Consider the following 72,089-nt stretch of genomic DNA (forward strand, 5'->3'; position numbering starts at 1 on the left):
CGTGGGTGTCGACATACAGCCGCCAGTGACTGGCCCTTCGCCCGTTCTTAAATAACGTATCTTACAGACTGCGTGCGTGTGTACGAGTTTTCCCAGTGCTGTCAGGGTTCACATTACTGGGATCCTGACAAGGTGAACGGCCTCATTAAGATTTCGTCAGATGTGTTAAACTGACGAGATACAGATACAGCCTCTTCTAATCACCAAGGTCAAGTACACTGCTCAGACTGTGTAATGTCTGCTGATGATTGACAGCTCTGGAGTGATGAGCACTCTGAAACGCACAAGCTCCTGCCCACCGGGCCAATCTGTGAGTGTGACTGACTGCTCCAGCGGTATACGCTGTAATATTGATCATCCGATAAATCATAAATACAACTGGATTCTGGTGAAAATGAGCAAAACTTAGTAAAAGGAGTAAAAGGAAGTGTTGTGGATGATTTTTGCGGCATTTCTGTTGTTAGGTAGTTGGATTTACAAAAATCTTCTTAAGAAAAACATTAAGAAAGTTCTTAATGTCATCATGAAATCAAAATTGACAATTATTATTTTTAAGGAATATTGTTTATCATTAATTATTAGGGATGGGCAACGATTAATCGCATCCAAAATAAAAGTTTGTGTTTACATAATATATGTTTGTGTAGTGTGTATAATTAATTTGTATATATAAATACCCACACATGCATGTATATAGTTAAGAAATATGTGCATTTATATGTTTTATATATATATTTATTCACAATTAATATTATCTATAAATATAAAAACACATTTTTCTTAAATATATACATGCACTGTAAAAATGAATATGCTTTATCTAATCAATAAAATTGTGGCAACAGATTACAAGCAATATTATTTATTAAATTGAACAAATTAGAATTGAGTAATAGTTAATCAAATTAATATTCTAATTAATTCTAATTTGTACAATTTAATTAATAATATTGCTTGTAATATGTTGCCACAATTTTATTGATTAGATAAAGCATATTATTTTTTTCAGTGTGCATGTGTGGGTATTTATATATACAAATTAATTATACACACTACACACACATATATTATGTAAACACAAACTTTTATTTTGGATGCGATTAATCGCGATTAATCGTTGCCCATCCCTACTAATAAATGTGCCTTGTAATCTTTAATCAAAAGCTTTACATCCCTCTTGCAGCTCATCTCTTCATAAATGAGGGCGGAGCAACCTGTCAATCACATGCGATCCACCAATAGCAAACCACAACCATTCAATCAATTCCCCATGGACAAAATCAAGTCCCGCCCTACATTTATTCTTGTTTGAGAAGGCGTTTCACTCACATATACATCACTATACCGAAGAAAGATTTTTGCAACTTCCATTTCAATCCGACTTTAGGGTAAATATTAGTAGCTTGTAATATATATATATATATATATATATATATATAAAATACAGTAAAATGACAGGCGTTTACACAGGGGATGTAAGACAAGCATTAAGGCTCACTAAAGATCACCTAAAAGCATCCAAATTTATCACCATTTTGCCAAAACATAAAATAGTCACAAATTGACATGAATCTGACCCTGATTCTTCTCTTCAACAGCGATGCCATAGAAAAATACAGAGCTATCTCAAAAACTGAAGTTCACACAAAAAATTCCCTATAGGTTATGCTACTCTAAGCAATTTCTGAAACGTTGAGCACTTCTTGTGCTTGTTTGCCGCTCCCCGATGAATCACTTGCTGCATTCCTCATTTGCAAGTCACTTTGTATAAAAGCGCCTGCTAAAGGAATACATGTAAATGTAACATTTCTAAAGATGGCTGACCGCTTGTTTCTCTGGCACAGAAGGTCTATATGTGAAGAGTCTTCTAAGAGTGATAGAAAGTAATATAAAAAACACTCTCCTCGAGGAATAATTCATATCTATGGTGCACCTAAGTTTAGAGTTAGGGGTTTGTCCAAATATGAGCAATAGAAAGCGTGATTCTTGCCTAGGAAGCCGAGAGGAGCCTGTATGAAACGATTAAAATGATCAACGCTCCCTGACAGGCTGTGAATCAGTAAAGCTCAGCACAAATCTTTTCTAAGTTCAAAGCAAACCAACTTTTAGTTGAATTATTATCTACACCTCCGTGTTTCACTGGTTTTGACAAGAATTTCAGGACTCGTAAAGGTAATGTAAATGTCAGAGCGCTGCCTGTCTGAGGGCTCTTAATCAGGCTGTAAGGCGGAGAATTACACAATAATGGATTGAACAACTAAATCACAGACCATCTCCACTTCTGTCTATCCTGTTGCATGATGGGTATTGCAAGGTACTGCTCATTATTTAAAGGGATAGTTCACCCAAAAATGAAAATTCTGTCTGTAATTATTCACCCTCACGTTGTTCCAACCCCGTAAGACTTACGTTAATCTTAGGCTCACTATACGTAGGCTCACCATTGGCCGCGCTGGTCATGCGTGTGATGTGTTTGATGCGTGTGATGCTGTCCAATGAGCCTACGTTCTAACATACAGTTACACTACGTGAACTCACTCAGAAGCTCCCAGAAGATGAATAGTTGAATAAAGTCATTTTTTTGTTTGTTTTTTTTGCACACAAAAAGTATTCTCGTCGCTTGATAAACTTATTATTGAACCACTGTAGTCACTCTGATCAATTTTAAACATTGTCTTTACAAACTTTCTGGGCCGGCAAGTTTCAATTACATAGAAGCCTATTGAGGAGTGAGACAGCTCTCAGATTGAATCAAAAATATTTTAATTTGTGCTCCCAGAATGAACGAAACTGAGGCGGGGCTGAGGTATTTTTCCAATATTTTTTTTCTCTCCAAAAGCAGCGCTAATCACTGTCACTTTTTACCCAGCCGTCCAATTACAGTGGAGGAGGGGCGGGACTACCACACCAAACAACCGCCACAAGCTGCATGTACAACGTCAATAGATGACAACAACAAGCATAATAACGGACCAAAATAATTTAAAAAAAGAGAAAATACGTTACATTGTATCGACATTTTAACATAGAATCAACAAAGAAACAAAATAAGTGTGAAATGAGATACTAGCAACACTTTCGTGAATATTTCATATTATAACAAGCAAAGCGTCTCAACTGAAAAAGCTGTCTAAAAATGCTTTAGCGGATACACGGCCTTATCAGCACTATACTGCAATGCTAACTCAGTACAGTACAATTTGAATAAAAAAAGCTACAATAGAAGCAACTAACAAAAAATTATGATCTTTTGATGATATAACTTTTTTAATCAGAGCAGTAACTAAAACAATGAGGCTTGATTAAGCATTAAACTTGACAGACAAATTTACACTAAAGAGAAAAAAGTAGTATATAATTGGATTGAGAATCAGTGATTCATTTCTTTTTTAACTGGTTCGTTTAAATATCGTCTACACAATCTGATTCATTAAAACAAATCTAAACATCAGCGATTTCAACCCTTGTTTTTTGTTTCACTCCAGTTTTAAGGGAGAAAATGCTCTGCGATGGCCCTGACTTATAAATTTGCACATGGTTGGTCTTAAAGCATATTAAAAACACCCACATAGACATAAACAACATTAAAAGCTTGATTTTCACCACAGGAGGACTTTAATAAATATTATTGATCAATAATTGGTAATAATTATTAAAGCTGTGTTCTACAAATGACAGATGACCTTTAAGGAGACATTTTATTATTTAAGAAATATTATATTAATAATGAATAATAGCCAACAATTACAATTGATTAATAATTAATAATAACTATTTAAGCTGTGCTTCAAATGCTACAGAGTTGACATTTTGGGAGGCATTTAATTGTTCTAGAAAACACTAATAATTAGATTACATAATCAGTATAATAATAATAATTATTAAATGATCTGCAATATTAAAAGCAGTGTTTGTCACACGCATATAGCTGTTACTAAGAGCTATACTGAAAACAGCTGCATCTGCAGTCTTGCTGAAAAATGTAAAGTTAGTAGCACTGCTAGTTTCAGTTACAACCAGCCAGTCTGGCCTGAGCTCTCATGCTAGTATCTGAGCAGACTTCTGGATGTCATCAGGCCTGTGTTTTATTTGTCATACAGACTCTGCCCTGTGTGTGGGAGTGTTTGTTCACTCGTGTGTGAACGTTTTTATATTGATCTCTGTATTGATCTGCTTATTGTGAGTGATAAGCTCTGGTTTGTGTGTGTGTGTGTGTGTGTGTGTGTGTGTGTGTGTGTGTGTGTGTGTGTGTGTGTGTGTGTGTGTGTGTGTGTGTGTGTGTGTGTGTGTGTGTGTGTGTGTGTGTGTGTGTGCACAGGCATGTGTGTGAGATTAGTTTTAATAGGCAGGACTGATCCTCTCGAAAAGGTCAGGACTCAAAGCCCAGTGCACACTTGATGCAATTATTCACTTTTTTTCCCCCATTCTCTTCCACGAGTGAGAAAACATTTTTCCTCTTACACTTCTCTTTCTTGTTCGGTCCAGTTTGTTCTTCCGAAACAGATTTTTTCCCCCCGTTGCTGCTCGTTTAACATGCAGATGGTAACACTAACTAGGTCACCACATCTCATGATGTCTGTCAAACCATAATTAGAGATATTTTTAAAACCTAGGAAGCAAATTAAGCCCCTGAACGACACCACTGAATCCGTAATGGATGTCTACGGGGAAAATGCTTCCCACTTGCACAAAAAAACATTTGATCTCTAGCACTGATGTAACCAGATATTTAGGATTGAGGGACCAATTGTAATCATTTAAAGTGATAGTTCACCCAAAAAATTAACAGTCGGTCATCATCATTGACTCACCCTCGTGACATGTCAATCCATTCTTTAGAAGCAAAACAATAAAAGAAAGAAAAAAATAATAGTTGTCCATAAAAGTCAATGGGATGGGTTTGAGCCACATTGGTATTCACTTAAAACAAAAGACAAATCTTTCAGACACCCAAATCGTAATGTAATGTAAACATTTAATAAAAATAAACACGTAAATTATAGACTGGGCAATCAGATTATATTTCGGGTATGTTACCCACACAATAGCATGAGTGGAGATTTGACTGTGGCCTCACATTTCTGCATAGAAGCTCATAATAAACTAGATGCACACTGACTGCCATGACAACAGTTAATGGAGGCTGAACTACGAAGCAGAGAAATCCTATAAAAATCCTGACAAATTAGCCAAGCCTGAGAAAGCCTGCCTATGCAAACGGCAAACATCACATAAGCTCACTAGTTTTTGGAGCAGATTTTCCCTCTATTTCTCTCTTTTCGCCTCAGGCTGCAGTGAATGACTCTTCAGACCTCTTTGAGAAGAAGTGGAGTGACACACTTTGTGGGTGGATGTCTGTCTTTCTTTGTGACCGATTCAGGATGGCATCAATACACCCAAGTTACATAATGCCTGGCAGTTACAGTCCAAGCAAATCACAGTGAGGCTTAATAAATATGAGAAAGAGGAGCTGAAAGTATACACCATATGTGAAATAGAGCATGCACGTAATCATGTACACACACACATTGTAATTTATAGGGGTCATGACATGGATCTTCTTTTGTATTTCAATACGTTCCCTGCGGTTCACTTGTAACGTTAATTTTTTTTTCTCTGTCTGAAACAATCTGTTTTTAAGGGGAGGCTTGTCAGTAAATGGCCACTGTTATGATTGGCTAACGTCATTGCATAGGAAACGGTATCAACGCCCACTCTTTATTACACGGGAGTTAGTGTTTTGAAAACATTATCCACATAAAACCGTAATTTACAGACAAAACATTATGAAATAAATAACTTAAAGGTTTAAGGTTTGTGAACGCAGGCAATAAACACACACCGGTGTGCGAGGCTTTAAACGTGTGAATTATGTCAAAAACTGAATGCTCTATTTTTATACAGTATCTAGTGTAGACAGCGTCAGTGATTATAATGGGCTTTATTTGCTTTTGATGCATTGCGACGCTCACATCCAGTGAAGCCAAGTGTCAGCCGTCTGAATGCCAGTGGGCGGGGCTTAAGGTGTGATGATGTATAGATTAGTTACTGTCTTTCTCTGGAGGCAGTCATATGCAAATGTATTTGCCTTTGTGACGTCACAAATCCCACAAACAAGCCATTTTTGGAGCTTAAATAAATAAATGGGTAACACTTTACAATACGGGTGCACTAATAAGCACTAATTCATGCTTAACTAATGCACAGATAATACTGAATTAATGTGTAACTAATGATTATATAAGCTATATATTAATTATGACCACATTAGGAACTAATTAAGAATCTGTAAGGTTAATGTATTAGTTCATTCATGAATTGTTATTAATTAAATATGTAATTGTGGATTAATTCCATAACTCATTTTTTAACTAATATTGTTAATTAATATGTTAATTACCAGAATGAGCCAAAGCCTCGTATTTCAATAGGTACACTAATATGCATTAATACATGATTAATTACTTCATTGTAAGTGCAAATTAGTTAACAATGATGTGCGCCAGCAAGTAAAGTCATAACATAATGATACCTTCGCAAATCATTAGCTAATGATTAATTGAAGCAGACAACTGGAAATTGAAGTGTATAGCTTTGACTAATTGTGGCAATTAACACATTAATTAACACTATTAGTTAATAAAATATGTTATTAAGGAGTTAATACACAATGACACATTGAATTAATAGCAATTCATATATTACTTAATCTATTAATCATATAGACTCTTTTTAACTGATTATATGTGCATTCGTTAAGCATGAATGAATGCATATTAGTGCACCCGTATTGTGTTACCCATAAATGCTTTGTTTATAATGAGGAAGAAGGTTTAAACTATGAAACTTGCAGGATATTTCAATGGTACAAAGACCTCTTATATGTCAAAAGATCAAGGCAAATTGGATTTCTCATGTCATGACCTATTTTAATGACAGCATTCACTAACACACATGGATGCGAGAGAAAACAGAGCACGTATTTGTGCACGGGAGAAATAAAATCCAGCCACCTTTATTTCACTCCAGTAAAGAATCCTATATGCAGTTTCTCAGCTTGATCAATGCTCCGAACACACACCGTGCAAAAACACACACGCATAAAGATATTTTACGAGCGCTAATGTTCATAAAACAGCCGGCTGAGATGAAACCAATTAGGTTGTGTTCCCCCGAGAAACATTCCCAGCGAGGAGATCGCCCCATACACGCAAAGAGCTGTATAAATATAAAAGCAGCGAGACAAGCTTTGTTCCCTGTGTCTAGTTTACTGCCAGGACAAAATAAACTGCAGAGACGCAGGATGATCTGAGATGTTCTCTACACAGTGCTTGTATTGACATTTCTACAGGGAAAAATCGGTTTTAGTACATCTTTCAAAGCCACAGAGAGAGAGATCATTACAGTTTTTCTGCACCACGGCAAGACATCGGGGGTCAGAACAGGTAAACGAATGAGAGCATCTTGGATAACACTCCAATTTAGTGGCCCGAAGTCATGCTTCCCAGCATTAGAACTGCTCTAATGTTAGATTGCATGAATAAAACAAGGTCTAACCAGACCAAACTCTTCTTTAACATGAGGTTGCATTGTAGATGAACTTCAGCTGGTCTTACAAGCAGAAATCGAATCTCTTTGCGCCTCCAAATGCGAAACTGTTTACACCTTCACACCAAATCATTGATAATTCATGTGAAAGGTCTATGAATTACTGTGGATTTGGCACCAGAGTTACTAATGCAATATAAAGACAGCCTGGAACGTCTGGAAGGTCAACGGGTTTTTAATCAGTCCACAAGGAATCTAAATCTTTTTTAAAAGACACCAGAGTGAAATTATAAAGCTTTTCTGTGGAAGAACCAATCATTGTATTGATGTTTTCAGCATAAAATCTTTAAAAGGAGCACTTTGTAGCATGCATGCAAACTAGAGCACTCGTGGTGACTAACAGACTAAGACTCTATGCGGATTGTCAGACATCGTGCTTATTTACTTTGTGTCATCATAATGAGCCATGTAAAAAAAATAATATGATTTCAATGTGCACCACAGGAGATCTAACAAGGACATCATTTTTTCAACAAGTGTACATTCATCACTGGGTATCAATGACATGTTAATTTTCTGATTGCACAACCAATATCAATAGACGATCCAGTGAGCAAGCAGGTGCTAAGCAACAGAAGCTGACATAAATGCATTAATTAAATGAATTATTTTACTGCCAAATGTCGGAATGGTGATGTCACTCAACGTTTTGGCATGAAGTCATCTGACCGGCTCAGGCTTGTCTAATTGGACACATTGTGTGAATCTGAAATCAACAGTTTTCACTGCAGTGATAATATAATATAAGTGAAGTAAAACGTCCTTTTCAATTTTACGTCAATTTTAACATTCAAAATATATACATTTGAACGAAATGTGTTTTCTCATGCCATACATAGATCAATACAGATTTTATGCTCCGCAAATCTTTTTGCTGGTCACAAAGACATGATCAGATTTAGTCAGAGCCAGATTTAGTCAGAAAAGCACCTGCTGTTATAGTAAGCAGCAACAAGCATTGAAACAACTGAATCATTAATGCATACTGAAATCATAAAACGCAGCCTTCTCATAATTATATTGAACACTGATATTAATATTTAATCATATTTTAAACACCTCAATATATTATCTACACTGTTGTTAATCTGAATGTCTTATACAGGCTGAACACATTACTTGTGGTTTCTGCCGTGGAAAAAAAGGCATATAAATTTGCTATAATGGCTTCCACACCAATCAATAATGCATAGGACTGGCTATTGATAATATAAATCTTCCAAGCTTAACTGACCACAACTTACTCCTGCATGCCTCCCCACACCTAGAGTGGCCCCCAAAATATATTGGACACTTAAAATGTCTGAATGTTATTGCAAAGATGATAAAATATCAATTCGGCATCCATGTTTCATTTTCTTCATTTTTGATCAATGACTTGTAAATTTAGTGTTTAGTGAAACATATATCTGATGTTTTATCATTGAAAAACTTTTTGGGGTTAGTACATTTTTTTTTTTTTTGCTTTTGTATATATATATATATATATATATATATATATATAAAATAGGTCTCTTCAGCTTACCAGGGGTGCATTTATTTGTTCAGTTTTTTTTATTATCAATGTTGAAAACGGCTGTGCTGCTAAATATTTTTGTAGAAAATACAAAACTTTTCCCAGGATTCTTCGCTGAATAGAAACCTAATGAATGATTGCTAAATATGAATTAAAAAAAGAAGATATTATCACCATAAACACACCAAAATCACAAATCTTACAAATCTTAGCAAACGCATAGCAATGCGACAAGTGTTTCTTCAGAAAGAAAATTTCTACACATCCAATTTCGTCTGAAATACTGTGTATCCTTCATTTTAAACACCCTTTTAGGAAAAAAAAATATTCTCAGAAGTGTAGTTAGACTGTTTTGACGCCACGCAAGGTTCTACCAATTAACTCGGTCTCGCTCTTCCTCCTCTCGCGCATCCCCGTTGAATTTCCCACGCGCGCATCATGTCACATCCGGTTTCAGCACCTCGGACAGCTCGCGCTCGCACTCCCCAATCTTTCTGCCTCACACATCGAGATACACACAAAGTTTTGAGCTAACCAGACCACCCTGCGTGACGCTAAACCTCCAGAGCCTCTAATCTAACGGGGGCAGGAGTCGACGGTCGGGGAGGCAGAAAGACACACGGGAGAAAAAGGGAGGCGTGAGACGACGCTCCGCGCGCGAGATGCCCAGAGACGGCTGCGCGAGACCGAGTTCTGTTTCTCTGTCATTCTGTTGCTGAGAAGAGAGAGAAAGAGAGAGAAGCGAGAGACCGGGGACAGAGGAGCCAGGAGAGAGCATCATCGAGCGGGTCTTAACGAGGCACCAGACCGGATCTGCATGCGAGAGCGAGTCCGTGCGAGCGGAGGCGCGAGATGCAGCGCGTGAACAAGCTCTTGAGTCTCATCGTGCTGGTGCTGATGGGTACGGAACTCACGCAAGTAGGTCTATCGCCATCTTTACCTCCCACCCCCCTCCCCCCAGACACACACACACACACACACACACACACATTCACCAAACACAGATCAGACTGCGGTGAATTAGCCAGATTACTGTAAAAAAGGAGATTAATAGATGGGATTACAAACGGAGAGATAGGAAGAGTCCACTGTAATACTTATTAGCTCACAGCAAACATGAGAAACATTCCGCACGCGAGGAAGTTGCAAGAGAAGCTCACGATTAATATATTTGTGCCTCATGAAATTCAAATTAAAGGAAACATTCATTATAACATATTAGGATTCATGCTAATGTATTTTTAATCATCATTTACTGTTGAGATTGACTTTGTATTTTTGTTTTTGTTTTGGGTCTCCACATGCAGCACTGTATGTGTAGAAATAACAATAATGGCAGCTTTTAATGTGTTCTTCTAATTGAATCAAACCCCATCCAGCAGATCTTAGCAAAAAATTGGACATGCACTTTTCAGAAATGTGACCAAAATGATATCCAATACAATCATGTTGCTTCTGTTTGGGGTCAGATGTATCATGAAATAATAGATATTGCAGAAAAACAAAAAATATACAGTATATAACAAAATGTATCTCTAGACTAGAGAGATCTTGTTGCATTTCATTGCATGTTATTTTTTTTTGTATCAACCTGATACAAGGATGTTTTGGAGCTATTAAAGGCCTTGAGAGACTAGCTAAGTAATATTAATGCAATTTGTTTTGTGGTGTTGTAATTGCACATTGCTATTGTCAGCACCACACCAATTACATGAAAAGAGTGTAGGATTTGGAAAAAAAGTCTACATAGAGCATAATTATGATTATATGATTACCAAAAAGAGGGGGGATGAATATATACATTTTTCAAATTGGGGCAAATATGTCACCACTTGTCATAATTGTTTCTATATACCTTAGGATAGATGTGATATTCAATTTTACATGAATTAAAAATGGTTTAATGGGTAAAATTGTACCTTTTCCTTGATTTTAATTGTTCAGCCAATGCAACACTGAAATAAACCATACAACATGGCATGTGAAAATTAAACGTGTCAAATCTACTGTAAGTGTCCCTCATTTTCATTTACGTCAAATAAAATATGGCATCTCCGCTCCTATTAAAAAGAACACTAATATGGCAAAGATATACAAAAAGAAACTGGAGCTTTGCACTCGAGAATTCGAGAGCATTTGGCCGCTCTTACTAACATTCCCCAGTGCGCAGTGTTCTTGGCTTCTACATATGCAAACAGTGCTCTTCACGCTTCAGTTATTACTTTAACCAGCATCTCACTGTAGCATGTATTTTCATATTGATCAGAAAGGATGAGCATGTGAACCGTACAGCCTGTGTAAATGTTGCATTAGGCTCGCAGCGGGGCAGCATGCTTACTCGGCATGTGTGCGCAAGTAAATCTCAAACTGACTCTGCCAAACCCATCAATTACTGCCGCGTGGCTCGGTCATCTTCTCATCTCAGAGATTTATGGCCCATTGAATCTGCGACAATTTGGCATTTTGCTCAGCTTTACCTGGGTTAGAGAAGAAGACTTCGCAAAAGCACATATACACATACACATGGTAGCCCATATCCAAAAATCTTTCCCATACACTCTCAGGAAAAAAAGTTCAAAAGCTATCACTGGGACTGTACCTTTTCAAAAGGTACACTTTTGTACCCAAAGGCTGCATATTGGTACCTTAGTGGTACATATTAGCACCTAAATGTACATATTACCACCTAAAATGGACACATTACCACTTAAAATGGACATATTAGCTCATGAAATGTACATATTAGCTCATGAAATGGACATATTACCACCTAAAATGTATATATTAACGCCTAAAATGTACATATTAGCACCTACAATGGACAAAAGTTTACCTTTTGAAAAGGTACAGCCCCAGTGACAGCTTTTGTACCTTTTTTCTGAGAGTGTAGCTACACATAGAAAAGTAGTGTTTCTTCACTGTTGAATGGCATTCTGTGATTCAATTTGTTGGTCAATTTGTTAAATGAAACACATGAAGTACCTTAGGAGCACAGGTTTGAGCAAATTCATCCTGGAACTTGCATAAATGTGATTAGGTTTCAAACATTCAGGAAATTGTCATAGTTTGATAATTGTGTCGTGGAATGGAAATTGAACTGGCTTTCAGAGGTCCATTTGAGTTTTTTTCTGTTCTGTTCCGGCCTCCAGGCTTGTTAATGGACATAATCCCTGCACTCCTTAAAATAAAGGTTCCAATTAGAACGAAGTATCCAATGTCAAAGGAGAATCTATGTGAGCTTTTTATCCTCTATCTCTTTAGAAAACCACATGTGTAGTGATGCTTTAATGGACCACGCATCAATGTGCTCTATAATGTGACTTCAAGATCTTTTATGTGATTTCAAGATCTTTTTAGATCTTAAGGAACTATATTAAGACCTCAAGAGGCCTATAGAAAAAAAAGTTGATGAGAAGAACAGTTGAAGAACCAGTTAAAGAACTCGAAGAACACACCTACAAACTCATGCACCATTCATAAACATAAAGGGGTGGTTTACTGCTTTTTATCTTTGCATGTTTGTGTTTATGGGGTGCAATATAAAACGTATTTGTGGTTTTTCTTTGTTTAAAAGTCTTATTTTTGATAAATTTCACCTTTATTGTCAGGCGCGCTCTCCTCTGTCCTTTGAACGACTGGTTGACTTCCTGAGTCTATGAAACCACTCCCTCAGAAACAGGCAGTGGGCTGAGATTGGTTAGTTTGGGCTGGTGTGTTGTGATTGGCTAAACTGTAGTGCACGTTGTCCGGAAGGTTCACGTCCATTACCTTTACGGGCGAAACATGCATGTGCTCCGGTCCAATGTAAATAATGGTGTCGATACTGCAGTATCAATTTGAGCCAGAATCAGACCCAGAAAGCGGCAATGAAGAGAGGCAAACAGAACCTCCCTAAAGATGGCTCTAACAAAACGTTTTTGAATGATAATTTGCCATATATATATATATTTTTTTTACTTTATACACGTTTGTTTTACACAATAGCATCGAACTGACTGGCTACTATATACACAAATAGAGTTGGCACTGGTTTACGTTCTTGATCAAATCGAAAATAACGTCAAAGTATATATACATGAAAAATACATTTACATTAGTACATATACAAAATTCAGGTCCATAATGTTTGTACACGTTTGTCGTAGACACAAAATAGCAACTAGTAGCCTAGTGGCTATAAAGCCAGCGCTGGCTTTAGATAAAAAAACACAAAAAACACAAGGGTACGTCTGAAATTATACATGCAAATACATTTAAAATGAATAAGTCTTAGCCTACTTACAGGTTGTGGTCCAACAACTGCTGCCTCTGGTTTTAAAGTTGGAACTGCTTCATGTTTTAGTAACAGTTTCTTGTTGAATACGGCATTGAACTCGTGGAGATTCTGGAAGCTCTCTTCCGTAAAATGCACAGCACAGAGAGCTAAATTACGATCGTCATTTTCAGGAACATAATCAAACACAAATTGTATCCATTGTTGACAAACTACAGCGTCCGTGGGAAGCCCGAACACAGAAGACCTGACAGCTGGGTGAACACTACACACTCGCAATCAACCTCCCCTTTAAACATAAACATAAACAACTTACTGAACACCACACGAATAACTTCTCCTTAAAGGGTTAGTTCACCCAAAAATGAAAATTATGTCATTATGACTCACACTCATGTCGTTCTAAGCCCGTAAGACCACAGTTTAAGATATTTTTTAATTTAGTCCGAGAGCTTTCTGTCCCTCTCTGAAAATGTATGTACGATATACTGTTATTGTCCAGAAAGGAAATAAAGACATCATCAAAGTAGTCCATGTGATGTCAGTGGGTTAGTTACAACATTTCTGTTGTGTTGCGTTCAGTGATGTGTATAATGTGTTATCGATGTGCCCGACCTTCGTTTACAGTCTGAGGGAGATGCACGCTGTAAACAAAACAATCTTCGCAAACAGGTCTAAGGATTGACACAGAGGCACTAGATACATCATCAGCATCACTGCGGTCTCTTGAACGCGGATCGACAATCTGTGTTATTTTTGGACCAAAATGTATTTTCGATGCTTCAAAACATTGTAACTAACCCTCTGATGTCACATGGACTACTTTGATGATGTCTTTATTTCCTTTCTGGACAAGGACAGTATATCGTACATACATTTTCAATGGAGGAACAGAAAGCTCTCGGACTAAATCTAAAATATCTTAAAACTGTGTTCCGAAGAGGTCTTACAGGCTTGGAACGACATGAGGGTGAGTCATTAATGACATAATTTTAACTTTTGGGTGAACTAACCCTTTAAATGTAAATACCCCTCAGAAAATGCTTAAACGGTTACAGCTGCTGAACCTAAACACTGCTCAACAATTCCCCCACAGTACACCTACTAAACACCACCCACCATCATGAAACACCTCCAAAAAATACCCCTTACTGCCCACAAAACATCTCCTTAATGGAAAAAAACACTCTCTAAACTGAACACCACCAATAAAAAAGCCCATAACACCACCCACAGAACAGCTTGTGAACTACAGATTTCCTAAACACCACCATCAGTTCACCCACTTCACTAGTTCTAAAACTGAAACAGTTTGGCAGAATGAGGTCTAAAGTAATCTCATTTTAAAAGACAGTAACATAATTTAGGTCAGAAAGCAAGTTGGAACGTCATATTTCCCCCTGTCAAAGTTATACGCCAAGCCAACCATCGATTAGATTCAAATTGATCCAACCAGCAGTTTTTGTAGAGGCCTTAGTATATCTAAAATATAAACGCATTGAGTAGGCAATATTACCCAAACTGACCCCTCTTCGAGTGATCATTTAAAGCAACAAGAGGACATGGAGTTTGTTTGACAGGAATTTTCAGGCAAATGCAAAAGAAGTCCTATTAGACATAAGAACAAATTTAGAAGACATTAGACTTAATTTCGAATAAACTGATAGCTCTTTTTTTTATTTGTTAGATATGTATATTATTGTCTATATGGGTTGATATGGGATTTAGAAAGTAATTAGTAATAATTTAATCATTTTTTAAAGTAAATTACCCATATATATATATATATATATATAGTATATTTGTATTAACCACTTAGCTCATTACTGTCATGGCAAGTGCTCCTTGGGTTTCAGTGGCCTGATGCTTCTGCTCCCAGTGCTGCTTATGCTATCTTTTTCAATCTGTGTTAATGTCCTAATCGTATTTCAGTATGTAGCCCAAGTCCAAATGTAGAATCCATTCAAACTTCCATTAACAAGAAGGAGATTGAGAGAGAGAGAGAGAGAGAGAGAGAGAGAGAAATAGATAATGTATCCACATTCTAAAAGCTCAGTTCCCGCAGCTGCGTATAGAATGGATGAGATTTGTTCTTGATTACCATGGTACAGATACGCGTCTTCTATGGTCTTATCACCTTCATGGAGATAAAGGTCATCACCATGGTCTCACAGAAGAGAATAATCTAGTCGGTGGATAAGAAGAATTATCATATTAGTAACGGTTCTGCCATTAATCGGTTGTGTCTGGATTTGAGTAAAGGGAGATAAAAAGAAAGTGTGTGTGTGTGCGTTTGAAAAGGAAACACAAGCTGTTGTTTATATGATGGCATTTTACCACCCCTGACACTCAGAGTTTCTCTCGAACAATCCAATCGCAGACACACACACGCACGCACACACTTTTCTTGAATTCTGCAATCGATTACTAGACAGATCTATCATCAGCATGCACTCAATCTTTACACTTGTGTTGTCCATCATATAATATGTAGCATCTGAACTGTGAAAGGGCAAGTGTGTGTGTGTGTCCATTGTTTTAGAAAAAGAGATGCATATGGGTCGATTCACACAGAACATGTTATTTCCATTCCACTGCACTACTTTTCCATTGTTTTTCTCTGTAAACATAGGGTCCAGGATATTATAGAGTCTTGTAGACATTTGGCTAGGCTGTTTTAATCTAGGCCACTTAGAAACCACCTCGCAGTAGCAACCAACTAGAATACTGTTGTGAGTCTTCAGTAACAACATAGAAATACATCAGCTGACAGCCAAAACAACCAAAAAGCAACACAATTACAACCAGAACACCCTGAAAACACACCAACAATCACCAAGTACTCTTTAGCAGTGTAGCAACAACCCTGGCAGCCACCCAAAACACCAAAGCAATCAAATACCACACCACACACTAACATCCATTGAGAATTATGGTATTTTAATATTATATATTATTTGCTGGCATCTGGAATATTGAAATCGCTTTTGAATACACACTCGCATTTTACTTTCATTTTTCGAATTCGTGATCATGCGTACTCTTTATTTCACGAGTTCACACTTACATACAATTAGAGGGAGTAAAGTTTAATGCATATTTGGCGTGCTGTCCAGGGGAAGGGCTCCGAGTTCGAGTACGTTTTACAAGATCAACTATTTGTCAATTGCGATCGGGATCTGTGGCGTATCAGGATAGAATTGTTGCATTATTCCAAATAAATAGATTGAATAAATAAATAAATAAATAAATGTAAAGAGATTCACAAAAATGTATTAAATTCACAAATAAATAGATTAAATGTGCTATGATTGGTCTTTGCAAATGGTTGTTATCTGACTGGCAGGAAACGACTCACAAATGCACAGAAAGCGATTCACAAATACACCGAAAACGATTTACAAATACAGAGAAAGCGATTCACAAATGCACAGGAAACGACTCACAAATACACAGAAAGTGATTCACAAATGCACAGGAATGATATACAAATACAGAGAAAGCGATTCACAAATGCACAGAAAACGATTTACAAATAGAGAGAAAGCGATTCACAAATACACAGAAAATGATTTACAAATGCACAGAAAGCAATTTACAAATACAAAGAAAACGATTCACAAATAGACAGAAAACGATTCACATATACACAGAAAACGATTCACAAATACACAGAAAACGATTCACAAATACACAGAAAACGACTCACAAATACACAGGAAGCGACTCACAAATGAATGCCAGGCAGAGTTGTGTTTGTGACATCAAACTGCACAAATTTTATATGTGAATCTTAAAGGGTGGTTCAGGATTTTGGACATCGGACCTTATTTCCAAGTTAGCCTGAGTGTTATTTATCGCTGGAGACAGTTTTCAAAATTTTTCGTCCAGTCGTTCCAGTTGCATAGTTCGCCGATGCTAGGCTAGCGCGAGTCCACGGTAACTGCTAGCCTGTCATTAACAGTTTTTTTCACATTACATTTACTGAGACAAGTTTCTAATTTTACTTTACTCCGGTTAAGCTGCGTCCACACTACACGCGACTTTATCGCTGCCAGTGGCTGCGCTGGAGGGCGTTCCCCACTTCTGGTTGCCTAGTGACATTTACGGAAGTTACTCTATGTTAGACAAAAAAAATACGTTTTATTGCTGCTACAAACAAATATTCTGGAAGGAAAAGTCTAAATATAAATGGAATCAGTAAATAAAATGCATAATATTAAAGATGAACGAGAAACAGTGAGCGCTCTTTGCCATCGTGGCTATTCCAAAAACCATTCAGTCACGGAGTCAGTACGGTGAACACCACTGTATGTACACGGAGATATATCATCCATTATAAGACAGTTTCTGACTGCTAAAATGAGCTTCTCGTTCAACTTGCCTCGGTCAGACCAACCCGATCTCACGGGAATTCGTACAAATTTTACGAGGTGGCTAATTCGTAACAATTCATACGACTTCACTCGTACAAATTAGTACGGTTTTGCTAAATCGTACATATTTAATCGTACGAATGACCTACCCCTGAACCCGCCCCTAAACCTAACCATCACGTGGGTTTAGACAAATCGTATGAATTAGTACGAATTTGACACTTTTTAATCACTCGTACGAATTGGTCGTGAGATAGGGTAGGTCAGACTCATCACTGAAGAGTGACGCGCTCCACTGACTTCACTCCTATTGGTTGTCGCTTGCGAAAATCGCTCTTCATTTGCATAAAGTTAAACATTTCTCAACTTTGTCGCGTCGCTGGACACGCCCCACCGGTCGCTACCGCGCGTGTCGCCGGAAGTCGCTCGCTCACCATTGAAAATAAATGGTATCGTGTCGCTTGGTCGCGTATAGTGTGAACGCAGCTTAAGTAGTACTGCGCCGAAAAGTAAACACAGAACCGAAGAGAACTACAGTCGGGACTAAATGCACTATCACTCTCTCACTACCCCTCTCAGTTGCCTAGGTAACTACATATCACTCCGCCGCTGTTGTAGACTGTGCTTATAAATACAGAGAACAAAGTATAACTATTGCAATGTAATGAAAGGGTATTTGATTTCTAACATTATTCTCTCAACAGACATTAACATCGATAGTCTGGCTTTATAATTAATTTGCTTTTGGTGTACTATGGAGAGGGTAAAACTGTTTTTAATGGCAGGCTAGCAGTTACCGTTGACTCGCCCTGGACGAAAATTTTTGAAAATTGTCTCCGCTGATAAATAACACCCAGGCTAACTTGGAAATGGGATTTTGTGAATCCCAATTTATTAATTTGGAATAATGCAACAATTCTATCCCCATAGGTGTGCACCAAATCCTGCGCCATCGTCCTGTCAGTCATCTCTCTTTACTCTTGTCATGTGATCAGTGAAATCTGACTCCTGCTGCTGTGTATTGCGATTCTGCAGCTCATGTTGTATTGAGCAGAGAAGACGCTTTCGGTTTATAATTATAGCATCCGTTGTCCAACTGAACTAAATGGTTCTTATGTGTGTAAAAAAAAAACGGCAGTGGGGGCGGCGCCACGGTGGGCAAGTAATGTAATCGGGCGGGCATTGCAACACCCAAAACACCCTTGAATCTTGCCTGTGAATTTTACACAGTCCTTTTTTTCTTCAAGAAAATATAAAAAAAAATCAACCATCTGTTCACACACACAGCACCCTCCTTCCATTTACCAAGATATCTTTTTTTTTTTCTAAATCACAAAATAAATCCCTATGTTTTAAAGCAGTTATAGACGGATATTCTGAACTAGCACTGAACACAGCAGGAAGAACAGACTGTTTGGAGAACACAGGGGAAGGGGAGAGTAAATGTTCAAACAGCAGGGCTCCGTTCCAAACACCTCTGCAGTACCACGGGCACCAGGTCCCAGAGTCAGACCGAGCATTTGAAGTTTCTGCAGATGAAAACTTCTGAAAACATGGACTTCTCCTCCTCCTCCTCTCTGTAGAACCATTCCGGAGGTCTCCAGTGCTCTCGTTCAGACCTATTGATAAATCACTTATATCATCTGGACTGTTTTTTTTACATGCAGCCTGAAGCTGAAGGCTTTACTGTAGACCATTACAGATGAGTTACTGCTGCCACACTCTCCTTCTATCCAACAGATCAGATGGTTTCTGCTGCTACACTCTGAACCAACCATCATCTAGTGCTCCTGATCTACAGGATATTATCGTTTTTGCTGGGGGCTGCAAAAATCGCACAGCCTACACATGAATTATTAAAGATCATAAAAAGAACAGTGTTAAAGCGAATCCCAATTTGAGATTACACTCTTTCTTCTAAGTCAAATTGATTGCTGTTTACCTTAGAGAACGCAGCTATAAAACATTCATATTAGATGTTCACTGCACATCTTGTTTCGGAATTAATAGCAATATGTACCTGACCCAGCAGATGAGTGCTTTTGTAAAACCAAACTGTGTGTTTTTCTAAAGAACATACAGATGAAAGAAGCTGTTCTCCAACGAATAAAACAATTAAGTACTCTACTCACTGACTTTCTTCTGTTGAACACAAAAACAGATGTTTAGCAGAATGTTCACAATGCTCATTTCCAATTAATAATGTAAACGGATGCTGTCGAGTTTCAAATATCTAAAAAAAACATGAGGGTGAGGAAATGGTGGCATCACTTTCATTTTTATCATTTTCAAGGTTTAGCTTTAACCTCTTAATGTTAAAACAGTCTTGATCAATTCGCTGCTTAAAGGGATAGTTCACTTTGAAATGAATTTTTGATATGTTTTAGCTTACCTCAAGTGCATCCAAGATGTAAGTGTCTTTGTTTCCACAGAATCTTCAATTTTGATATTTTTAGGTCAGACCGTGTCAGTCATATAATGGAGGTCTATGGGGTCCACCTCAAAGAGCATGCACAGAGAAGTCCAAATTAAACATGATTTAATGACTCATAAATGTAAGTACACATTGATGGCCTAAAACACGAAATGAGCGGTTTGTGTGAGAAAACAAACAGTATTTATATCGTTTTTACATCTTGTAACCACAGCCACAAAGCGCCCGCGTCCTCAGATCACTTGGATGTGGCTGTGGTTACAAGAGGTAAAATCAAACCGCTCGTTTCATGTCTTAGGCCACCAATGTGTACTTACATTTAGGGGTCATTAAATCATGTTTAATTTGGACTTCTCTGTGCATGCTCTTTGAGGTGGACCCCATAGACCTCCATTATATGACTGACAGACACAAATGATTTGACTTAAAAATATTAAAATTGAAAATACTGCAGAAACAAAGACACCTACATCTTGGATGCACTTGAGGTAAGCTAAAACACACCAAAAATTAATTTCAAAGTGATCTATCCTTTTAATACCACAATCCAAGCACAACCTATTTGAATCTACTTAACTCATATTTTTATTAAAAAAAAAAAACACATTTAAATTCCTGATGTTGATTAAATTAATCAACATAGACATTTGGCATTACTTCTGATTGTTTGATTCATTAGTCCAAAATTGCTTTATAGAATTTTTTATTTATTTACTTAGCACAGTTTCGTAGCTAATTAAAAAAGTGTCCGCTATTATCAATAGCCAGGAAGAAAGCTAGGTTGGAAATGGTCAAGTTCACAGAGTTTACAGAGAACTAATGTTACATTAAATATGAAAAACAACCTCCCGAGGGCACTAATTTGTAGATAAGTGTCTATTTGCTAGTTACAAGTCCGAGGCCGTGACACAAGGTCAGCTGAACACTGAGAGCGTTCTAATAGGATATGCTGAATTTTTTTTATGCAAAACATCATCCTACTATGTGCGGTGGACATATTTCTCATTAATCTGAAATAAGAACAAGCCAATATGATTCAGGTTGCATTGTTCAGTGGCACACACACACAGAGAGAGAGAGATATCTCAAGGCCAAACAAATTCAAGTCCAAAGCGATTTTGTGCTGAAGTGACCTTCTGTTTCTATGTATCTATCATTCATTCACTCCATCTCTTTTATGTCTCTCCCCATCCCCTCACACACAAAATGCAACCAGTGTTGTAACTGGTTTCGTGGAGCATCAAAGGAGATGTTCAGTAGCATATCTGAGCTGCTCATTTCCTTACAATTAAAGCAGATGGGGGCTTGGACTGTTGAGCTAAAAAAAAAATTGTAAGAAACATCATAAAGGTAGTCCATTTCTAAACTTGCCTAGTCACCATTCAATTTCATTGTACGGAAATTTGATGTTCTGTTACAAATAACTGTTTTTGTGGAAATTGAAAATCATATACAGGTGAGAGTGAATAAATGATGGCAGATCTGGGGCCTCATGTATAAACGTTGCGTACGCACAAAATGGGCATAGAAATATGCGTACGCATTTTTCCACGTGCACATCGGGATTTATAAAAAATAAACTTGGCGTAAATAAGTGCGCACCGTAAGGATGCTCTTGACCGTGCGTACGCACTCTTTTAGAAGATTATGGGTTTTGGCGACACCGATGGTGAGCTGGAGTCAAATGTCTTTTTGCTTACTATTAGACAGAGAATCTAAAGAAAATTATACATCTACAGAAAGATAATACAAATATAATTTCACAAACCTATCATCACTTGAAGCAAACATCCATCCCTTCTTAAATGACCGCGCCAGCACGCGCGTTGGGCCGTTTGGTGAAACTGACGCACATATAGCCTATAATCTAACGGCAGATGGAGTAAAACCGTAAATCTTCATTATGAGTCCAAATCATAAATACAGTCCATATTCACAATAATAGTTTAAATAAATAAAAGAATGGTACTATGTTTTACTTCTGATATAAACATTTAGATTAAATATGCCATTCTCATTAATGGAGTTAAACTCTTAAACTACATGAAATCATTACTGAGAAGTTACAATATATATATATATATATATATATATATATATATATATATATATTCAATAAATAGAAAAAGACCTATTTGTTGTGGATACATTGCTTTTGAACACTTTTCTTCTGGCATGCTGTGTTTTAATGTTTTAACTATTGTCTGAGAAAACTGTTTCGTGCAAATAATGCACAACCATGTCTATCTCTTCCATTAAAATCTCTTCCATTATCCATTAAAATATAAATCAATTAAAAATACTATTTGGCCAGTGGAAAAGATTGAGAAAAACTTTCTCTGAAATGTATTTAACACTATTTGATTTATTCATTCAAAAACAAGGCAAGGATATAGGCTACAAAAAAAAATGTTTGTAATAATGTGACGGCACATCCGCATTTCATATTTTCCTAACGTCTTGTACCGTTAAACTTGGTATCACGTGGATGAATAATCATATGCAAATGATATGCAGATGAGGATATGCATAGTAAAACTAGGCGTTGTAATCTCCATATATGGTTATTTCGGGGAGGAGACGCACGTGCGCATAATCTCCCGCTGACTGGGATTTATAAAGTGAATTCTGCGCAGGTTCTGGCGTACGAACGGTTTTATAAATCTGAAAACTTTTGTGCGTACGCAAATTCTGCCTTATGTGCGTACGCACACTTTAAGGATGAAATCTACGCAAAGTTTTATGCATGAGGCCCCTGGTCCTTTAAGACCAGTACAGAAAGATCGGATCGTTTCAGATCCACAAGCAAACCAAAATGCGTGTGTGTGTAATAGACAGTGACAGGCCCGGAAAGAATATCTGCCCTAGATTCAGTGTTTTAGATGTTTTCTGTGTGATGTTTTATTAAAGTGAGGTTGGATATGCTGACAGAGACACAACAGGATGCCTGACACTCCCTGAATCTCTCACTCTCTTAAAGGTCAGTCTGTGGAAAGTGGCGTTCCTTTAACATGTTTTCATCCAAAATATCAGTTTATTTTAGACAAAAAATCTGGTTTATTTATTAAAAAAACTGAGAATATATGTTTAATTTTTTTAGGTACATTTAAAAACTATCCTGCACTATTCTCAGGACTTCGACATGTATATATGTATATACTGTATGTTTGAGTATGTTGTCACATGCTGTATGCTTCACATTTTAAACTCAATTTAATGCTTTCTCTACATTGTTTAGCAATACTTATTTCATATTTCAAAAAATAAACAAAAATAAAAATTTAAATAATTTTAAACAGCAGGTTCCTGATGTGACAATTTGTTCAAAAATTAAAAATAAATCAATAAATAATGATGAAAACAAATAAAACTACCCTGAGAAATATTCACTAGAGTAAAAAGTGTAACAAACAGTCTGGGTCTCCTCTGCTTATTTATATGATGTGATTATTTTTGGTATCAGGATTCATGCACATCTACCAATGACGTGTTTTGCACCTCTTGCTGTGTCATGACTACTCACTGGCATGGCATGTCTATGTCTGTGAACAATACACTACTCGTCCTGTCATACTGCACTGTAAAAAAAATATTGTTGGTTTAACTTAAAATTTTAAGACAACCAGGTTACTTACTTTTTTAAGTTCATTGAACTGGAAAAAGTGAGTTAATACAATGAAGGAGAATGATTTAATCATCAGAAACTCAAAATTATATGTTATCTGAACTAAATAAATTATTTAAGTTGATTTGACAAAAGAAAAAAGTGTTGTGATTACTACACTGTAAAAAAATATTGTTGGTTTAACTTAAAAACCTGGGTTGCCTTAAAATTAAGTTAATTGAACTGGAAAAAGTGAGTTAATACAATAGAGATTAATTTCATCATCAGAAACTCAAAATAATAGGTTATCTCAACTAAATAAATTATTATAAAGTTGATTTGACAAAAGAAAATTTGTTGTGATAACAAATCTTGAAAATATTTTTTTTACAGTGTGCCAGATAGTATTCGGTATAATTGCATCAAAGTTCCGCCGATCACAACACGGGGGCGCTAGAGTCATTCTAATGCAAACTGAGTTAATGCACTTGCGGCACTGGATGCGCATCGTCCTCTATATAATTTTCTTTTCTCTAACAAACCGTCTACGCATGTGCATGATAAATATTTACATATGATTAAGGCTACAATAAAGATATTTCAACCACATATGCTCCATATGTTTCCATTTATTTCTCAGTCGTTGAGAAATAGCTTTTGTAACTGTTTCAGTTGTTTGTCTGAAAAACACAGATAAAATTGACTTTTGCAGGATGCTTTTAAAATAATCCTTCAGCTGTGTGTTTAAATTTCAAAGGTGTCAGTAATTTATGACGTTACAAACTAAACGCTCGCGAACAGAAGATGCGTTTAAATATACCTGATTTAGGCCCTACCACGGAAAAACATTAGTGATTTGTTAAAAAATAATAATAATAAAAAGAAATAAAGAAGTTGAAACTTTACTGTGCTTAAAGACAACTTTGGTGGCTTGAGAATGAAAATAAACCCACGACTGTGCCACGAAAATGATGTCTTCGTAATGCACACTGGTGACAGTTGAGGGTAAATAGGCTAATGGGAGGATATTAAAAGGGAGAGCGAGAGAAACGTGATCATTCACTCCCGTTGTCCTGGAGTAGAGCGTGACATTGGGATGTTTCGTTTACAACCTTCTTGTGCGCGTGGCTTTGACTATATCGGGCCATTAACGCAATCCGGTGCCAAGTGCAAATCCCCGGTGGCGCGTCTCGTGAGCACAGGGGCTTATATAGAAGCGCGTGGCGCCTCCTCCTTTCTCATCCATGGAGAGCGGTCGGCGTGTGCAGTTGTAATCCATCCATAGTAATTCACTTGCGTTGGGAAGGCGTACCAATAAGGGCGTGAACGCACACAAAAGAGACTCGGATAACAGAAAAGACACCAGACGGGACCAGTGCGGAATAGAGGGTCATCACTGCTCGGTTCCCATTACTTCAACCACACCTGACACCTTTTAACCAACGAAATAAAGATGAGCACCATGAGACCGTCCGAACCGGGACCGTTAGAGGAGATGATGCGGATGATGGTGATGCACGAAGCGCTTACGGGCAGCGATGCTCGCCGTTATGGTTCCCGGGTGGCTTGTGAAGAATGAGAGTTTGGGTCAGTGCGCACAGAGATGCCGGTGCCTTTGCTGAAGATCGGTGTGGTGCTCAGCACCATGGCCATGATCACCAACTGGATGTCCCAGACTCTGCCATCACTGGTAGGGCTCAACACCACCAAGCTGACCGCAGCGCAGGGCGGCTATCCGGACCGGAGTATAGGAGTAAGTGTCGGGTTATTTTCCTTGAAAATTCAAACGAAAAGTTCAGATAGTAATTAACCCAACATGATGTGAAGAAAAAAAAAAAAAAAAAAAACATTCGCGCATACAGCAGTGCGAATCAAATCCGCGTTTTTTGGCGACATTTAAGGGGGCGTTCACACGGGGGCGTAATTCGTGTGCATTCTATAGTATTATTTTATTTTAATTTTCGGGTCTTGTGTGCGCGCCTCCTTGCGCGTTCGTTCTCGTTTTCAGAAAGTGGCGTTGTCCTGGAATTTCGAACGCTTATGTAACCCTTATTTCTTTACTCCAGTCTCTTGCAAATATAAAGGTTACACTTAGCTCATAGTACATATTCAAATGTATAATGTTGTCGCTTCGAATATGAGTGTTCTATTTCGTCCTATTAAACTTTTTATTTTAATGAAACTTTTTTTTTTTTTGCGATTTTACTAGAATAAGATGCAGTGCATTTGAAAAAGTAAAAGAGGTCTATAGCAAGCTTAAAAAGGCAAACTTGTATATATAGTCTCTGTTGCGTTCAAATATGAGAACATTTTTGTGTTCAAACAGCTGAATATAACAAAGTATATCACCAACATTTATAAGCGAAGTTGTATAGTTCTTCCACAGTTCTGTCACTTGTTTCACGTAATACAGTTTAAATGGGCAATTTGAATATAACTTCTAATTAACAAATATAAAAAGACTGCAAATCAGATAAAATCAAAGTCTATTTGCAGTGTGGTAATATTCAGCACTGGTTTGGAGATTTAGGACTCTCCAGACCTGCATCAGTGATGCTCATCAACCCTCCATCTGTTCCTCACTCTCACCAGCTCCACACACACACACACACACACTGTGATCGGATCTGGATCTGTAACACGAGTTCAAGAATGGCACATCTGAATGGGATAAGATCCCTTCACTCAAACAGCTGTCAGTCAAATACAACCATAAAACTGTGTGTGTGAATGAGACTGATGGTAGTAGATGTAATGCTGCTGCATTCTGATTGGTGGGTGCGGATATGGGCGTGGTCTGATCTGATGTGGCAGGGCAGATGGGGTTTTGTGTAATCTTGTGTCAAGTGTTTGTGATGAATATGGGATTATAACCTTTAGATGTTATAACACTGGTATCTCCTTTCTTTCTCCTCTCTCACAGGTTTTACCCGCTAACCCAGAGGAGTCATGGCAGGTGTACAGCTCGGCTCAGGACAGCGAGGGCAGGTGTGTCTGTACGGTCGTTGCACCTCAGCAGACCATGTGCTCGAGAGACGCCCGCACCAAACAACTCCGCCAACTACTGGAGAAGGTGACCCCCGACCCATAATGCTCTACTGCGTTGCCCTTGGGCATCACGTTACCTTTAATGCAAAGTTGCCACAGACACCGAATCTATGACAACCAGAGTTTTCCTCCAGAGATCAAAGTGACCTAGAGGCATGAGCCTAACAACTCATTGACAACAGTATCAAACACACAGAGTTAATGAGTTCCCCTGGAACACGACTGGAGCAGAGGCAAACAGCCTTTCGTCAGATAGACAATGATGCAATTCCTCGGACACCATCAAATCATTACTAGACGTGGAGTAGCTGCAGATCTCGCTAGTTTACTAAAGGTCACTAGATTCATTATATAGATAGATGAATGTTTTTAGAATACTTACATTTAGACGTTTCTTGAAAACGAAATGATCATGATCTCAATATCTCTAATAACTGTATGTTTGTGTGTGCGTCTGTGCGTGTTTTTAGGTGCAAAACATGACGCAATCAATCCAAGTATTGGACCAGCGGACCCAGAGGGACCTGCAGTACGTGGTGAAGATGGAAGATCAACTCCGCGGCCTGGAGACCAAATTCAGGCAGGTGGAAGAGAACCACAAACAAAACATCGCCAAGCAATACAAGGTAAACACACAATTATATGTAAGCAATGCACATATTTCACATGAATTCACACATCAGCCCATGTGGAGACAGCACACTGCATGCACACCTTAAATGCTTGTATGATTTTTGTGAAATGTGCAGACCTGTCTGATTCCATAATATTTGCATTTTTTTTTTGTAGATGAATTTTAATACGAATATTTATAATAGTATAATAATAATAAAAGCGAGTGAAACTATAATCAAACAATAATAAAGGATCTGCACATTTCAGTTCCTACAATGTAGCATATAATCAAAACGTCCCGTGACAGACACTTGAATCGTGACGCATGCATGGAATGTAATATTATAACACAAGCGTGCGTGTGCAAGTACATGAGCGGGTGCGTGTGTGACTGTGAGAACACGTGAATGTGATAGATAGGTTAGCGAGTTAGCTCCCTGTGCTGAGTGTGTTGTTTCTTGCTTGCAGGGCTAACTATAAAGACATGATAGGAGAGCCAGAGGCCAGAAGACGCAGGTCTAACCCACGATTGGCTGAAGTGGGCGTCAATCATGCTGTTTATGTCACGATTCTCATATTCTATATGACATTAGCTGTAAGAAACACTCCTCCCCTTCCCTTATCCAACCACCAATCAGATCTCCTCCTGCATGCTACTCTAAAGAATTGTTACGTTTTATTTATATGATCTACATTATTTAGTTACATTGATATATTGCTATTATTATTATTACTACTATTACCATTATTATCTCATCTTTGCTAGTGTTGCTTAAGGTTTTTTTTTTATTCCTCTTATTATTTGTCACTATGAATCTTTTGTTTTTGAAGTAATATGCGTTTTTGAAGTAAGGAATTTAATCTTAACATCACATTGTTGTATGTGAGTTGTAATTTCAGCATGTGTCCCTTTCTGCTGTTGCATTCTAAACGATAACTAATAAAGTCTTTTCCCAATTGTTTACCGTGTTCAGAGCGCTTCATTTCGTCGATAAATGTTTGGAGATCTATCATTTTGATACGAATCTCTATAGTTTTACTGCAGCTCGGCCTCTGGTCTCTCACTGGCTCTACAAGCACGCACGCACACGCACACATACGCACGTTTTATGGGGACATAATGATTTTTATACTGTATAAACTGTATATTCTGTCCCCTAACCCTAACTCTATTCCTAAACCTATCCATCACAGAAAACTGTCTGCATTTTTACATTTTCCAAAAAACATAGGCTACACTTAGTATGATTTATAAGCTGTTTTCCTCCTGGGGACCAAAAAATGTCCCCACAAGTCAAGGATTTTGGATATTGCCATCTTTGTGGGGACATTTTGTCTTCATAACTTAGGGTTTACCAGGACCCCACACACTCCTCAAAATAAACATTTTTAATGGTTCATTGCTATAAGAACATTTTAAAAAGTTCATCAGATCAACATATTGGTTAGCACCAGTATACACTACATGGCCAAAAGTATATGGACATCTATTTAAAGGATTTTCATCTACAACATCACTAGCATAATATAAAAAAGAAAAAAAAGTATATTATGGAAATATAACTTATAACCAGGAATATAATTAAGTGCGGACTGAATGTAATGTGTTTGGACACTGAATAACATGTTAATTGCGATTAAATGAAAACATATTAATACGTTTAAATTTAAACCCAAAGTACATTATATGTAATTTCAGAATTATTTCCATAGTATTTGAAATATGCTTAAAGAAATCTGCCAAATGTACTAAGAAGCACTGGTAAACTAATAGATACTTTAATGAAAAGTCATTTGTAATGAGGAAATTGCAATTTGGTCCATTCAACACATCAAAACAAGTCCTTCTCATTCCCGCAACAAAAGATTATTAAAACAGAATGATTCAAAAAGTCAAATTCAAGAAGTAAAACTTTTGACAGTATTAAAAAGTTCAAAGTGTGTTCAAACATATCTTAAAGCACACTTCTATTTTTACAAGGATCTGGAAGAAGGGGTCTGTTTTTGCTCTAGCGAGGTTCAAACTTTTTTTTTATTTATCTAGTTGTCTGACACGGACGCGAGAAGATCTTTCGCATTCACCCAACCTGACCTCACCGATGCTCAGGAGCAAATCCACGCATCCGCATCCCAGAATCTAGAAAAACCTTCCCAGAGGATTGATTCAAAGATGTTATACAAGCAAAAGAATGACTAACTCATTATAAATGCTAATAGTATATTGCATATTGGTATGGTGTGTGTCCATATACTTTAGGGCATATATAGTGTTCTATATAAAAAAAAAAACATTTACTTTTAAAAGTTTCACACAGATTGATGCACACACCTTCACACTGTTCAACATCAAGGCCACTGTAGACAGCGAGGGTTCAGACAGGCTTCACAGTGTACAAGCAAGCCAGATTTTCCAACTTTCCCCACATTACATATTTGCAGGCCATAAAGGCAAAAATGGCGGAGCTGCGTCCGCTAATTCCCGTGCTGGAGGAGTACAAGGCTGACGCCCGACTGGTTCAGCAGTTTAAGGAGGAGGTGCAGAACTTGACGGCCAGCCTCGGCCTCCTCCAGCAGGAGATGGGAGCCTACGACTACGATGACCTGCACTCCCGCGTGGTTAGTCTGGAGGAGCGGCTACGCGCATGCATGCAGAAGCTCGGTAAGACACACACATACACACATACTAATGTTTACTTAACATGGTCTAAGCGAGCAGGACATGATCCTGGATTAACATCGTTCTGGAATTCTGAGTGTACACAACAAGCTAAATCTACATTTCTGCCATACACTGTAAAAAAATATTTTCAAGATTTTTTATCACAACATTTTTTCTTTTGTCAAATCAACTTAAATAATTTATTTAGTTCAGATAACGTCTCGGTTACGTATGTAACCCTCGTTCCCTGAGTAGGGAACGGAGACGTTACGTCAGAAGTGACGGAGATTGGGGGTTTCGCATAGAAAGCCAATCCTCTTCGAGTATTAAAACACGAGCCAATGGCATGCAATGCCTTGGGGCTGCGGAAATTTGCATAGCGTACTCCGCCCTACTCCGTGAGTATAAAAGGAGGAAGTGAACGCAACCGCAGTATGTCTTCGCTGAGGAGCCAAGACTGAACTCGGCCTCTACCCAGCGATACAGCAGAAGTGGCAGGGAGACGTAACGTCTCCGTTCCCTACTCAGGGAACGAGGGTTACATACGTAACCGAGACGTTCCCTATCGTAGTCACTTCGAGTTACGTCAGAAGTGACGGAGATTGGGGGTCTGTGCCATCACGCCATCTTCAAGCTGTCTTCCAGTGCCCTGCGAAAGACTGAACCCCCGAGCCTTACCTCTTTTTTTTTTTTTTTTTTTTTTGGGGATCCGACTTTGACACAGGATTACCAAGGTACACTGGGAACATATCCCGAAGGGGACATGCTACCAGCTGCCTACCGAAGGGAGGACTTAAGAATACACATATGGCCACATAGGAACGCATATGGAACACTGGAGTACCAACCGCAGGTGGCTACTGATTTAAACTCCAGGGGTGGCAGATGGCTTGCCAAGGGAAGACACATGCTCAGAGAGGCTTACAGTGGATAATACACATGAGACGGTTACCATGGGGAACCGTGCGCATGGAGGCACCTAGCTAGCATCCAGAGCAACGCAGTGGTGCCCGCATCGTCGGTGCTGGAGGACTCAAGACTTCAATGGAAGAACTGAGGAAATATCGCACTTATCCAGTCCGGGGAGTGGAGTGGCGAGCAAGCGAAGACACCTGAGCGGATCCAGAACTGGCCGAAACGAGTACGTGAGAGGATACCGGCTCAATTCGCAGATTATAGAATCTGGCGAAGGTGTTGGGTGTCGCCCAGCCTGCAGCTCTGCAGATGTCTGTTAGCGAGGCGCCGTGCGCTAAAGCCCAAGAGGAGGCTACACTCCGAGTGGAATGGGCCGTCACACCAAGGGGGCACGGAAGGCCTTGCTGCTGGTAAGACAAAGCAATGGCATCCACTATCCAGTGGGACAGCCGTTGCTTTGAGAGAGCCCTTCCCTTCTGGCTCCCCCCATGACAGACAAAGAGCTGGTCTGAGGTCCTGAAACACTGCGTTCTGTCGACATAGGTGCGGAGAGCACGTACCGGACAGAGCAGTGCCAAGGCTGGGTCTGCCTCCTCCAGGGGCAGCGCTTGCAGGTTCACCACCAGGTCCCGGAGGGGAGTGGTAGGAACCTTGGGCATATATCCAGGCCGGGGTCTCAGGAATACGTGAGAGTAAGCCGGCCCGAACTCCAGGCACACTTCGTCAACAGAGAGTGCGTGCAGGTCCCTTACTCTCCTGATGGATACCAATGCAATCAGGAGTGCTGTCACATAGGACAGGGCAAAAACTCTACCGACTGCAAAGGCTCCAGGGGAGGCCTCTGCAGAGCACCCAGGTCTACTGAGAGGTCCCCAGAGGGCAGGAGGGGAGGGAGGCGGATTTAGCCCCCTCACTCCCCTCAGGAACCTGATGACCAGGTCATGCTTCCCATAGACTTACCTTTCACTGCATCATGAGACGCGGCAATGGCCGCGACATAATCCAAAGGGTGGAGGGCGACAGCCTGCGCTCCAACCCCTCTTGCAGGAAGGAAGCATGACTCCGATCGAACATCTCCGGGGGTCTTCTCAGCGAGAAGAACACCAATTGACGAAGAGGTTTCACTTCAACGCATAAAGGTGTCACGTGGACGACGCTCTTGCGGAAGTGATGGTTGCCGCCACCGCAGGTGGCAGCGAACTCAAACCTGCCTCGTCCCGTCCTGGAGCCACACGTGCAGCCTCCAAGATCGGGACGAGGGTGCCACAGAGTGCCCCGTCTCTGAGAGAGTAGGTCCGGTCTCAGAGGAATAGGCCAAGGAGGTGCTGTCGCGAGGAGCAAGAGTTCGGAGAACCACGTCTTGGTGGGCCAGTAGGGGGCTACCAGCAAGACCTGCTCCTCGTCCTCCTTGATCTTGCACAACACCCGTGCAAGGAGGCTCACTGGGGGAACGCACACTTGCGTGGGCCCCGTGGCCAGCTGTGCGCCAGCGCATCCGAGCCGAGAGAGCCGCGGGTCAGAGAATAACTGGGCGCAGTGGGACGAGTCCCGAGAGGCGAACAGGTCTAACTGTGCCTCCCCGAACTGGTCCCAAATCAGCTGGACCGACTGGGGATGGAGTCGCCATTCGCCGGAGATGGGACGGGCCCGGGACAGCTCGCGGCTGCCCGATTCCGGTCTCCAGGAATGTAACTGCACGAAGGGACCTCAGGTGCTTCTGACTCCATATCAAGAGGTGGCGGGCGAGCTGCGACAACCGGCGCGAGCGTAGACCCCCCCTGGTGGTTGATGTACGCTACTGCCGTAGTGTTGTCTGAGCGGACAAGCACATGCTGGCCCTAGAGCACGCTCGGAAGCGGTGCCGGGCGAGCCGTACTGCCAACAGCTCGAGGCAATTGATGTGCATGAGGCGCTGGGCTCCTGTCCAGGAACCGGCGGCTGCATGCCCATTGCACATGGCACCCCAACCCGTGGTAGACGCATCCGTGGAGACAACGAGATGCCTGGAAACTCGCTGAATAGGGACCCTGTCCGTAAAAAGCTGAGGTTCGACCACGGGAAGAAGGATCGGCGGCACGTCGGAGTCACTGGAACTCGGAACGAGCCGCGATGCCATGCCCACCTCGGGACTCGATCGCGAAGCCACAGCTGAAGCGGTCTCATATGAAGCAAACCGAGCGGCGTTGCCGCGGCCGCGGATGCCATATGCCCCAGGAGCCTCTGAAAAGTTTCAGTGGAACCGCACTCTTGCCCTCGAACTGTCGAAGACAAGCCAGCAGTGAGTGCGCGCGCTCGTTCGTGAGCTGCGCGGACATGGCGACCGAGTCTATCTCCATGCCGAGAAAAGAGATCCTCTGCACGGGGCAAAGTTTGCTCTTTTCCCGGTTGACCCGAAGGCCCAGACGGGCTAGGTGCCGTAGCACCAGGTCTCTGTGTTCGCAAACCTGAGCTCGAGAGTGTGCTAGTAACAGCCAGTCGTCGAGATAGTTCAGGATGCGAACCCCGTGTTCGCGAAGGGGAACAAGGGCTGCCTCGACGATCTTCGTGAAGACGCGAGGGGACAGAGCTAACCCGAATGGGAGAACGGCGTACTGGTATGCCTGGCCCTCGAAGGCAAACCGAAGAAACGGTCTGTGTCGAGGGAGAATGGAGACATGGAAGTACGCGTCCTTCAGGTCGATCGCTGCAAACCAATCCTGATACCGAACACATTCGAAAATGCGTTTGGCCGTGAGCATTTTGAACGGTAGTCGATGGAGAGAACGGTTCAAAATGCGCAGGTCCAGGATCGGTCGTAACCCACCGGTCTTTCTTGGGGACAATGAAGTAGGGGCTGTAAAGCCCGGACCTCACCTCGGCTGGAGGGACCGTCTCGATTGCACCCTTCGCCAGCAGGGTCGCAATCTCCGCTCTCAAGACTGGGGCATTGCCACCAACCATCGTGGAGCGAACTCCCCTGAAGCGGGGAAGAGACCGTGCGAACTGAATCGCGTAGCCGAATCCGATCGTTCTGATGACCCAGCGGGAACCCCGGGAAGCGCTAGCCAGGCTTCCAGGAAGTGAGCCAACGGGGTCATGCGAACCACAGACGTCCCCCCGGAGGGGCAGCGAGGCGGGTCGACCGGCATGCGTGCAGGAGTTACCCCGTCCGGATGCACCGTCGAAACCCGCTCCCCGACAGAAGAGACCAGGGAAGGCAGAGCGTTCCACGGGGGTCTGTTCTGCCGGGGGTCTGGCGACAGAGGGGGAAGGGATTGGCGTAGCCCGGGGACGACACACGCACCCTTCCGCGCCCTCCGAGACAGAGAGGAATGAACGGGGCGACGCACTGGACGTCGTGCGCGCTCATTCCAGTCTGTGTGCTCAATGACAGTGTCAGCTTTTCCTCAACCAGCTCAGGGAGCTAGCTAGAACAAAAGATTCTCCACCGGCCCTCCACCGGGGAAGGAGGGGCCCTGCCACCGCCTCCTGAGAAAAACCATGACACTATCACTGAGCGGCCCGCCTCAGGAACATCGCTTCGCCTGGCATCTAGCGGGGCACGCGGCCTGAGGGGGGGCTCTTTTCTTGGGACGCTTACCTGTGGCCTCCTCCGCGACGCGAACCGGCTGAAGGCTGCTGCTGGGGCCGCGTGGGAGGGAAGGGAGCCGCAGGGGGGCGTCCTCGGCGGCGAGCTGGCGGAGGCGTCCGAGCCGACGGCTGGTTGGAGGCAGCAGCTGGCCGTCGGGGCAGAGAAACCGCCTTCGTCTGCTCCTAGGCGGTCGAGAAGTGCTGGGCAAAGTCCTGGACCGCACCGCCGAACATTATGATGCTCCTGGACCACAGCGGTGGGCATCACCTGACCAAGGGAGCGAGCGACCGCCTCCGTGACCCGTTTAAGGACAAGGTAGGCGACAGGCTCGCAGCTCGCTTGGTCCGTCACCTCCTCGTGCACATTCCTGAGCAGCTAGCTTTGTAGGTGCTCATCATATGCAGGGCGGAGGCTGCCTGTCCCGCCGCTCTACAGAATCGCGCCGCCATAGACGACGAGAACCCATAGGCTTTGGAGGGGCATCTGAGAGCAACCGCCGGTTGACCGGGGGAGCCCCAGCGTACCCACAGACAGCCGCATCGCCGAGGGGAGGAAGGGCGGGGAACTAAGCACGCTTTTTTTTTTTTTTTTTATTTATTTTTTTTTTTTTAGTGCGTGTCAGTTCCGCATGCAACTCGGGGAAAAAAGGAAATTGGGGTTGGCCGTGGCCGTAAGGCGGCAGCGTTACCCAAAAACCAATTATTCAGCCGCGAGAGATCGGGGAGGGGCGGAGTTCCACCCCCACCCGATGCTCACGGACGCCCGAGATAGCACGGCCATCATCGCGGGATCAGACACGGCGGCGCTGACGCTCCCGAGGGAGGCAACGCGGCCGCATCCTCACTTCCCGAGGAGTCAAGCCCGCCTAGTGATGCTGTGATCGACATCGCATCATCATCTGGAGCGCTGCCCGAAGCAGCCGGTGCCACCGAAGAAGCAACCGACTGAATCGAACTAACGCTCGCTGGCTCTCGCACTGAGGCGGGAGGTGTGGCCCGAGGAATCGTCGGGGCTTATCCCACACCATCACCGTAAATCACCAGGTCCCCGGGTCGACGGGCCCCCTATGGAGGAAACCGATCGAGCGGGGGGGACCGGGACTCTCACTCAAGTGAGATCATTGAGTCTCGACCTCAGTGTAGAGATGGTCATGTTCCCACAGAAGGAAAATGAGTCATCCACGAACGCTGCTGCTGCATGCTGAAATGCCCAGGCATACAAAGCAGCGATCGTGACCATCAGATGACGACAGAAATCAATCACACCCAGAAGAGCACGGGCGAACCGTCTTTAAAAAGACGTGCGCGTGCAGCTCTTTCAATGAGAGGAGGAAATTCACTCTTTCAGCGCTGAAGCGACCAGGGAGAAGCGCAAAGTCTGGCAGACCACTGCTCAGATCGCAGGCGATGCAGAATCTCGCTGGGTACCGCCGTCACACCAACACTGAAGAGGACGCTCGTCTCGAAGAGTCTTGAACAGTGCTTTCAGGAGTGAAGAGGTTCTCTTGGCTCCGAAGCGAAAACATACTGCGGTTGCGTTCACTTCCTCCTTTTATACTCACGGAGTAGGGCGGAGTACGCTATGCAAATTTCCGCAGCCCCAAGGCATTGCATGCCATTGGCTCGTGTTTTAATACTCGAAGAGGATTGGCTTTCTATGCGAAACCCCCAATCTCCGTCACTTCTGACGTAACTCGAAGTGACTACGATAGGGAACTTATATTTTGAGTTTCTGATAATTAAATCATTCTCCTTCGTTGTATTAACTCACTTTTTCCAGTTCAATCAACTTTATATATATATATATATATATATATATATATTCATACAACAAAGTTTTCCGAGGATCATGAAAGTGTTTTGAAAATGAAAACAAAAAACAAAAAAAAACAGATCTGGTTAAACCAGTTGTTTTTATATTTGACAAATTTGTGGATAAAGATGAAAACCCGCACTCTCTAGTTATATCTCATATCTTTTTTATTATTTCCATGTCCACGCTGACGATGGCTTAGGCTGTAACGCGTCTATGTGGACATGGTATTAATAAAAAAGATATAAGATATAACTAGAGAGTGTGGTTTTTCTTCTTTATTTGATAAACTTCTTTATATCTCTATAACTTTAAGCTGCGCGCCTGTTTTCAGCACTAATTTGTATCATCTCATTTGTACGTGTTTACGGGAGTGTTTATGTTCATGGGTGAACCTTCATGTATACTTTGTGTTTGATGATTCAAAAATCATCATTACATCATCATTACATTCATACCACGGTGTGAAAATGGTTGTTTTCTCATGAGATCAGGTAAAAATACTGTGTAAAGTTAAATCCAATTTTATATGACTGTAAAAAATAGGGATTTCAACAGACTTACAGCTCAAATAACTTGCTATTTTATTTGTTGGTCAAACGATTTTTATTTTTAGAATCTTCAAACATTAAAAACTAACGTTACCACCTAATGTTTGTAGAGTGAAAAAACGGAACATTTGTAAAACTAAGGGAAAAAAAGGTTATTTTTAAAAAACTGGACATTTGGAACATTCAAAAATAATGTTTTATAACTTAATGTTCACGTTAGCCAAATATTCTTCATATTTATATTTTTGTCTCTTACTGTATGTCAGCTATTCTCTCTCGGATACTTAAATGAAGCACAACATAGAACTCTTGACAAGTCTCTTGAGCTATAAAAGAGCGAAATTATGCATGCACTATCACAGCTCCACTTCCCAGCATACACACACACATTGGCATCTTTTCTCTGGTGAATATCATCTTTCTCTCTTCTGTCTGAGTTTCTGGAAGAGAAATCTAGGCCAGTTTCACTGTACGATCAATATGGCCTTAAAACAACTGATTTATTTCTGTTTCACATACACTTGAGCTTCATCCATGTGTATCGCTTCTGATGAATATAAAGCCTTCATGGGTAAACCAAAGGAATTTCCCATTTTCCCATGTAAAATTTCATCCTACAAGCGAACGCAATCACTCACATTTACATCAGAAATGTAAAAATACAGGTCACGTCTGATTTCACATTCAAATATACAGTAAATCCTCAAAATTCCATTTTGATTGAATAAAAAACACATGGATTTAAAAAACACTCCCACATGCGCTCACATGTGAAATGCATGTTTTCTATTTGACAAAAAAGAACCAATAATCATGCACATTGTTCCATTACATTGTGTAAGAAGATTGCGTAAGACGATTGTGTATTTTTCTGCAGTTGGAGTGAATCGGGGCTTTATTCTAAAGATAGTAGTGTAATAATTTAGCCTTGTGTGTCCCTCCAGACAACAGATTACAGCTCAGTGTGTTAATCTCAAGCATGCGTGTGTGTGTTGAATGGGAGAGGCTAAGCAGGAAAATACACCATGATTAATACACTGCACTATCAACAACACAGGATGTCAAACATTTATCTTACGTTTTGCCTGTACATTATTCTCTCTCTCTGTCACAGAGACAAAAAACATATGTATTCATATATCACCCCTTTATTTACTGCAAGTCAACATGAACATGTATCTTATTGTGACCAACTAAATGTTGTAATGCAAGTTTGTCTTTATAATCTTTCACTCAAATGTATATGGGTTGGGATTGCCATTTCATGTTGACTTGAAGAAATAAAACACTGAAGAAGTAAAAAGAGGTAGAACAACTTGAAAGATCATAATAAAAATCAGTGTGACTCAATTGAAGTCATTTAACCAGAACCTTCATTCCAAAATATAAGATTACCACAGTAATTAAGACTGTATTAGACTCATCACAACATCACTAAACTCATTAAACATGTGTGTAACTGTAGAAAGTGTGTTTGAGTGTGAATATGTGCGTGTAATTAAACGTATGTTGTGTGTATTGCAGCTTGTGGTAAGCTGACCGGCATTAGTGATGCAAACACTATTAAAACATCCGGGTCTCGGTTCGGATCCTGGATGACGGACCCCCTCGCTCCTGAAGGAGACACTAGGGTGAGTAAAAACAATTCCAGGCTTCATATACAATTTTACATTTATTGAGTTACTGTTGTCTCCTCCCACATCAACATTTTCAGACACAGTACTGACGCTCACTGGATATTTCAACATTACATCATGACCTGCGTAAACATACACGCCACTTTCGAGTCAAGTGGCGTGTTATCTCTACGCATTTTTTGTGCCATCCGCGTGTATGCGTGTATGTCTACGCCATTAACGTTCGCGTCATTCCGCCGTCAAATCTCCAGTCATAAATGCCATTAACCCCAGTGACGGTTAAGTTTCGGGACGGGGTTGAGGTAAGTCATATATTTATATAACGTTAAGTCAACGGTGTTCATAAACACGCTGAAAGGCGATTATGTGTCTTGATAGCACGGCAAAAATGGAAATACGAATTGGCGCGTCATACACACGCTACTTCATGAAATCAGTCTGGATAGTTTCTCTTTTTCGGACCATTCTCTGTAAAATCTAGAGATGGTTGTGTGTGAAAATTCCAGTAGATCAGCAGTTTCTGAAATACTCAGACCAGCCCGTATGATACCAACAACCAAGCCATGTTCAAAGTCACTTAAGTCACCTTTCTTTCCCATTCTGATGCTCAGTTCTGACTTCAGCAGATCATATTGATCATGTCTACATGCCTAAATCCATTGCTGATTGGCTTATTACATATTTTGTGTTAACGAGCGGTTGAGCTGGTGTAACTATGTGGCTGGTGAGTGTATAACGAAAGAAAGATGGATTTTTAAATAGCACATTCACTCACCTAAAGGATTATGAGGAACACCAGACTAATACTGTGTTTGACCCCCTTTCACCTTCAGAACTGCCTTGATTCTACGTGGCATTGATTCAACAAGAAAGCATTCTTTAGAAATGTTGGCCCATATTGATAGGATAGCATCTTGCAGTTGATGGAGATTTGTGGGATGCACATCCAGGGCATGAAGCTCCCGTTCCACAACATCCCAAAAATGCTCTATTGGGTTGAGATCTGGTGACTGTGGCGGCCATTTTACTACAGTGAACTCATTGTCATGTTCAAGAAACCAATTTGAAATGATTCAAGCTTTGTAACATGGTGCATTATCCTGCTGGAAGTAGCCATCAGAGGATGGGGACATGGTGGCCATAAAGGGATGGACATGGTCAGAAACAATACTCAGGTTGGCCGTGGCATTTAAACTATGCCCAATTGGCACAAAGGGGCATAAAGTTTGCCAAGAAAACATCCCCCACACCATTACACCACCACCACCAGCCTGCACAGTGGTAACAAGTTCGCATTCTGTTTACGCCAAATTCTGACATTCTTTCCCATTCTGACATTCTTTTTGGAGTTCAGGACCAGGACCACACCCCTAAATGCATTGAAGCAACTTCCATGTGATTAGACAATTGCAGAAATTGAACAGGTGTTCCTAATAATCCTTTAGGTGAATGTAAATGTTCAATGCTTTTATACAGAACGTAAATGTTTCCTACGGGAAAAGTTCAACCGAAACATTTGTATGTATATTTTGCATTTCTTAGTATTTGGTAATGAATATAAGTGTAACTTCCTTCTATACAGGATTCATTTCTGATATTCTTTAGAATGCAGATAGTGGAGGATATCTGGTTAATTTATGCCTGCAGTAAAAACCCACGAGCACATAGCTGCAGGCAACCGCTTTATAACCATGTTGCTTTAGAACCATCAAGATATAGCACAGAAAAACAAACCTCAAGGCCGAGCAGTCATACAAAAATGCAAATATACACCGCTTGAGGAAAAACTTGCACAGAAGTTAAATGGCACAATGAAATTCTTCACACCCAAATTCCTCATCTAAATATTAAGTCCATCATCAGGATCAGTAAAAATCTTTAAAAGTCTTTCGTTCAATTTCAGCTTCAACGAATTAAATCAAAAAATATATTTGAATAAAGACGAAACACTTCCTTTTACAGTATATAGTAAAATAATATACATGGGAAAGAACGAATCAAAAAAAGAAAGAACCAGTTCATACCAAGCATTCATTTACTAGTCGGACATTTGTGGAGTTGAAGCCAGGTCACTAACACTCACAGCAGCACAAGGGGAAGATAAGCGAGGCCAAATAATTTCCCACTCATCCAGACATGAAGTGCTCCGGCGGGGCTCGTAATGGAGGGAGCAGGGGGGCTCCTGATAACGGGTGGAGGTTAAAACACTGCAGACTGTGCTGGATGAATGAGTGCGGAAATGAGCATGAGATGTTCCTGATGATGGCCTGTGTGCCGATTCCAAGCCTAATCGTTTCACAGGCCTTTGTTAAAGTGAAAATCGTGTTTGGTGATGTTGTGTGGCTCAGAAGTGTGCTATCATTTTTGGGTTCCATTGCATTGTGTTTAAAGATCTGGGCCGGTTACAAATGTTATAGGATGTTTTATGAACTCCCGTGGCCAGAAACGTAACCCCAGGTTGCAAGAGATTGTTCCTGTAATAAATATCCTGCAAGCGGTTTTACATTAAAGTTTGGGCTTAAATGACAAATTGGCAATTAGCAGTTGGCATCCCAGAGCTGCACATGCTTTAATTGGTGCATTTGTAAGAAGTTTCTCAGCAAATAGCTTTGCCAGTTCTCGATGAGAAGTTCAAAATCACTAGTCCTAGTTTCACAAGCATCTCTTTTGTTTCATGTGGAGCCAAATGACTTCCAGCTCTCCCTCTCTAGATGTAATGGGTGGAGCTGCACCTCTGTGGACCTAATGGGCAGGGCTTGACCTAATTATGTTCAGGTTCCATTATTCATAGATGCCACCTACGTCACTACCAAATAGAACGCCGCCATATTTACGACCGATCTCACCCGGTATGGTCGCCCAAACTGCCCATTTGAATAAGAGAGAGAGAGACCTGGAGAAATTTTTAATTTTAGGCTCCGATCCTTATTTGTTACCCGCAGTTTTCTTTTGTCCATTATTATCTGCCTCAGACTCCATGATATAATATATTGTGCATAACCCTCCCCATACAGTGGGGGATCGCTTGAAGACTTTCAAGAGTACCGATACATATCAATATGCTGTGGCTGGATGGTGTAAAAGTGCAGCACCTGGCCACCAAGTATTTATATTCAATCATGGGAATTGTAGGTATTATAAAAAAACAATTAAAATGTATGATTTTAGTGGTAGTTTGCTTGAGTTGTTAGCTAGCTAAGTGGGTAACAGCTGGTAGCTTGCCAGCTGTTAGCCACGGCTCACGGCTAGCTGTCATTAATCTGGATTAGGCCTGTCGCAATAGTCAATAAATCAATTCATGGCATGCACGATAAAAAAAAAAAAAGAGCTCAATAATTTTTCCGGCCGCGATAATTTCCATTTGCGTGCTTGTTTGTTTTCCTCGTCTCTCTCTTTCTCTACCAGAGAGACTGGAAGACAACTCTGTTTAAGACATATTTTATGTGAATACTCTCCAAAACGGACATTTAAACACAATGTTGTGTGTATTTGTCCATTCAGACATGAAACCAAGCTCAATTCATTACTCGCACGCTGTATACGGGTCTATCGCTGCACGCTGTATACGGGTCTATCGCTGTCGGGTCAGGTTTGTGCGCACAAAGATGAGACATGATACAATATGAGACATGCAGCTCTTCACTTCAAATGACAGCAAACCACTTCTTTCTTCTAACCTTTTTTTTTTTAGTTTTTTATAGAATAAAATAACAGTTGTTGGGTGTTCCTCTTTTGGCTGTTGTAGTTGCCAACTGCACAACATATTGCAGACCATCGGTCATAAAGATGGTGGCGTAAAGCTAAAGTGACGTTATGTGACCTGAACGAATATTAGGGTTAGGGTGTGGCTAGATCTTCAAGCTCCACCAATTGGTTCTGCAGTGAGCAACCTCTCTTTAATTTGGCCATTAATGACAGTGACTACTTGCAGCCAATAACCCGTTCAAAACCAGGATATTAGCAATAACCCGGTCGCGAACGGCCATGTAAACACCGGCAAAAACCCGAATATGCTCATATCCCGGATTTTAAAATCCAGGATATAATACCTGGGGTACCCCTTTTTTAACCCGATTTTTTTGAGGAATCTTGGTCTTACAAAAATATACAAAAATCCGCGTGCAGTATACCGAAGTAAACATGGCGAGACCAGGCAAGACACAGCACAGCATACTTTTGAAGTGAGGTCAGTAACGTTACCAGCATCAAACGCAAACAAAGGCGATCGCTATCTGCCCTGAACTATTCAAATCTGCGTGCTGCTGTTGTTGTCTTTGGATACAGGAAGAAGAATCGGAAATGACGCATATTGCGTTTTAAGGTTGTCCGTACGTCTAGACGCTAACCGCACGTCACCGTTTACATCGGGATATTGCAATTCCATGTATACAGGAGAAACTCTCTCTGCTCACGCATGTAAACGGGTTATTCCTAATGTTTCAGAAACCCGAATAGTGACCTTAACCCGACCATAACCCGAAAATTGGCTGCATGTAAACGTAGACACTGAAACACAAAATCTGAATTTGGATGGTGAATACAGAGTTCATGTTAAAACAAGCAACTAAAAAAGATAATAGAATTACATCAATGATGTGAAAATCATCAGTGTTCACATACTATTAATCTTAGTTTACATGTTTAGATCTTCATGCGGCTGAATTTCAATTTACCATTATTGCTATATAGCTGACAATGAAATGTATTTCTATTATGTAAGAATGCATTAAAAACGAAACAAATTAAAATGTGAAATATGCTGCATGAACATTTATTCAAAATTATTCATCTTGAGACTCGCAAAAGATTGTGTTGGAAAATTATTGTTTTTAAAAGATTAACAACAGTAATCTAAATGGTAAAACAGGGGAAAGGAGTATATACAATTAAATATCCAATATCACCTGAATATATATATATATATATATATATATAAATTAGTGATATCTGATACTAGAAAGTATTGTAGGCTAATTAAATGAATTTGCTTTATAAAATAACAATTTAATGACTTTGTTATTCAACTTTACTACTTTATTCTTGAAAGGCCATGTTATATTATGAATATATTCAAGTGAAATGTAGTTGTATTGTGCTTTTCATAAAATACATACAGTTTAAAAGCAGCTTAAAAGAAAATTGTGGTTAATGTTTATAATATCTTAGAGCTGGTGTAGTTATAGTTACATTTACAAGCAATCATTTATTTAAAATTTGTTATATAGTGGATATTACCCAAAGTATAAATGTATGTGTGCAGGACAGTAAAGCTGGACAAACTTATACATCCAATTTCATATAAAGAGTTTGTGTGTCATGCAGCAACCTTTAGCTGTGACTGTATTCACATTATAGTTTAGTTCTCATAAAGTAATGCTTTAATAGTGCCAATTGTGGAGGGAAAACACATCTAATACTGTCAGACATTTTGCAAAGAATTATGGTACCGCATACTGGAAAACATAAAAGAATAACAAATAGTCTAATATAAAACTACACTAGCAAATAAAAAAAAAAATAGCCCATTGCAAAAGCGCATCCCAGACCTTTGATTAAAAAGAAAACAACACGTATTCACCCAAGAATACACAATTACAAACCCAAAATGCCATTAAAGTGATGCTCTGCACAAACTAGTTCCTCCGAAACCCATAAATGCAATTATAAATCAGGCTAGTGAATATATAACCTTCCTTCACACCCACAGACCCGGTTTTAGTGCTTCCCCCCTCCCCCTCTTGTTCTGTTTTTCTCACACTTTTGGGTTGGAGGCTCTTGTTCTCAAAGATTGATGAGACCGTAGGCTGTATGTGTGAGACAGACAGAGCATGGAGTGTGAGAAACGTGTGTGTGTGTGTGGCAGTGAACAATAAGCAATATCTCAGAGCAGTTTTTTTGACTCTTGAAAGATAAAAAGCTTTGGCACAGCACCGTGTTGCTGTCAGAGTCAGAGATATAAAGCAGAGATGGCTCGAGTTCAATGTCTGCATGAGCACTGGGTTAAAGCCCGAACAAACACCCTGTGACCGACCAGTACGGTCAAATTTTAATGCTACACTTTATATTCTGATCATATTACTATTTGATATCTCCATCTTTTGACCATAAAGCTAAAGTGTCCAAGCATCACATGTTCAGCAATACTAGCATTTACTCTGCAAACACTATTACCATCAGAGAGGATTATTTACCATTTTTTACAAATCCAAATGTTTACTTTTTTTAACATTAAATGTATATCTATTTTAGAGATGCACTGATAAATCAAACAATAATCATGTTCATCCTATATTATTGGCTGTCGGTATCAGCGGAGAAATTTAGTATCAGTGCATCGCTAATAGGGTTGGGAATCGAAAATTGATTCTGTGAACATCAGGTCAGGTCAGAAATCGGGTACTTGGTATAAAATAAAAAATGTGATTCCTCTTATCAATTCTTTTGTGTGCACTCAAGCGCAAGAAGAACTGCACACTGTTTCCTGTGCACAAAAAGGGGATTTTAAAGTGATTTTAAACTATTCAAGCACAAAAAAGAACCCTTTTTTTGCACTTGAACAAACAAAAATATGTCAAATGTAAATATCCTCGGTTATGTCTTAAGTGAACATAAGTTGAGAAAGAAAACGTGTAACAGTATATTGGATCTGTGCAGCTCTTAAAGTGACAGCAGCCTAATATTCCTGCGGCTGTCTCTATCATAATGTTATAATCAAACAAAAGACGATGAGAATATTCACTCGCTGTTCTTGACTGAATATATATATATATATATATATATATATATATATATATATATATATATATATAATATATATTTTTTTTTTCCTGAAAACCTAAAAATCTTGAAACACTGTTTATTTCAGTCGTATCTTGTGTGATTGCCTGCTATTTATTTATTTGTTAGTTTTGAATACAATGAAATGTTTTGCAACAAGACTTAAATATTTTCTACCTTATTGGAATCAAAATTAGGAATCGATGCACAGAAAAGGAATAGTAAAATTTCAAAGGATACCCAACCTTAATCTCCAATAAATAAAACTAACTGTAAGTGAATAACCGGTAGTAACTTTATTTATATAGCAGCACATATAAATACAGAAAACCTGACCGACTTGATGAACAGAAATAACTATATTGCTTGTGTTGCTCACCCTTTGCCAACTACATCCAAACCTAAAGTTTGAAATGAAAACCTAGCCTAAAAATCTGTTTACAAGTTCTTTTGGGCCCTGAGCGGAAAAGAGATCTCTGATTCCAGTTCACAGCTGGCAGAGCATTTTATACCTGTACATTTTTTTTTAAAGTGTTATTTTGGAGTTAGCCAAAGGATGAACATCCTCAGCTGATTCTTGGCACTTCTTTCCACTCTTACGTTTATCTCGGGGGGTTATAATTTCCACTTCTGTCCAGGACTTGCTCTCAGAGAGTATGTTCTTTGTAAAGCTTTGGAACAGTTTATATTGTGAAAAATGTTGTTAAAACAATAAAATCGAATCAAATGTCACTAATGCAGTAATACATTGAACAATTGTGGCTGGATTTCAAAAGAAAGGGTTTGCAGTACGTTCCAACATGCAGAATGTATGTTGATTTATACAGTAGATGTTGTTGACTGCCTCGTGCCTCCTATAGAGAGCATACAGACGTCCCGCTGGGCCACGAGGCTCTGGAATATTCCATAAGCGTGACTGCTCCGTTTCCATTCGCTCACCAAGAGACAGAAGCCCCAGTCACGCTGGGAATTCTCAACGGAGAGTCGGCTTTTATCCGGAATGATCTGGAATTATCCCCATAGGGTTCGTAATTCCTGGCACACAGTAACTTCCTGGCTGTCAATTTTCACCGCCTGCGTTCTGCCACAGCCAGGGGAAGGATGGACACCTTCAGTCTGGAATTTAATTAAGACCTCGCTGAACACTTCCTGCTGTGCTGGCGAATTATGCCAGAACAAAAAAAAAAAAAATCCAATGCAAGCACGGACAGAATAAAGAACAACTTGACCCACTTCGATTAAATAGACTGTAGATTAAACTATATTTGAATTTTGATTCTGTGAATGTCAAGCCAGAATTTTGACCATTTTATACGTTGTTCTATCTATCTATCTATCTATCTATCTATCTATCTATCTATCTATCTATCTATCTATCTATCTATCTATCTATCTATCTATCTATCTATCTATCTATCTATCTATCTATCTATCTATCAGGCTTAAAGGCTTTTTAAGCCCTTTCAAACAAGAATATGTCAATCCAACATTCAAAGTGTGTCTTGATAGGAATTCAGATCCGTAGTTCCTGTTTACCATCTCATATTTAGTTCAAATTTAGTTGAATATGATTCACAACCCTGAGGAACATCGCAAAAACGTTAGATCCATGTACCTCCAGACTCAAAAAACATCTGCTGCATGTCGCGCCAACACATGGAATGTTTTAGGAGACATTGTCCAGATGAGCAAACACTAAAACTGACATCTTCCAGATGAAAATGAATGCACACCTGGTCAGCCTGTTCTATCAGGGATGTGTCTCATTAACTCAACTGCTTGTATTGTAAGTGAATTATGTAAATGAATCACTTTCTCTCTCACTTCTGTTCAGGTGTGGTACATGGACGGTTACCACAACAACCGCTTCGTGCGGGAGTACAAGTCTATGGTCGACTTCATGACGTCGGACAACTTCACGTCTCACCGGCTCCCGCACCCTTGGTCCGGGACGGGTCAGGTGGTCTACAACGGTTCCATCTATTTTAACAAGTTCCAGAGTAACATGATAATCAAGTTTGACTTCAAGACCTCCACCATCAGTAGGTCTCAGCGTCTGGACAACGCAGGCTACAGCAACACCTACCATTACGCCTGGGGAGGACACTCCGACATCGACCTCATGGTGGACGAGGGCGGGCTATGGGCCGTGTACGCCACCAATCAGAACGCGGGGAACATCGTCATCAGCAAGCTCCACCCCCTGACCCTGCACATCATCCAGTCTTGGACAACCAATCACCCGAGGCGCAGTGCCGGGGAGTCCTTTATGATTTGCGGGACGCTGTACGTGACCAATGGCTACTCAGGAGGGACCAAAGTCTACTACGCCTACCACACCAACTCCTCAACGTACGAGTACATCGATATCGTTCTACAGAACAAGTACTCGCACATCTCCATGCTGGACTACAACCCGCGAGATCGAGCTCTATACGCCTGGAATAACGGACATCAGGTTCTGTACAACGTTACTCTTTTCCATGTCATCCGCTCGGAGCAGCTGTAACCGTGGAGGATTTAGTTTGGAGAATCTGAAAGGAACAGAAAACTGAACCCAAACAATCATTTTTGAATGTTCTTCAACAGATTGTTACAACACTGCAAAAAAAAGGAAAAAAAAAAAGATGTTGTTCCTCAGTATTTTTGTCTTGTTTTTCAGTATAATTATCAAAACATTCTTAATACAAGATACATTTAGTTTCAAAATGACACTGGAAGATATAGGGCTCTATCTTGCACCCGGCGTAAATTACTTTGTACACTGGCGCATTTATCATTCCTATTTTGCACCCGCGCAAAGGGGGCTTTTCAAACTAGGGAATGAACTTACGCTCCCTGGGCGAGTTGGCGCAAAAAGGAGGCGTGTTTCGGTGCATACATTCCCTAGTGCTATTTTGCAGTTCCAGAAAATAATTGCGCCACTGACCAGAAAAAACCTAGTCTAAAGTCAGTGGCGCGTTGCGCGTACATTCAGATGCTATTTTAAGCACGCTTGAAATGCTCGGCCATAATACAATTATACAAAATATAAAAAAAAAAAAATTATTATATGCATGTTTAACCAAAGCTAATTTGGGTGTGTTTGTCCCATCCCTAACGGCCCTGACGAGAACATCGATTTCCTCGGCTGTGAACCGATTGTGAAGCGCGCATGGTAAATGTGCCGTTATAATAGTATACTGCGCCATGGAACAAGCGCACCTCATTCATCATGCTCTTAAAGGGAATGTGATACGACGCTCTTATTGGTTTGTTTCCGTTACGCCCAAACCACACCTATGATGAAGCTACTCCTGACCAACCCCTTTTAAACTTGCGTCGGGCGCAAGAGTCATTTATCCCGCCAGGTAAAATAGCAACAGCGCACAAGACCCGCCCACAAAGTTACTTGCGCTTCGCGCTTGATACTTGCGTTTCAGATCGTTAAAATAAGGCCCAAAGTGTTTTCTGAAAAAATGAAAGTTTTCACTGAAAATATCACAAGAGAAACACACTTGTTTTCCCTTTGAATTAAGTTTAATTTAATTCAAATTCAATTCAAAATGTCTCATAACCCCGGGGAACATCGTAAAAACATTAGATTCATGTACTTTCCGACTCAAAAACACCCGCAGCATGTCGAGTTAAAATCCGACAGGGAATGTTATAGGAGCATAAACTAAAGATGACATCTTTCAGATGAAAATTAATAAGTTTAACACATAAGTTTTTATTTTTCTGACCTCACTGGAAGATTTTTGCTCTCGTTTTAAGCATAAACTCACTTAATTTTGGTGATTTTGTCAGACATTCTAATCTTGAGTCATTTTGCATCTTAAGTAAAAGTATCTTGACATAAGAATGTTTAAATATTTGAACACAAGACAAAAATACAGAGTAGAAAATATTTTTTGCAGTGAAAAAATGCTATGCTGAATGAAAAATGAACCATTTAAAGAACAATAGACATGTGAATGGAAAATAAAACACAAAATTATGAACAGATGCCAAAAAAATCAAATAAAGCCACGCCTTTCTTTTTTTACAAAAGACTTTTCATTTTAGGACAGTGTCCGGTTCGATTTGTTTTCCAGTAGCACTGAAAATACATTTGTCCATGGTTTTCTGCACACTGAAATATGGAGAGCATCGGGATTTAGTTACGAACTAGTAGCCCACATGGAATACTCAACCCTTTCCTCATAAACTGAGTGTGTGCAGGAAAACCGAAGGTGCTTCACTTGGAATACTAACTCTGTCGGCAAGCTGTCTGTGCAATATCATAAGTTCAACTTGTGTGCTTTGCAGACCTCATTTCTTTAGATAATCCAGAAAAAAAACATGATTGGTTGAAGGCGCTGACTGTTGAAAGCTCTGTTGTCGTTTAAAGGACTCTTGTGAGATTTTACTTGAACTCCTCTGCGATTAAGTTCTCTCGATGTGGACCATTCCATGATATTTTTTAACGACTTACATGTATGTAGCACCTGAGAACAGACCAAAGCGGTGCTATTAAAGTCAACATGAATTCAAAATTCACCCTGTTTACCACACTCATATCACACTTTCTGAACCTGAAAGGGGTCTGGGGTGGGGTTGGGTCCCGATATTTGTGCTTATTTCAGTTACTTATAACATTTGAATGGCTAAAGTCAGTATTCAGCAACAAGCTATAATACAGTGTAAAAAAGTTATGACAACATACATTTTACATTGCTCTAGCTCATCAAAATAAGCAATTATCAACTTTTTTATACGTTTTACAAGATTCAACTTTTTTTAAGTCAGTTTAATGTAATTTAAGTTGAAAAGACTTATACATCCAAGTTGATTGTACTTTTACACTTTTACATTGTACAATAATATGTGAGCAGCATGTATGACCATTTGAGCATATCCATCATTTTAGTCATTTTCACAATGCAATCAATTCCTAAAGGATAAAATCAAATTTTTCATGTTGACTTTAAACCTTCTCTGGTGAGAATATCACCATTCAGGCTACAATACACACTTTGTTGTGCTTGTAAATGGATGTCAGCTACATCATGGCTGCTATGATTCACCAACTCCATGTAACAGATGTGTTGTAACAGAAGTTTTGTTAGCAGATGGTTCAGGTACAATCTTACTCCGAATTAGTCTCTGTGCCGGTGAATTCTTGTAAAGTTACTTCTTTAGTTTTGCATGAGCAGTTTCTACATGCGCAGGTGTGCCCAATGGAATGTTTACCTGTGTGACGGGTTGGGGTTGGTTATAATCTTTAGGGAAAAAAAGAAAAAAAAAGATGCTTGTTTCTATCTGGTTTGTTTCGATGGCTTGTTTCTTAACGCCCATTCTTGATTTTTGTAGATTTACAGTTTGATGTTTTTTGTACTATAGTACCGTCTGCTTGGGTGATGCTTCAATGTCTTTGTTTTAGTTTGATGGTGTTATACATTTCCGTCACAAAAACTCAAAAAAGATCGATATCAGAATGTTAAATGTCTCTAAGTCACTTAGAGGACATCTCAAATATGAATATGAAACTATGACGTCATATCTAATGTAATCATTTTAAAAAGGCTCATATGGTCTAGCTAAACCTAATTCCAGTTTTTATTCTTTATGCGCTTAGCTGGATGTATGTATACGATACGATTATTCTTATCAATAAAAGGGGATTTATATCCTGATGTCATCATTTGATCTCTGAGTTTGTTTCATCATGGGCTGAAGGTTTCATCCCTGAACCAAAAATGACTTAGCTAGCATTAACCACCTTTATCAGCGATGTAATGTTGGTTGATAAGCTTCATCAGCAGAGTGTTGCTATTAAACATGCAGAGGACAGGCATATGTATGTTATTCAGTCACGTAACACATATGACACTATTTTAAGCCTGTCTGACAAAAAAAGAATGACTATTACTGTTATCACACAGTAGAAACCACAGTTGAAGCCCAGAGCGTTTTCACAATGCTGCATTTTGGTTACAATCACTGTAAAACGCATCTAAACTAGAATGCTAATCATATGCTAATCAAGTTGTTCATACTATTTGCAGAAGTCATATAGCTTTAATTCATATAGCCTTGACACAATTGGCAATGATAAATTATTATGACAGAGCACTGAAGCCTTATTTTTCAATCTCAGTCACTCATTTTCTTTCATTAATACCATCACATACTTTTATTTGAACATTTTGCTTTGAAAGACACGCAGTAAAAAGTACCAGGATGGATGTGGTTCATAAAACATTGCAAAAGGACATGCTAACGACATCATAACATTTCTACAATGTTGTAAAATTACACAGGCCTCTTATACTTGCAAAAATGTGATAGTAGTTGTATTAACTTGTAGATAGCAAATCAAGCATTAAAATGTCCTTTTCACAACAATGTTTTGACAACATACTTGAGGCATAAGCTATAACGATGGGTAGCTCAACTAAAACATTGCTGAGGATTGCTAGTTGTGTTTTTGCTGTTGAGGGACCCAATTATATTAAAATTAACTACTTTGCAGACACTTTCCAAACCAAAACATAAGTGGTAGCCAACACAAATCACATTACTGCCATCCGCCAGGACAGGAAGCAAATTACAAAATGCCAAACTGACTAAGCTAGTTTTTAAAGGGTAATACGGAAGGAGTGAACATAATTTTCTTATTATTCCTGTACGAAGTATATTATTATTGATGTTTTTGTGGAGTGGAATATTAAGATATTAACACTATAGAAACACTAATGATTTTGGAAGGGACTTTGAATTACAGTAGCATTGATTTAAACCTGTTTAACAACAAAATCGCTATTCCATCCTAAATATAAGATGATAATTTTATTCATGAATAAATCTCAGTTTTGTTTAATATTTAATATTAATATTTTCCTTTTAAATATAAATATATTAAATATATTTTCATGATCTTTTAATATATTTATCTAATAATTAAATAATATATGTTATTTACATTTTTATTTTGAATATGTATCCGTATAAGGTAAGAATGAGTATGAAAGAAAGTATGTAAGAATATACACAAACTCACACACACAAACTGCTTTTGCCGTTCACAGGCGTGCACAGGTGTGTGTATTCATGGATAAGATCAAGTCCCATCCAATATAGTTTACTGCTTAAGAAGGAAATACTTCACAGCTCTGAAGTCAAACGAACGGCAAAAGCAGTTTTTGATGTAGCCTAGTTGTTTTTAAATCCTGAAGAACAGTTTCACCCAATGGAATTGAAATCATCACATGAATATAAGAGACCTGAGGCAATGACCCATCGTGTCCTGATGAAAATATGATGGGATTTGGGCGAAAAGCATTAGACATTCGGAATGAGAAACTATCATCCCTCTATCTATCTCTCTGGAAACCGCCGGAAAAAGTCAAGCGCTCCTTTCCGTATCTCTCTTCCTTTCTTTATCTCTTTCCTTCTCCATTTAGATCGCTTTTTTATCTCTCTAATGTAGGTTTTTAAGTGTAACAATAAATGTTCAAACTCATCCCCCTCTCTCTTTTCCCTGCAAGCTGTCTGTCCTGTCATCCTCTCCCCCTTCCCTTTCTCTCTCATTTGATGTTTCAATCGATGAATAAATGATTGTTTCTATTCTGAGCAGCTCGGTCTGAGAGAAACGGTGAGCGGGAGAGACTGAACAAAATACAGAGCGAAATAACAGACTCTGTCTGAGCGAAACAATGTGCCGTCATTTGGACTGAATCAATCTACATCCTAAACAGGGCAAGTATTCTGCTCTCCACCTCAGCTCTTCTCTTCTCTTCACATCTGTCATCTCCCAGCTCTTCATCCATCACTCTTGCTCTCACTATTTTCTCTGCCTTCCAGGCTGTTAGACCACGGATGTTTCGCTTGTGGCCCGCGGGCCAAATCCGCCCCGTCAATCATTTTTATGTGGCGCGCTGATACAGGAGAGCACTCTGTGTGCTAAACTCAGCTGGCGTCAATTAGCTGATTGTGTCCACACTGTGTTTAAGGTCTTTCTGGTCTCAGTTCAGCTGTAGTTTCTCAAGCATGAACTTTAACACATGCCATACTTTCCATCTAAAAATCGACTAGAAACCCCCTCAGTTTTTTAAATCTGGCTCCTGGCTGGACTGAATACCATTCTGAACAATTTTACAGAATAGCATTTCATAAATAATGCATTCACTCATATTGATTTGACCCTTCTTTGTTTTAGTTCATTTTAGGTTGGTTGAACATCAAGTCGGTAAAATCAATTAACCTAAGCTTGAATAAACTAAAAAGTTCTGAAACTGGTTGCCTTAAAGGGATAGTTCACTTTGAAATTAATATTTGATATGTTTTAGCTTACCTCAAGTGCATCCAGGATGTAGGTGTCTTTGTTTCCGCATTATTTTCAATTTTGATATTTTTAGGTCAAACCATTCGTGTCTATAAGTCATATAATGGAGGTCTATGGGGTCCACCTCAAAGAGCATGCACAGAGAAGTCCAAATTAAACATGATTCAATGACTCGTAAATGTAAGTATTGATGGCCTAAAACACGAAACGAGCGGTTTGTGTGAGAAAACGAACAGTATTTATATAGATTTTACCACTTGTAACACACACAAAGCGCCCGCGTCCTCAGATCACTTGGACTTGGCTGTGGTACACAAGAGGTAAAATCTATATAAATACTGTTTGTTTTCTCACACAAACTGCTCGTTTCGTGTCTTAGGCCATCAATGTATACTTACATTTACGAGTCATTAAATCATGTTTAATTTGGACTTCTCTGTGCATGCTCTTTGAGGTGGACCCCATATACCTCCATCATATGACCAACAGTTTGACCTAAAAATATCAAAATTGAAGCTACTGCAGAAACAAAGACACCTACATATTGGGTGCCCTTGAGGTAAGCTAAAACATTAATTTTATTAATTTCATAATAAAAAATAATTTCAAAGTGAACTATCCCTTTAAATCTTTAGGTTTTCTCAACCTCTGATTTTTTTCAGTGTACCCAGCTAACAAAAATATGTTGTAAGATTGTTTTGAAAACATCAACGTTAATGTAAACGTAAAAAGTTCTTTGAGTGATTTTCTTCAGCGATTTTCTTTACTTTTCTCTTCTGATATCCTATATTACAAAATTAAAATGAATAAGCTTAAAAACAAAAGACTCAAACCATTTAAAATATATTATGAAATTTAAAAAAACACTCTAAAATGAGCAATCTGGATAAAAAAAAAATTAAACTACACTTTGTTTGTGCTTTATATCATACTTTGAAAACTGTCCACGCTGTACATACTTCTCATGTAGAAATATTTAAAATGAGATTCAGCCATACCTCACCCCGCACACACACAGGTTGCCAGATTTCCGAGTGTGATGTCAGGCAGATTGATCTCAGCATTATGACTTTTGCCAGACTGTTGCCCGAGTAACACCTGCTCTCCTCATTATTCACCGCTCTCCAGATTGAGTCTCCGCATGCACCTGTTGAGCGGGATTTCTGGCTCCAATCAGTGAGCAGATGAGAGATGCTGAAATGAGCTGATGTTTATGCCACATCTGGATAAAAGCCACGTCCTGAGATGACACTGACTGAACACACACACACACACACAAGCACTGGACATTAACCTATTCATTCACACTGTGAAAATGCTGCTTTAGTTCCGAATCTTTTAGTTGTTACTAAACATGCGCTTGACGGACACTCTTTAAATTGATAAAAAAAAAAAGCAAAAATGTTTCTTGAGCACCAAATCATCATCATAGAATGATTTCTGAAGGATCATGTGACACTGAAGACTGGAGAAATGATGCTGACATTTCAGCTTCTAATAGAAAATAACTTTTTACTTTTTAATTGATATGCACTTAGTGTTTGGAAATTGATTTGAACCTTTCATACTGATAGTCTGTTTAATTGTTACACATGTGATCTCATTGAATAACATTTTATCTTTCAATCTTCTTACTATGTGTCTGTATATTCCCAATCTGTCCTTCTCATATTGAAAGTGTATTTCATCTAAAATCTCATCACTTCACCAAGGGATTGCACTGCATCAAAACAAACACACACACACACACAAGTCTTTTTCTCTCCCTTAATGTGACAGACGCAACCATCGGCAGCTATGAATAATCAATGAACTCCATCTGTTCAAGGGAGACCTGAGGAAGACAATGAACTCACACACACCTAATGTCGACATTTCTCTCTACAGATGTGTGTGTGTGTGTGTGTGTGTGTGTGTGTGTGTGTGTGTGTGTGTGTGTGTGAGAGAGAGAGAGGCTGTAGGCCACATCCTTGTCAGAGCAACTCGATTAGTCAAAAAGACAAGCTGACAACATTAATTGATGAGAATATAATCAAATTTCCATTTCCTGTAAATGAGTTTATTAATCTACAGAGGAAGCAAACATGTACTCCTTATTTTTATATGCAGAGTCTTGTGTGATGTTGTTTGTGTGTGAATGAACTCCCTTAGTAAGGTGAACCCTGCACAGTGTGTGCGTGCGTGCGTGAGTGAGTTGTGCCCTTGGGGTGTTGCAATAGCCAATGAGTTTCAAATGGCAATCAGTTACACTTACAACACTTACAGTATTTCCCTTGACACAAACTAGAGGTGAAAGCATGTGTGTGCTTGCCGATGCAGTTCTGGGATGCAAAAGCATTCATCATGGACAATGGCAAGAGACGTGTCAGAACCCACATCAGCTGATGCTGTCGGACACAGATGGTTCAAACGATTCCTGAGCATGCACCATCTGACAACAACTCCAAATCATCCATCCTTGTCTTAATAACCTGCCAGTAGCCTTAGGCCACCCTTAAAAATATTCTTGTTTGCCGTAACCCGACCGACCCTGTCAATTTAGGGCCGACCCAATTTTTTATTTTTTTTCCCTTTTAGTCCGACCGACTTGCCGGTTGTAACTTGCGTTCAGACCGACCGATTTTTTTTTTTTTTACTCTTCAAACGACAAATTCAAATTCCATAAAATGATATTTTAGTTAGTATTGTGAAAGTTGCTTATGTCTACAAACGTAGGCTACGTTATTTCTTTTAAATAAAAACCCGTGGCGTCATAGTCATCTGATTATGTTTACACGATTGGTTTACCCGTGTCACACTGTCTATAAGGCTTATACGTTCGCTTCGTTTCATTCAGTGTTCCCGCTTGGTAAACCCGGTATTAAATGGGCTGAATATCAACCATCTCTATATATAATAATAATATTAAACAATTTGTCTGATGCAATTTTGCTATTCCCAGTCCAGAAGAGAGAGAGAGCGATCTCTCACCCGGAGCCACAGCGCGAACCACATGACAGCCCTGCTTAATGAGTGACAATGAGGACAGAACGTGGTTACCTACACTTTAGATCTGGGATATTATTCTAATTGTATTTTAGATTTCCGCTTTCAAAGATTATAAAAAGATATTTGAGATGAAACCATTACAGACGCATTCTGTCTATAGCGCAACTTCCTTCCCTTCACAGCGTTGCGCTGTCATTTCTTCCTAAAACCCAAACGTACCGTCAGAATGAGCACGATCGGTAATTGTTGTAAAATGCAGTCTGTACTGTTGCTAAACTGCGTACGGGTTCAATCATTAAAAGAGCTATTAAAAGCACAAAAGTCTGCGCAAGAGACGCTGTTCACAAGGTGATGCGTGCTCCGAAATGCACTGCAACGGGACAAGAAAAGTAGGCTATAGCCTCATTTTGGGCTTCATGTGCGCAGCTAAACTATCAAATATACATAAAATCTAAAATGACCTGCTCTGAGATTCATTTAAACACAGTTTATGTCTTAAATGGATGTGAAGATAATCAGATAATTAACAGATAATTAGATCCGCACTCGGTCTTAAAGGGGCAGTAGTCTAATAAACATGTGACGATTGAGCCAGTAATGGGAATCAAACACAACAAAAGGCAGAGAAAAATCACTCGCAGCTCTTGAATTATTAACTTAAACTTTAATAAGCATTAATCTAACTATGATAAACCATGCAGTGTCATTTTACATTTGATTTACTAAATTAAATTTCTTTTCAGACAGCGCAACACACTTAACTGAAAAGTAGCTAATTTTAGACCTTTCTGAAATTAAAGCACTGTGTATATAGGCTAATTTGTATCTTTGTTTAATTGTATTCTTTGTTTCACCATGTGTTTGTTGTTTTTGCTTATATCTCATGTATTTGGGGAAAAAAAGCCTGCACACTGCTGCATAACAAATACAGTAGATATTTATTCATTTTGTGACTGGCCTAAAAACGTAACCGGTTGTAGGTTGCAATAACACCTAGTGGTGGATGCACAGTTTGAAGACCCAGTCAGTGACGTCACAGTATGCAATTAAAAAAAAAAAAAAAATTCATGATCACCATGACCAAAATTTTACTTTTTTTTTTTACACTGAATCATGGAAAAAAAAAATATAGACCTACCTACCGACCCTTTTTTAAAAAAAAAATTGCTGTTACTGCAAACCAAAATATTTTTAAGGATGGCCTTAGACACAGTGAATCACCAGATCCTCCTGTCCACCCATAATCTTGACATCAGAGGATCAGTCTGATTTCACATGAGGTCCTACAAGGAGCATTGTCCACATACACTTCACCAAATAAGGTAATTATTCTGGTTAAGCCAACCAAACAAACAATATAAATAACTAGCTAGCTAACTGACTAACTGGCTAACTAAACAACTAAAATAAACAGATTAACTCATTGAATAAATAATCAACCAAATATACAACAACTAATGGAATAATTAAATAAACAACAAACTAAATAACTAATCGACCAACTAAAACAACTTAAATAACGAATTAACTAAATAAGCAACTAACTAAAACAAATAATGGAATAACTTACAAAATACACAACTAACTAAATAACCAACTCAATTAAATAAACAACTACCCGACTAACAAAAAACAACTAACTAAATAAACAACTATAACTAGCTAAATAAAATTAAAAAACACACACACACACACACACACACACACACACAAAACTAACTAAACTGGCTAACTAAAACAATTAACTGACTACCTAAAACAAATAATGGAATAACTAACTAAATAAACTGGCTAACTAAAACAACTAATGGACTAACTAAATTAAATAAAAAAGAACTGACAAACTAAATAAAAGAACAACTAACTAAACTGACTAACTAAAATAACTCACTAACTAAAACAACTCACTGACTAACTGACTAAAATAAATAACTGACTAACTAAATAAAACAACTAAATGACTAACTAAATACAAAACAACTGACTAAACAAACAAGTAACTAACTAAAACAACAAGTAATAGGTTAACTAGCTAAATAAACAACTAATTGACGAAACAAAAAATTAAAGATCTAACGAAAAAAACTTAATGATTAACTGAAAAAAAAAACTATTTCAATTAACTAAAAAAACAATGGTCAAACTTAAAACAACTGACTGACTAACTAAAAAAACGAACTAATCTACAACTAATGGACTAACTAAATAAATAAACTAACTAAAATAAATGAAAACAACTAACTGACTTACTAAAACAAATAATGGACTAACTAAATTAAATAAAAAAGAACTGACACTAAATAAAAGAACAACTAACCAAACTGACTAACTAAAATAGCTGACTAACTAAAACAACTGACAAACTAAATAAACAAACTACATACAAAACAACTGACTAAACAAACAAGTAACTAACTAAAACAACAATAGGTTAACTAGCTAAATAAACAACTAACTGATGAAACAAAAAATTAAAGATCTAATGAAAAAAAAAACTAAATGATTAACTAAAACTAAATAACTGACTAACTTAACAAAAATGGTCAAACTTAAAACAACTGATTAACTAACTAAAAAAAAAAAACTAACTACAACTAATGGACTAACTTATTAAATAAAACAACCAAATAAATGAAAACAACTAACTGACTAAGAAAATAACTAAATGAAAACCAACTAACTAAAACAATTAACTAACTAAACAAACAACTAAGTAAATAAAACAGCTAACTAAATAAAAACAACCAAATAAATAAATAAAATACTGGATATAATCTCATACCATTGCTTACAATGTATTTGCTAATTTAAATAACAATGAATTTTTATTCATGTCCTTCACATTAAGTTCAAATGTGTGCACACAAACCCAGCCTTGAGTGTATCACTTAGTTGTGCTTTTACCTGTTTGCATATTGATTTATGCTAATGTTTTGATGCTTGTAAACTCTCATTGTTTTTCTGTGGTGGAAAGGTATTCCAGTTTTCACAAGATTTAATGAAATAGTCATAACGTTCAAAAAACGTCTGAAGACACACTTGAGGACCCGACTAATACATAACCATAAACAAAGTATTTTTAAAAACTCCTTTTCACAAACTACATGAATCATTGAAGAAATAAAAATGAGTTTCAGTGATACTGTAAGGCTTGAAACCAATTCTGGCTCGTTAGTTTACTCAGTCTCCTCCCTCCTTCATCACTCCATCTCCATCCAGCAATGTCTATTTATTCCATCATGACCTTTGACTTTTGTCCGCACTGTTCCGGGAGAACTGCTGATTTCCTTGAGCTCTCTGCGGGAGGTCAAGCCTGTCCCATAATGCACTGCAGAACTGCCAACTTCTTAGCATGCAGCGGTCTGGCTGTCTGTTTCTTAAACTAGAGCCAGAGACAGGGAGTCCAAAACTATGAGCCATTTATAAATAAATAAAAACACACCAATCCATCTAGGGTAGTTCATGCAAGTATATCTGAACAAAAAGAAATCCTGATGAACGTCTGATGAATCTATAATAAGAGCTTAGAAAACAGCATCACATTCTTTTCTCTCACTTATCGCCTTGTCTTCACCTTCTTTTCTTCTTATCTGTAAGTGGCCTTTCACCTACTTGGTCTCATTATCACCTTTAATTTGATCCTCTGTCTTTTTAAGTGAAATTAACTGCTTTCTTTTTTAAATTATTCGTTCACATTTGTTTCGTAATATCACACACTAGATTTCATAATCTTCTAATTTCCCTTCTCTGAGCATCCATTAAAATAGAAGTAATGCTATAGACTAAGCTGGTTGTTTCAGACAGTGCAGTCTCATCCCAAGACATCATATAACTGACGTCTTGGGACGTCTTTTGACCATACGTCAACATCCGCCTTTTAGGGTACCCTTAAACGTCGGTTAGATGACGTTATCGGATCCTGACCCTACCCCAGACCTAAACCTACCCCTAAACCTACCCCGTCACCTAACCCAGTGGTTCTCAAAGTGGGGTCCGCGAGCTAAAGCCAGGGGGTCCGCGAAATAATTTACAACCTAACGTTTTTTTTCCATGCTATGAGTCATGTTTTCTTTATCATCTGAAAACATGCTGTTTATTCCCAAGTAACTTATATAAAGCATTTAACATAAAACAATACAAAGTAGACACTTAAAGTTTTCTATAGATAGATAATCTATGTATTTGCGTCAAGTAGACTATTCGCTGCTGTTGATTTTGCGGGACGTGCGCCAGAAAGGAGACGACGGCATGAACCCGCATCCGGTTCTCTTCTGTATTTTTAAAAGGCATGACATTTTGTAGTCATTTATAATGTAGCCTATACACAAATAAAAAAATGGACACTTTACCGTTTCGGATGATGCACTCTTGTCTTATCTATGACCATAAATAAGAGTATTCCTGTTTCCACTGCTGAGGAAAAATTCCCATTTAATTGCGCGCCGGCGTCTCGCGTGCGCGCACAATAGTAAGTTCTAGCACTGCTACTGTAGATTTGACATTAGAAGTCTGATCATTATCAAAATAAAAGTGCATAGTGACAGGGCCGTACCCACAACTGAGGTTGCAAGGATGCACATCGCGATGATACTGACCTTCTCGTCTGAGGTGCTTCAGCAGACTAACAACGATAGCTCGTCAATGTCAAAATGTTTGAGTCGGAGTGAACTCAAAGTTCCCCCGCACGACGTTTCAGTCAACGGTCATAAAGTGCGAGATAAGATGTAGGCCTTTATTAACATAAACTAAACAGCTGTTTTAGATAAAAGTTTTAAAAAACGACTGAAACAATCAGTTATCCAATTGTGGGGCCTTAAAACACCTTAAAATGCACATGTGTAGATCAAGAACATCAAAAATTCATAAGTGAGGGATCCTAAGTGATTCCTAGCAAGATCACTTTCGTTACCTCAGTAGGCTATTTAGAAATTCCTGCATAGTACCCTGGGTGGAGACCATTAATTTTGTGCAAAAATATTTCATTAGCCGCTCACACATTAACTTTGTGCTCAATAACTGTTATAAATATGAGGGGGGTCCTTGGAATTTTTTTTCACCTGAAAGGGGTCCCTGGCACCAAAATGTTTGAGAACCCCTGACCTAACCGACGTTAAAGGTAAACCGTCAGTTGTATGACGGCCCGGGATCGTCATGTAATCGACGTTTAAGGGTACCCTAAAAAGGCGGATGTTGACGTATGGTCAAAAGACGTCCCAAGACATCAGTTATATGACTTCTTGGGATGAGACTGTGTTGTTTCAGAAGGGAATGTGACTTTGTACTGGACAGCACAATGAAAAACTAAAACTAGCTAAGGCAGTTATACATTTAAAAGTTGGACGACAGAGGTAATTGGGATGTTACAAGACTGTTTAGACACCACTGATTGGGAATCCATGCATGCCTCTTGTGACTCCATGGACTCATGTGTGATCATATATTTCCTTTTGTGAGCCAACCTGTATTCCCACCAAAACTGTAACAACAAACCCTGGTTCACAAAATCCCTCAGGCGGCTTTGGAAGACCAAAGAGCAGGCATAGAGGAAAGGAAATAGAGATGTATACAGGCTTGCAAGACAAAAGTTACTTCAAGCCATTAGGAAATCAAAAGCTGCCTACAAGGTGATGATGGAGAAACAATTTGCCCTAATGACTCTTCTTTGGCCTGGGGGTCACTGAAGAACTTGACAGGCTATAAAAATAAAATACAAGTCACTCCAGCTGCTAAACTGGCCAATGAGTTTAGGGTATTTTATACCAGATTTGAGAGATCTCCCTGCCCTCCCCCTTGCCCTTGCCCTTCCAGATGGGATCTGGTTCATAATCATGAAGTCCCATTCAGAGAGGAGGAGAACACTGCTCCTCAAGCTCCAGCTCCCTTTGATATTGAGGAGAAGGATGTGTACCTGTTATTTTGTCTGGAAAATGTTACAATAATTGTCTTATGTAAGGTTAAGTGTTGTTTAAAGTCATCAACCATTATTCCAGTACCGAAGAAAAACAGTACCGTGGGCCTGAATGACTACAGACCGTGAAATGTCTTGAGGGGTTGGTTCTGTTCCATCTCAAATCTATCATAGCTTCCGATCTTGGCCCAGTGCAGTTTGGGCAAACCTCTCAGTGGATGATGCAGAGCCTGCATTATGCTCTGGACCATCTCGACTCTCCTGGCTCCTATTAAGGATGCTGTTTGCAGATTTTAGTGCCGGCTTTAATGTCATTCTACCCGAGCGGCTGTGGAAGAGGAGGTCACTGATGGGGGTGGAATCCTATCTGCCGATGGATTATGGACTTTCTCAACAACAGACAACAACAGCATGTGTGGCTTGGCCAGCAAATGTCTAATCCTCGGTCAACCAAGATTGGAGACATGCTGTCACCATTTCTCTACTCACTGTATGCCAACAATTGCACTTCCAATAACCGTTCCATCAAGTTGATTAAATATTTTGCAGAGGATACGACCTTGCTCGGCCTTATTAAGGGCAACGACGAGTCTGCGGCTGGAAGTGTGGAAATGGTGATAGACTTTCGTAGGGGTCTCTCGCCCACCCCTAACCATCAAGAGCTCTATTGTTAAGGAGTTGGAGTCATTCATATTCCTAGGCACTGACATCACAACCAACTTGAAATGGGAGGAAAACAGTTCCTCCATTATCAAGAGGGCTCACAGTGGAATGTTTTCCTAAGGCAATTAACCCAACTGAACATTTCCAGCTCCTAGACCGTGGTTCGGTCTAGGTCTTGCAGAGCCACTGCGGAAAGTCTTCTTTCAACATCTATTTCTGTAAGGTTTACCTCAGCATTGGCCCAGGCGAAGAACAGACTTCAGCACAGCTGTCAATCAATGACCTGTATTGGGGCCAGAGTCAGGAAGAGGGCAGCTAAAATTGCTGCTGATCAGTCTCATCCAGCAAGTCACATTTTTAGACTGCTTCCCTCAGGAAGAAGGTACAGGGCAATGAGGACAAAGACCTCATGCCATCTCAACAGTGTTTTTCCAAGAGCCATTTTCCTTCTAAAAATCTAAAAAACTCCCTGAAACACCTCCATTGTAGTCTTGAGTTTCTTCTGGGAACGAACACGTCACAATATTCCTAATTAAATAGTTCCCGCACAAGGCATATGTGAAATAAAAGGGACAGGGTCTGGTTGAGTTAGTAGTGAGTTAAAACTCATGGTTATGGTACGGTATGACATTTCTGAAACACGCTTGAAGCGGCTGACCAATCACAACACACTGATCCAGATAACCAATCACAGCATAGTGTGCTTTTTAGAAGGAGGGGCTTCATAGAGACAGGAACTATACTGGGGTGCGGTTCCCAAAAGCATCGTTAGCCAACTATGGTCGCAAGTTCCGTCGTTATCTGCATAGTTTAACGAGTCAGTGTTTCCCGAAACCATCGTTCCAACAGACATTTGCAAAATGCGCAAAGTTGTGTGGTTTGAACAACAGCTCTCGACATGTGGTTAGAGGCATCGTTTCTATATTGCATGACATTTGGAGGTAATAAATCCTTATCTTGAGCAAAATAAGCAAGATGACATTCAGTACAACTGGTGCTTTTTATTTAGAATACATACAAATGTAATTTACGTCTTTTAGTTTTTCAAAAGATTTGAAGTAACGTGTTTGAAGAGTGCGCATGTGCGAACGTGCTCTTCTGTGTAAGAATGAGCCAAATATTGAGTCTGGTAATAAAGAAAAACAACTGAGAACAATTAGAAATAGTCCTCAGATGACATGTCTGGATGTAAAACAAATCTAGCGTTAATTGGATCTCAAACAGTTTCATTAAAAGCACTTATTACTCCACCACGTGCGAAACCAACGTGGTTGAACGATACTTTACTACAGTGGGTTTCGGGAAACAGTCGTGACAAGCTAGTTGATTTCTCCAACGATGCATCGTACTATGGTAGTGAAACAGTGAACGCACCCCTGAGTGTTTGGGAAGAGAGGTGGAGCCACAGTGTAAAATAAGTGAAGAATAATGCATTTTTGAACTTTCAAGCATGAAACCCTATTCTAGTAAAGCCCATAAACAAAATCTTGCACAAAAGACATTCTAAAATGTCATAAAATGTTCTAAAAATAAACAATGCCTTAAATAATAAATCAAGGTGTGTGACATAAATACAGTATATAAAGCTATGTATACTAAAATTGTATGGTGGTATGTTATTCTGAGGCTTATTTTCTCTTTGCCCTGCTCAATTACCCATTATCCTCTTGTACTGACCCCTCTTTCTATTGTAGTAGCAGATTTACTGTTATACAACACGTATTTCTGTAAACTGTGGCAGGTCGACAAGGACAAAAACAAGCTTTGTTTCTCTGTTCAAAATCTATTTGAATGCACAACAGATCTGGCCAAATGCACAGAAGAAAATTAAACAGAATAAACCCTAAATCTGTTTGAGCATGTTGTTGTATCAACATGAGACATTTTAAATTATGAACAAAACTCCAATGGATTCATGAATTTCTTTCAGCACTGGTTCCCTCAAATACTCTCACCTCAGTCTTTGATTCAGTTCACCAAATGTTGCACTGAGAGATACTGTAGTAGAATAAAAGTTTTGATTTCTATTTGAAGAATAAAAACATTGCACAGAACAAGTGAGACTGTAATAGCTAGGAGGAGAAGAGAGTCTGAAAGAAAAAAAAGAGTAGACAGACAGTGAGTCAGCAGAAAGGCTTACTATCCCGAGGTCTTTTCACAGCTGTAACAAGGACATATACAATCCAGAGCTTCTCTGTCTTTCACAGATGGATTTGAATAAGCCGTGGAGCTGCGAGTGTGAGACGGCTGCCGAAGGTCACACAGGAAGTTCACAGTCACAATCCAGGAAACCAAGGGAAGAACTAAATAAAATAATAATAATAATAAAAAACATTTGGACACTTAATGCACACTTAAGATGCAGACCTGTTTTTAATTTTGGTTTTGGTCCAGCATAGGAACCAAAACTTGTGAGCTGGGTTTAAAGGAAGCACATATTTTTCAAGCAAAACGCACTCACAAAAAGGGCTTTATTATGTATTAAATGATAAAACAATATAACTTGAGGAGAACTGATTTTACACAAGACATCAAGCAAAAATAATGGAAAAGAAAATCTGAAATCCTATATTGGCTTCAATCTTTTGTATAAGCACTGTCATTAAGCAATTTTTAAGTGTCCAACTCTAATGCCTGGTTTCACAGAAAAGGCCTAGTCTAAGCCTAGTCCCAGAAAAAAAAAGCATTTTAATATATGTCAATGCTTTGTCTCAAGATGCACAACAGTATTATTTTATTTTTTTCAAAGGCATGTTTACATTCCTAATTTCACTAAGGCCTTATCCTGGCTTAATCTAAACCCTGTGTGTGAAACCAGGCCTAAAATGCAAGGCCTTTTTATATCAGGTAAATCACAATAGCTAGAGCAGCGGTCAACAGAAGGACATTCTGGCCAGAGCTGCATTTTATTTTGTTTTATGATATTTAGTCATAAACAACCTAAAACAATGTAGTGCTTTCATACAGGTTTATAAAGAAGATTATTCATTATTATTCAAAAGCCATATAGAACAACCCTGACAGTGTTAAAGTGCCCACACATGAATTTGCTTTCTGTCTCTCTCTCATAACACACACACAATTGGAATGAATATAAATGTCCTCCTCCACTAACACCTCCGGTCCATCCGACTCTCAGGTTGTTATGCTCCAAAACACCTCGAAATCTCTTTCTCTGTCTCCAATTCTATCTCTTTCTCTGGCTTATTCTCTGTCTCAGTGAATTGTAAAGACAGTCTGGTAAGACGTGTATTTGAAATGCTCTACAAAGGCAGCATCTCCATACACTGTACATAATATTGTCTTACTCTTGTGTCTTCTTTTCCCATACAGATATCTAAACATTCTTAAATCATTTACTCATTCATTTACTTGAGAAGCAAAATCACCTGAGATGTTAAGTCCTGTTTTCTGAACAAAACATTATTTTTCTGACCTCATTTGGCAGATATTTGGTCTTGTTACAAGCATCAAGTAACTTCATTTAGATATTTTTTTCAGAAAACAAGATTTAATATATTAAAGGGCACCTATTATGCCCCTTTTTACAAGATGTAATATTGGTCTTGGGTGTCCCCAGAATGTATTTGTGAAGTTTCTGCTCAAAATACCCCACAGTTAATTTATTACAACCATTTGGAAATGTCATTTTTGGGGCCTGTTTTAAAATGAGCTGTTTTGGTGTGTACCATCTTAAATGTAAATGAGCTGCATATCCCCTCCCTGCCTTTAGATGAGGGCGAACTTGCATACAAGTAGAATGGCTGAGAGTGAGAGACCCGCTGTTTTGTATGTTATTCAGCTGTACATGTTTGAATCGGAATAAATAAATAGTCTCTGATCAGACCCAGATGACGAAGAGACTGCGGCAGAATAAACACAAATGAGAATGGACCAGAACGTCTCGGTATGGTTATTTGATGCATTTATATTTATAGAGTTGTAATCGCGTCCCCTTTGCTATTATGGAGGTGCAACACACAGACACACACAAACACTAGCGTTGGCGCAATTTTTTGAAACTACAAACACATACTGTGATAAAGTTTGCTAAGTACAAGCAAAATTACATTTATGCGAGGGACCTGTTGCGTCATGTTTACTTGTCATACAGGTGCTTCTGTGGCAAATGTGAGATGGCTACTTACACTTGCACTTGAGAACTTACACTTGCGCTTGAGATAGCTCATAAAATACACTTACTGGAGGTGACGTTGGATCACAAACAGTAGACGACGATCCACACTTGAGGATTAACTTTGAAGAAAGACCCGTTTTTGAATTGACTCTCGTTCATGATACGCTCAAACATAAACTTATTTACGAAGAAAAGGCGCCACTTAAACTTCCAAAATACAATACATCCACTGTGTTTTTAGTGGCTCTTGGAAATAAGTGAAAACTACTATGTATGTCATTATTACATCCCATCCCACAACAGAACACTTATGATTCTAGGTGACATTACTGGCTGTCGTTGAAACAATGGAGGATGGTGTACAGATCACCGAGGGCGGGGTCTATGCCACAACCACACTGTCAATGAAACCCCTTGCTCAATTCTACGTCACAAAGAGCTGAATCTTAGAAAAGCTCGTTCTGAGACAGTGCGTATGATTTATTGAGATTGTAAAAAAACATTGAGTGGAATTTTATCATTCTAGGGTGGTTTTGCTCACACACTGCCAACACACATTTATGTTCAAACACCATGTAAAAGTGAATTTTCCATAATAGGTGCCCTTTAAGTAACTTTGCTTCTCAAGTGAATGTCTCTTAATTTAAGAATGCTTAGATATTTATCCTGCCAAAGAGGTCAAACTGATTACATTTTAATTATATAAAAAATTAAGTGCAAAACTTACTTGTCTTTAGGAAGCCTAATGATTATATAAACATTAATGCACACAGCTATCATAAACCTCACGAAAGAGAATAGACTTTAAAACTGAAGGACAACACATGCTCAAAACATCTCAGAAAAGCTGTCTCTCTTCGTTTAAAAATACAAAACACTTCTATTTAAATTTTTTTTAAATAGTTAAATTAAAAAAAAAAAATCCACACAACTTACTCAACCCTACAAAGTCAGTTATTGTGAGTGGATCAATGATGTCCTAACATGCTGTCTAGTTTAGCAGCTCGCTAGATTTTTTTTTTCGGGGGGGGGGGGGGGGGGGGGGGGAACTGACGTATCTGGATGTTATTGTTTGAGGATATGCTATAAATAAGAAAAAAAAAGCACTGATGGTAGAATCTGATGGGGAGGAGGGTGAGAAATGGGCAGATAGTGTAATTAGTGTGTTTGTGTGCATGCTTTACACAAGTCATTATCTCACTCTCTCACTGTAGGTTCATTTTCTGAGAAGTTTCTAAATTAGCCACGGGTAATTACATTCGCTCAGATCCGTTAACATGAGACTCTGCGCCCAGACTAAAAAAGATAAAGGCGGATTTAAATGGAAGGATTGATGAAGACCGTTCCATGCGATATTCCTGTTAAATCCATAACTCATTTTCTCTATAATGATCCTCTCCTGACATCTCTCTCTCTCTCTCTCTCTCTCTCTCTCTCTCTCTCTCTCTCTCTGTGTGTGTGTGTGTGTGTGTGTGTGTGTGTTTTAAGGGTCATGTTTCCAAATGCAGGGCAGATGCTTCACATCTAACAATACTCAGCTAATGTAAAATGAGTCTGTGAGAAAACCAAAAATGAAAATTATGTCATTAATTACTGACCCTCATGTCGTACCAAGCCCGTAAGACCTCTGTACATCTTCGGAACACAGTTTAAGATATTTTAGATTTAGTCCGAGAGCTGTCCCTCCATTGAAAATGTATGTACGGTATACTGTCCTTGTCCAGAAAGGAAATAAAGACATCATCAAAGTAGTCCATGTGACATCAGTGGGTTAGTTACAATGTTTTAAAGCACCAAAAATACATTTGGTTTCTTCAGCATTGTATTATATTCCAGTTCTGTTGTCAATATGCGTTCAGTGACGCAGCTGACGCAAGACGCTGATAATGTGTTATCAGTGTGCCCGAACTTCGTTTACAGTCTGAGGGAGACGCATGCTGTAAACAAAACAATATTCGCAAACAAGTCTTGGAAATCCTCGCAAACCCAGGGTTGCAGCATAACTCTGCAGGATAGTGGCCCTCCAGGACCGAGTTTGAGAACCCCTGGTCTATAGCATATTGCGTCTTAAGGTTGTCTCTACGTCTAGAAGCTAACCGCGCGTGTCGCCGTTTACATCGGGATATTGCAATTCCATGTATATAAGAGAAACTCTCTCTACTCGCACATGTAAACGGGTTATTCCTAATGTTTCAGAAACCCGAATAGTGACCTTAACTTGACCATAACCTGAAAATTGTCTGCATGTAAACGTAGTCTGTGTTAGTGAGCACTTCTCCTTTGCCGAGATACTCTATCCACCTCACAGGTGTGGCATATCAAGATGCTGATTAGACAGCAGGATTATTGCACAGGTGTGCCTTAGGCTGGCCACAATAAAAGGCCACTCTAAAGTGCAGTTTTATCACAAAGTCAAGTCTAGTCAAGTATATTTATATAGCGCTTTTCACAATATAGATTGCATCAAAGCAGCTTCACAGTATCAATGGAAACATAATAACAATGCTCGTTTCTTAGTGGAAAAAACATCCACGTTTGGTAGAGCTGATCAATGGTTTTAATGATTGGTTAATTATTTTTAATATCCCCAACAGAGCAAGCCAAAGGAAACAGCGGCAAGCAACCGGAAAACTCCATCAAGTGACCTAAAGGTGTCCTAAAACTCAATCAGATGATCCAATGGAGAAAAAAAAAAGCACAATTCCACAGATGTCGCGCGTTTTGAGCGAACTTGCAATTGACATGCTGACTGCAGATCTGTTGCCTGTGAATTTAATGTTCATTACTCTACCATAAGCCGTCTCCAAAGGCGTTTCAGAGAATTTGGCAGTACATCCAACTGGCCTTACAACCGCAGGGCATGTGTAATCACACCAGACAAGGACCTCCACATCCAGCATCTTTACCTTCAAGATAGTCTGAGACAAGCCACCCGGAGAGCTGCTGCAACAATCGGTTAGCATAACCAAATAATTTCAGCACAAACTGTCAGAAACCGTCTCAGGGAAGCTCATCTGCATGCTTGTCGTCCTCATCGGGGTCTCAACCTTACTGAAGTTCATCGTGGTAATTGACTTGAGTGGGCAAATGCTCAGATTGGATGGCTTCTGGCACTTTGGAGAGGTGTTCTCTTCACAGATGAATCCCGGTTTGACAATAATCAACAATACCATAGAAAAAGTGTCCATAGTAAAAGTCTTAGATCTCTGAGTTCAGCTATATATATATATATATATATATATATATATATCATTTATATAATAGATCTGTTAAATAAACAGATCTGCAGTCAGCATACCAATATATATATATATATATATATATATATATATATATATATATATATATATATATATGTTATGCCACAGCAAGTTGAATAATACCAAAATCCTTCATGAATCAATGCTACAACACAATAAAAAGTTTAAAAAGCCCTAAAAGGGCTGAACAGTTTTTATAGGCCTTACATAATTTAAAAATCTGTTATATCAGAAAATGCATATGATTTTGTCCGGAAAGAAAGAAAAAGTGGAAAAAGTGTAAGAGAGAGAGATTGTGTTGGTGTTAAACGCCCTCAGAGATGCAGGGCCAGAAGTCTTAGAGGAATACAGCATTTATAATCTTTCTGCTGCATCTCAAATGTCTCTATGACAGAAATAAAAGATTCATTTCAGAAACGATATCCTATATTTGTTGTTTATGTGGTTAATTAGTATGTGTGTGTGCCTGTGTTTGTACATTTACATGATTTGCTCGTATTTTCTTTAAAAAAAAGATAAAAACTGAATTCTTTGGAAACAAATTGCAATCATATGAAAATACCAACACAAACTCTCCCTCGAGCAATCTCTATCCCTGTGCATCTCCAAATCCGATCAAACCAGATCACAGGGGAATGATGGATTCATCTATCCTTCCCCTTTTGCTCGCGGACACACGTTATCGCTCACACAGTCGGCCTCTTCTCAGAACAAAAACACAAACTATTCACATGCGCAAAAACGAAAGAAGCAAATGGTTTATTCACTCTCGAATTTCCTCCAAGTGTCGAGCACTTGAGTAGAGGATGTGCTAAAAGAGAACGAGGTGAGCGAGAATCCGAAATTCCTCCCATGATCATTAAATAATTTAGACAGACCGCTCCACTGATCATTAGAGGGACGGAACAGAGGGAAGCACGGCGGGAGGGGGAGAACGAGGAAATTGCGGGGAGAAGGGAAGCAGGAAAAGTGGGTGTAATGGAGTGGAGGATCTTTCTTGGAGGCAGAGAGAGAGAGAAAGAAGTTGGAAGATGAAGAGAAATCTTCCAGTTTTTGAAGAAGTTTTCATTGTCCTCTTTGAACCGCTGCCATGAATAACACTGAGGGGAATAGCACGAGCAGGCAATCAGAAGACTTGAACGTCTGCATTAATGAAGCAGAGATAAATCTCACATGATTAATTCTGATTTGCCTGTCCTCTTCCAGAGGTTGTGTTGGGATTAATTAGTACTCCATTCACAGTGTTAAAATCCGACTGTTTTGGAGTACGAGCCAATCCTGGTTTCACTGTTCACAGCAAATCCTTCAGCCAAAACTGTAGGCCCACTTCTTTCTCAAAATAAATATAAAAAAATTGTTGTATATATATATATATATATATATATATAATATATAAATTCAGAAGTGGTTGCTTCGGTTGTAATTTAT

At 39.3% G+C, this 72,089-nt stretch overlaps 1 protein-coding gene across 2 annotated transcripts; it reads left to right on the forward strand.

Annotated features, from left to right (window-relative positions):
- The first annotated feature begins 9,579 nt into the window (after positions 1–9,579).
- On the forward strand, positions 9,580–47,931 carry olfm1b (olfactomedin 1b). Of its 2 annotated transcripts, none has more exons than XM_039681770.2 (6): positions 9,580–10,042; positions 26,735–26,884; positions 27,330–27,485; positions 29,914–30,133; positions 38,507–38,613; positions 47,231–47,931. In XM_039681770.2, the coding sequence occupies exons 1-6, from the start codon at positions 9,977–9,979 to the stop codon at positions 47,903–47,905; spliced, it is 1,374 nt and encodes a 457-aa protein (XP_039537704.1). In that variant the 5' UTR covers positions 9,580–9,976; the 3' UTR covers positions 47,906–47,931. The 2 variants fall into 2 exon arrangements, with proteins under 2 accessions (XP_039537704.1, XP_039537702.1); XM_039681768.2 differs by lacking the exon at positions 9,580–10,042 and adding an exon at positions 24,924–25,564.
- The last annotated feature ends 24,158 nt before the right edge of the window (positions 47,932–72,089 follow it).

The sequence above is a fragment of the Pimephales promelas genome, chromosome 19, assembly GCF_988280905.1.
Source record: "Pimephales promelas chromosome 19, fPimPro1.hap1.1, whole genome shotgun sequence".
NCBI classification, from domain to species: Eukaryota; Metazoa; Chordata; class Actinopteri; order Cypriniformes; family Leuciscidae; genus Pimephales; species Pimephales promelas.

Coding starts and splice junctions, on each gene's coding strand:
- olfm1b (XM_039681768.2), top strand. CDS start 25,415: ATGCCGGTGCCTTTGCTGAAGATCGGTGTGGTGCTCAGCACCATGGCC. Junction 25,565..26,734: donor ATCCGGACCGGAGTATAGGA/GTAAGTGTCGGG, acceptor CCTCTCTCACAG/GTTTTACCCGCTAACCCAGA. Junction 27,486..29,913: donor ACATCGCCAAGCAATACAAG/GTAAACACACAA, acceptor ACATATTTGCAG/GCCATAAAGGCAAAAATGGC.